At 44.6% G+C, this 60,948-nt stretch overlaps 1 long non-coding RNA gene across 1 annotated transcript; it reads right to left on the reverse strand.

Annotated features, from left to right (window-relative positions):
- Positions 1–5,389: 5,389 nt before the first annotated feature.
- On the reverse strand, positions 5,390–42,672 carry LOC141102343 (uncharacterized). Its single transcript, XR_012235082.1, has 3 exons — positions 42,519–42,672; positions 22,814–22,936; positions 5,390–5,662 (listed from the first exon to the last, which is right to left on the reverse strand). It is a non-coding gene; the product is annotated as an uncharacterized lncRNA (long non-coding RNA).
- Positions 42,673–60,948: the final 18,276 nt, after the last annotated feature.

Genomic DNA, 60,948 nt, shown 5'->3' on the forward strand with positions numbered 1-60,948 from the left:
GACGCCGTCACACAGCGGGAGCCTCCCTCCATGCCAGCATGGGTGCGGAGCGGCCCGGAGAAGAAAATGAAGAAGAGAAGAAGAGAAGAAGGAAGAAGAGAAGAGGATGAAGAAGAAGATGAAGAGAAGAGCGGGAGCCTCCCCCCATGCCATGGGTGCGGAGCGGCCCGAGGAGAAGAAGATAGAAGACGCCGCGGAGGAGATGCTGGACGAGAACGCCGGAGGAAGAACCACAAGAACCAGAAGAAGATGAAGGAAGAAAGAAGAAGCATTTAAATAAAGGAATTGTCAAAAACTGTCTCTTGTCATTTTTAACATTTTTGACAGTTTTTTAGTGAAATGGTAGGGGTAAGTACCCCCTTACCATTTCACACAGGGGGGTGGCCGGGATCTGGGGGTCCCCTTGTTAAAGGGGGCTTCCAGATTCTGATAAGCCCCCCGCCCGCAGACCCCCACAACCACCGGCCAGGGTTGTGGGGATGAGGCCCTTGTCCTCATCAACATGGGGACAAGGTGTTTTGGGGGGCTACCCCAAAGCACCCTCCCAATTTTGAGGGCATGTGGCCTGGTACGGTTCAGGAGGGGGGGGGCGCACTCTCGTCCCCCCTCTTTTCCTGCGGCCTGCCAGGTTGCGTGCTCGGAAAAGGGTCTGGTATGGATTTTTTGGGGGACCCCACGCTGTTTTTTTTTTTTTTTTTGGCGCGGGGTTCCCCTTAAAATCCATACCAGACCTGAAGGATCTGGTATGGAATTTAAGGCTCGGTTCACACTAGGACGACTTGGGATCCGACTTGTAAGCCCTCAAGTCGCCCCAAGAAGAGATTCACATTACAGGGAATCAGAGCGTCTTAATAGACACTGCTGAAGTCGCTCCGACTTCAGAGCGTACTCCCTGTACTACTTGGATCCGACTTGGTAGGCGACCTGTACCATAGAAATCAATGGAAGTCGCCTCCAAGTCGGATCTCTATCTACAGTCAAGCGACTTTACAGGGAAAAAAGTACATTTACCCAGGCAAAACCCTCCCTCCCAGAGAGCTGATTATCCTGTGATTGGCCACAGCCAAAGTCGCCTGTCCTGGAGGCGACTTGAAGTCGCGTTGTAATTTGCTTAAAGTCGCGCTGAAGTCGCGTTAAAGTCGCCGTGCAAAGTTGCGCTGAAGTCGTGTTGCCCCTGTGTGAATCGAGCCTAAGGGGAACCCCACGTCATTTTTTTTTTTTATTTTGGCCGGGGTTCCCCTTAATATCCATACCAGACCTGAAGGGCCTGGTATGGAATTTAGGGGGTCTCCCACGTCATTTTTTTTTTTTTAATTTTGGTTCGGGGTTGCCCTGTGGGGAATTCCCATGCCGTTTTTATCAATGAACTTCTATGTGTATTGTCGGCAATGCAATAGCCGCGGGTAGTTTTAAATGGCTTTTTTTCCTTCGAAATGTCATTTTGCTGTCAGACTGTTCTAAACACGGGAAACATGCGCCCCTTTACAGGCATACTATAGACACCCCCCAGGTACGAAATTTAAAGGGATATTACACTTTTATTGTTTGACTTTAAGCATTATTAAAATCACCGCTCCTGAAAAAACGGCCATTTTTAAAACTTTTTTTTGCATTGATCCATGTCCTCTGGGGCAGGACCCAGGTCCCCAAACCCTTTTTATGACAATAACCTGCATATAAGCCTTTAAAATTAGCACTTTTGATTTCTCCCATAGACTTTTAAAGGGTGTTCCGCGGCATTCGGATTTCCCGCGAACACCCCAAATTGTTCGCTGTTCGGCGAACTTGCGAACAGCCAATGTTCGAGTCGAACATGAGTTCGACTCGAACTCGAAGCTCATCCCTAATGGTGATCATATCTCCTTATATGTACAGTAGGTGACCGCGATATTGTGTCAATCTCGCCGCATTTCTCGGCGAGATTTGACACCTGCGAGCCCCGTCGTGGGAGCCAGCGCCGAGATCGCTCATTCATCTGGAAAGGAAAACTTTTTTTTCCTTTCGCGATGAGCAACAGGCAGTGCTGACAGCTGTCTGGTATGAATCCTGAGGGGGAACACAGCGCCAAATTTGAAATAAAAAAAGGCGTAGGTTCCCCCCAGGGGCATACCAGGCCCTTAGGTCTGGTAAAGATTGTAAGGGGAACCCCCTATGCCGAAAAATCGGCGTGGGGGTCCCCCCCAAAATCCATACCAGACCCTTATCCGAGCACGCAGCCCAGCTAGCCAGGAAAGGGGGTGGGGGCGAGCGATAGCCCCCTCCTGAGCCATACCAGGCCACATGCCCTCAACATGGGGGGTAAGTGCCTTGGGGAAGGGGGGCGCCCTGCGGCCCCCCCACCCCAAAGCACCTTGTCCCCATGTTGATGAGGACAAGGGCCTCTTCCCGATAACCCTGGCTGTTGGTTGTCGGGGTCTGCAGGCGGGGGGCTTATCGGAATCCGGGAGCCCCCTTTAATAAGGGGGCCCCCAGATCCCGGCCCCCCACCCTATGTGAATGAGTATGGGGTACATGGTACCCCTACCCATTCACCTAGGGAAAAAAGTGTCAATAAAAAAAAATACAGTACACAGATTTTAAGATTTTAATTTATTAGGCAGCTCCGGGGTCTTCTTCCGACTTCGGGGGTCTCCTTCCGACTTCTCCTGGGGTTCAGCCTCTTCTCCCATAGTTCCACCTCTTCTCCCGGGCCCCTCCGCTATCTTCTTCCAGCTCTTTTGCCAGCGGGGGCCCGGTCTGCTGCCGCTGTCTTGTCGCCACTGTCTAGCCGCTGTCTTGTCGCTTCTTCTCTTCTTCTCTTCTTCCGATGTTGACACGACGCTCTCTCCGGCTGGAATGCTGTGTGCGAGCTGCGAAGCCATTTATATAGGCGGTGATCCCGCCCCCTTGTGACGTCACGGTCCCAGCATGCGCAGGGACTCTGGCGTCATAAGGGGGCGTGACCCCAGAATCCCTGCGCATGCTGAAGAGGCCGAACACTGGGAGAAGTCGGAAGGAGACCCCCCGAAGTCGGAAGAAGACCCCAGAGCTGCCTAATAAATTACTCTTAAAATTTGTGTACTGTTTTTTTTTATTGACACTTTTTTCCCTAGAAGAATGGGTAGGGGTACCATGTACCCCATACTCATTCACATAGGGTGGGGGGCCGGGATCTAGGGGCCCCCTTATTAAAAGGGGGCTCCCGGATTCCAATAAGCCCCCCGCCCGCAGACCCCGACAACCAACGGCCAGGGTTGTCGGGAAGAGGCCCTTGTCCTCATCAACATGGGGACAAGGTGCTTTGGGGTGGGGGGGCACTCGCTCGTCCCCACCCCCTTTCCTGGCCGGCCGGGCTGCATGCTCGGATAAGGGTCTGGTATGGATTTTGGGGGGACCCCCATGCCGATTTTTCGGCGTAGGGGGTTCCCCTTACAATCCATACCTGACCTAAGGGCCTGGTATGCCCCTGGTGGGGAACCCATGCCAGTTTTTTATTTAAAATTTGGCGCGGCGTTCCCCCTCAGGATTCATACAAGACAGCTGTCAGCACTGCCTGTCACTCATCGCGAAAGGAAAAAAAGTTTTCCTTTCCCGATGAGCTAGCCAGCGCGACATGCACAGTACCCTGTCGCCGAAACACAATCTCGCGGTCAGGTACTGTATATATGCATGGTGATCATATCCCCCTTATGTTTTTTTACATAGTGATCATATCCCCCCTTATGTATTCATACATGGAGATCATATCCCCCCTTATGTATTTATACATGGTGATCATATCCCCCCTTACGTCTTTATACATGGATATCATATCCCCCTTATGTATTTATACATGGTGATCATACCCCCATTATCTATTTATACATGGAGATCATATCCCCCCTTATGTATTTATACATGGTGATTATTTCCTCCCTTATGTGTTTATACATGGTGATCATATCCCCCTTATGTATTTATACATGGAGATCATATCCCCCCCTTATGTATTTATACGTGGAGACCATATCCCCCCCTTATGTACTTATACATAGTGATCATATCCCCTTATGTATTTATACATGGCGATCATATCCCCCCTTATCTATTGATACATGGAAATCATATCCCCCCTTATGTATTTATACATGGAGATCATATCCCCCTTTTGTATTTGTACATGGAGATCATATCCCCCTTATGTATTTATACATGGAAATCATATCTCCCTTATGTATTTATACATGAAAATCATATCCCCCCTTATGTATTTATACATGGAGATCATATCCCCCTTGTGTACTTATACATGGAGATCATATCCCCCTTATGTATTTATACATGGTGATCATATCCATGTCATGTCTGGAATGGGTAGTTTGTTCAGCCACTATGCCCTCTGACCAATCACAGCCTGCGTCTTATCTCAGGCAGAACAGACTCTGGAATACAGGCACACAGTGTATCTGCACAGTATCCTATAACCCCGCCCCCCACTATCAGGAGGAAGAGATGATTGGTCACATGACAGATGTTTTTAACTTTGTAACAATGTAAGAAAAATAACTTCATTAAGTAAGCAATGCAGTCATGGTGCCGGTGTTTCGTCAGATTAGGAGACCCATCAGAATTTGTAATGGAAGTGACATTCCTTTGCCGCCATCTTGCTACACCCCGCACTCCTCCATAGTAAGGATACAGTGAGAAGGGAGCGGACATCTTGTTACACCCACCGGAGTCTTGAATTTCACAAGTAATTTTAATGGTAAGCTGAGCTTATATAGTGAAGTTCAGTATTTAGAAATCCATCGGACTGTTTAGATGTTGATTTTTGAGCGGTGTTCTGTCAGATTAGCAAAATTGTGCAATCGGCAAGACTCCAGTGAGTGTAACAAGATGTCAGCTTGCTGCTTGTTACTGTGGAGGAGTGCGGGGTGTAGCAAGATGGCGGCAACGGAGCGTCACTTCCGTTACAAATTCTGACGGGTCGCCTAATCTGACGGAACACCGGGGCATAGTTATCGCTGGATTGGAACGTGTCTATAACATTGGATGGTCACAACTTTAATAAAGGAGTAGAGAATGTCCAATATGGAAAGTGAATATTCACTGACTCTGACATCAATCATCCAATCATGTGCCAGCAAAACTTCCTTGCACATGATTGGCTAGTGAATTTCTCCTTCATTAAGTGATAATTCCCTCTTTGGGGTGTGTGGGGTACAATGCTGGAGATAGGATGAGTATTGATGTGAGTTCTGTATTTTATTTCGGGGGGGTGGGGCAATGATTTATTTTATAACTTTATGATGGTTTTGGACTTTATGCCAATTTTAATCAATTAATTAATAAAATGAATGAATGAAACGATCGGTTTACAGGATTACAGATATGTGATAAGAATATTGATTAGGAATAAACAGAGCGACTCTTATATATCACTGCATATGATTTTTATTATGAAGGTGATGATCAGATAATATAACATTGATGAATATCGGATGAGATTTATATATCAGGCAGGAAATTAAATGATTGATCACATCAATGGTGTGGTGAGCTCCGCCTCCATCCAATCACATTTCTTCTGGATCTCCGGATCAGTTACAGAGATCCTCTGAGCAGCACACTAAATGAGGATGAATTAAATTTATTTTCTGACATTCTTTACGTGTAGTACACCCCTTGGTGGTCCACTTTGGATCTGAAAAACAACAGAGTGTAATAAAAAGATGATTAGAAACGAATAAAAGGAAATGATTCAATAATAGCGACAAAGAGAAACAATTCTCTGTCAGGTGAGTCGGGATTTCGTGTACCATTTAACCCCTTTGCTACCAAGGTATGTTTATAGCTGTCCTGGGATTTAAGGGGTTAAAGCAGTGGTGATCAACTTGAAAATAATAGAGGGTCTCCAATGCGGCCCCCCGACGTGTCCAGAGGGCCACACGATAGCAATGTATTTTCACACATCAACGCCCAAATTTTGATCCTGCTGCACTTTTTAACTGCAGTATACACTTAGGAGGTTGGAGTACTACAACCCCCAGCATGAATAATTTATACTTTAATACTGCTGCCCAACCACACAAAATAATTATACACCCAAAAATAAAGATTTTTTTTGAAAAAGAAAATTAAAATGACCTGTGTACTGGGAATGATATGTAATAATAATACTCATATTAAAGCAGAGGGGAAGCTTGTTCGCCCCCTTCCCCCTCCTCTGCCACATTTGGCACTTTTTGGGGGGAGGGGGTATCTGGTTTTGACAGGTACCCGCTCTCACTTCCTGGTAAGATCGCTGCACAGTGATCTACATCATGTCCGGCCCCTCCTCCTTCCCCGCACCGCCTTCTGGGACCTGTGTGTGTCCCAGAAGATGGCAGGACCATTCAGAAAGAGCGGCGTGACTTGCACATGCGCAGTAGGAAACCAGCAGTGACGCCTGTAGGTTTCCCTTACTTGGAATGGCGGCACCTGCACCTGAAGCCAATGGATTAATCGCCCTGGAGTGCCGACATCACGGGATCCCTGGACAGGTAAGTGTTCTTATATTAAAAGTCAGCAGTACAGTGTTTGTAGCTGCTGACTTTTATTTTTTTTCCTATAGACTGGAACTGCGCTTTAACCACTTCAATACTGGGCATTTTCACCCCCTTCCTGCCCATACCAATTTTTACTTTTCAGCGCTGTTGCACTTTGAATGACAATTGTGCAGTTGTGCGGTGCTGTGCCCAAACAAAATTCATGTCCTTTTTCCCCACAAATAGAGCTTTCTTTAGGTGGTATTTGATCACCTCTGCGGTTTTATTTTTTTGCGCTATAAACAAAAGAAGAGCAACAATTTTTAAAAAAAACACAATATTTTTTACTTTTTGCTATAATAAATATCCCAACTTTTTTAAAAAAAAAAACAAATTTTTTCCTCAGTTTAGGCCGATATGTATTCTTCTACATATTTTTGGTAAAAAAAAATCACAATAAGAGTATATTGATTGGTTTGCGCAAAAGTTGTAGCGTCTACAAAATACAGGATAGATTTATGGCATTTTTTTTTACTAGTAATGACAGCGATCTGCGATTTTTTTTTTTGTGACTGTGACATTGCGATGGACATATCGGACACTTTTGGCACATTTTTGGGACCATTCACATTTATACAGCGATCAGTGCTATAAAATTGCACTGATTACTGTGTAAATGTGACTGGCAGGGAAGGGGTTAACATTAGGGGGTGATCGAGGGCTTAATTATGTTTCCTAGGGAGTGATTCTAACTGTAGGGTGAGAGGACTCACAAGGGGAGGAGAGCGATCGGTGTTCCTCTGTACTGGGAACACACCAGCGGTCTCCTCTCACCTGACAGGATGTGGATCTGTGTGTTTACACACACAGATCCATGGTCCTGCTCGGTTAACGGGGCAATCGCGGGTGCCCTGCAGACATTGCGGCCGCCGGGTGTGTGCACCGGGTCCCGAGCAATGCGGCAGATGGGCATGTGCACACCACCTAGATGGCCGGGAAGCCCAGGACATCACAAGACACCCGCCCAGGATGGGAGATCCCTCCTGTGGGTGTCATATTACTATGGGTGGGTAGGGAAGTGGTTAATAAATTAATATTAAACCTCTTAAAACTTATTTTTGATACACTCCATGTGTTTAACCAGAACATAAAGAAAATGAATGAACTAAATGATATAAAAGTTCAATGTGTTGGTTCCCGTGAGTAAACTTCCAGCGCAAATTCATTGGACCAATCAGAGCAATCAACCTCTTCCAGGTAGAAGACTTTCCAGCATGTGACTCAAAGAAATAAAATTGATAAAGTGCACTCTATTCATTTTATTTCTTTGTGTCACATGCTGGAAAGTGTTATACCTGAGGGGGGGAGGGGTAGAAGTGGAGATCAGTGGAGGGTGTTCTCTGATCTCCCTCCCCTCTACCTGGCAGCACCCATCATCCTGGGTCCCGGAAAACATGTCAGGGGTGGAGGAACCAGCAGTTACCGGGGTGTGTGGAGGCAATCTAGTAATTGTGCAGTCCAGTGGCAGCCCGTAATGCAGGGAGATCATCAGTGGTCTCCCAGATGGAGTGAGATTATCAGTGGTCTTTTATGTCTTCCATTTTCTAATTATTGCTCCCACAGTTGATTTCTTCACACCAAGCTGCTTGTCTATTGCAGATTCAGTCTTCCCAGCCTGGTGCAGGTCTACAGATTTGTTTCTGGTGTCCTTCGACAGCTCTTTGGTCTTCACCATAGTGGAGTTTGGAGTGTGACTGTTTGAGGTTGTGGACAGGTGTCTTTTATACTGATAACAAGTTCAAACAGGTGCCATTAATACAGGTAATGAGTGGAGGACAGAGGAGCCTCTTAAAGAAGAAGATACAGGTCTGTGAGAGACGGAAATCTCGCTTTGCAAATAAATTCTTTAAAAAAATCAGACAATGTGATTGGATTTGTTTCCACATTTTGTCTCTCATAGTTGAGGTCTACCTATGATGACAATTACAGGCCTCTCTCATCTTTCTAAGTGGGAGAACTTGTACAATTGGTGGTGACTAAATACTTTTTTGCCCCACTGTATATATATTTTATATTTTTTATATTTTAAACAAATGACGAAAGACCAAACATTTTGTGAAAAAAAATACTTTTTACTTTCTGCTATAAAACATATCCAATAAGTTCTGTGTATTCTGCTACATGTTTTTGATTTTAAAAAATCTCAATAAGTGTCTATCGATTGATTTGCGTGAAATCTACATCACCTACAAACCATGGAATACTGGAATTTTTATGTATTTTTTTACACTGCTAATGGCAGCAATGAACAACTTATAATGGGACAGCGATAGTGCAGTGGGCGATCTGACACTAACTGACCTTGGGAGAACTGACTAACTGCCACTGTAATCACCAATGACAGTAATACAGTGACCAGTGATAATGCTATACACTGTCACCATAGGTGTGCGCAGCCTCTTGCATTAGGGTGTGCACCCCAAAGCTCAAATACATATGCATGTGTATATGTACTGATGGTGTCAGTAGGGCAGTGGACAGTGTAATTTTGTTTATTTTCTTTTCCAAAAAAATTATTTTCTTTTGTAAAATTTTTTTGGGGGATGAAATATCAGTGGTCTAAACAGGCGGGAATATGTACCACACAAGGCAATTAGGGTGTGCCCAGGCACACCTGGCACACCCTGTGGGCACGCCTAAGACTGTCACTGTACTAATGACACTGGCTGGGAAGGGGTTAACATCTAGGGGTGATCAAGGAGTTAAATGTGTGCCTAACTATGTGTAATGTGTGTACAGTGTGCTGCTTTTACTAAGAGATCTCTCACTCCCTTCCTAGAGCTCTATGTTAGTAAACAACACAGAGCTCTGGGCTGTGATTGGACACAGCCAATCAGCAGGTTGTGGCCCTGAATCGTTGGCTGGGAGTTGCTGACAGGTTCCTGCTGTGTGTAATCACAGTGGGTGCAGGGCGGGCGGTGTGTGCGTCTGATACCCTGGAAGTAGGCAGTGGTGTTCGGGGATGTTGTTTTGCCTACAGCAACCGCCCATCCACAGTACATTGTGGGCAGGCGGGCGGTCTCTAATGCCCGGTACACACGGTCGGATTTTCCGGCGGAAAATGTGTGATAGGACCTCGTTGTCGGAAATTCCGACCGTGTGTAGGCTCCATCACACATTTTCCATCAGATTTTCCGACACACAAAGTTTGAGAGCAGGATATAAAATTTTCCGACAACAAAATCCGTTGTCGGAAATTCCGATCGTGTGTACACAAATCCGACGGACAAAGTGCCACGCATGCTCAGAATAAATAAAGAGATGAAAGCTATTGGCCACTGCCCCATTTATAGTCCCAACCTACGTGTTTTACGTCACCGCATTCAGAACGATCGGATTTTCTGACAACTTTGTGTGACCGTGTGTATGCAAGACAAGTTTGAGTCAACATCCGTCGGAAAAAATCCTAGGATTTTGTTGTCAGAATGTCCGAACAAAGTCCGACTGTGTGTACGCCCTATAACTGTGAGGACTTACAGTGTTGTGGCACCAGCACTACCATCACCAAAGGCCCAATTTTTATGGTGCTGTTCAACAGGGGCATGTAATTACAATTCTTGATCTAATATTTCACAGCAGGGCCCTGTGAGGGCTTACAGTGTTGAGGCCATGTAATGGAAATTTGTAAGTTCTGTATATAATTGTATTGTATTTTGTATGTATTCCGCACGGCCCTCACTGTGCAACAGCACTAATAATGTTTTCAGTAAATGTTTACATTCTTTCGAGTCCTGATTAGAACTAGCCTGCCTATGTAACGCCCCTTGTTACCATAAACCTACAATTGTAATATTAATGTGATACCTACGTAATCATGTGCATAAAAACCTTCAATTGCGTCATAATAAAGAAGAACAGTAATTTGGAAAGATGCTGAGCGTATCTTTTGTGTCTGTTCCCTACTGCAGTAGTTATTATTAATTTGGAACCACTAATCAATATGAGGATAGGAGTTGCCTATCATCAATTCAACCGAGTCAGCATGGCGAGCTTTGCCTTAGGAGGGGATTCCAGGTGACCCTGAGTATCCGAAACGAGGAGCTTGAGACGATCCGGGAATTTCTGATAATCAGCCGGCTGAGGTAAGCCTTTTGCTTACATTTGAGTTATCAGACTTCCTTGATCGGTAAGGCATTTTCGGGACAAAGGGTACCTATTTTACTCCCTTTAATCGAACTGTATTGATTGGTGTTTATATGTTATGTTGTCCCTGTCTATTGTCCATTGGAGTGTTATAGATAAGAAAGGGAAGAATAGTGCTGTTCACAGGTATATGTAGTACATCTGCTAGATAAAGTAGTTTAGAGGCAAGAGGGTATAGGCATATGTAGAGAAGACTGGCCAGTCATTATGGGCATTGAATTAAGTAAGGGAATGAAGGGTAAGAGACCCTCAAAAATGCCCAGCGCAAGAGAAGCGCTATATATGAACCGAAGGTGCGGTTCCACCTATACTGAGCCCCTAGATTAATGGTTAAAGTGTACAGGGGTCCACATTGGGTAACTGGGTTACCAAGGTCCACAGGGACTAAAAATCATGCAGAATAAACAGCTAGAGAAACAGCTATCTATGTGCGCAGGATGGATGAAGGGTGACGTTAACACTAGACAGAAAGGGACATTTTCATGTTAAGTTGTGGGATGAATTTGGGGTCAGGCACTACAACTAGTAAAAGTCAGAAACAGAGAAAGTGAGAGAATGATATGCATGTGTTGTGTACAAATGGGAAAAATTTAAGCGATTTTAGAGAGATATTGGTGTATGTGTGTGCGAATGCTGGGACCTTTAGTTCTATTGCTTGTGTGTGTCATGTATGTAGATGTGACCCCCTCCTTTGTGCTCTCATGAAAGAAATGTGGCTGGGATGAGAGGTCAGTGATAAGCTGGAAGGACACCATTGCCAATTTCTGTTTTTTAGACAAAACATTTATAACAAAATGTGCCGGGTTAACGAATCTAATGGTAAACAATGTGATCACAATTATTATGAATCTGTTTTCCAAACATGGTAAAATGAAGGTTACATTTAACCGTGTATTACACAAATTGAATATCCTTTGATAGTGGAAACAGTGCATTTAAAAAAGGGAAATTAAGTAAAATTAAGTAATAATGAGTATTAATTTCTAATATGAGTTTAACAATTATATAGATATATTGAAACTGGTTTAGACAACCTTTGGTTGGAAATGAAATCCAGGTTATTGGAGAAATTTGTGAAAATGGGATTAGTTTAGATTAAGATAACAATTTTTGTAATTTTACATTTATACAATAAGCTCTTATTGAGAGAAAAAATAAAGATTAAGATGAGGTTGTTATTTTGAATAAAGCTGCCATAATATTTAACAAAGCCAAGATGGATGGGATACATAAGAAGTTTTTCTACAAAAATGAAATTTCAAGGTTCTTGATAATAACTTGATGTGCAGTCCGTGATGTGAGAGTTGTTATAAATAACATTTAAATATAACAGACCCATCACATCAAGTCCACACACGCTGTTAGGATAGATGCCACCTGCAGCCAGTTGTTTTATAGTTTATGATGTTTTCTGGTCCATCATACAGATTGTTGGTCCTTTTGTTTTTATTTATTTTTATTTTTGAAATCCAAAGCAGAATATGTGTATTGTGAAATGATGTGCCCCTTTCCTTGTAAGTACAGTGGTATAAGCAGAAGAATAGTTTTGAATTTATGGACATCTCTCCATGACCGCAGGGTATTGTTATCATTTATTATAATATTGCAGGAAGAAGTTGTCTTTTGAAACATGAAACTGGAGTTCTTACACAAATAGCGTGATAGAAAACAAGCCATTGTAATAGATTTATGCAAGCTGGACCCAGTAATAAAAGGTTCACCCCGATATATCAGAGCTGCAGCTTTTATGCAAAGGTGCTATTAGACAAAGTTAGATATTGTTTTGGTCAATGGTCCGACATTCTGCGCAGCAAATATACAGATAACTAAATGTTTGTCTAATGAAAGGTTTAAAATATGAGTTTGTTTATGTACAAATCTAACAATGAAAAATGTGTACATTTGAATCCAGCCACCTTATTGCCTCTATTGGAGGAGGCTGGAGACAAAGGAAGACACATGTGTTAAATTGATGATGAAGGAATCAGCTGCTGTGAGCCCAGTGCAGGACACACTCCCTGAAGACCCAGATATTACATTTTTTGTAGATTTGAGTATGCAGTTTATCACCCAGAAGGATACTCTGTATTCAAAGTCATTGGATCCTTTTTCCCCAGCTCAAGAAGCAGAGCTCCATGTTTTAGCAAAGCCTGTGAGCTACAAAAAGAGTGTGTATTTATATAGATAGTCGAGATATGGAGAGCTTTTGGTTCCATTTAAAGGGCCAGAAGTTTGTTTTTACTTCGGCAGGTAAACCAATAAAGCATGCCAAGTTAATTTGATCGGCTGTTTTCAGCCTTCCAGGTTCTTGCTGAGGTAGCCATATTAACTTTCACACATGGAAGCAGACCAGGTGACTAAGGATGCTGCATTTACAGCCCCGGACACTTGATGGGTCTGTGCAACTCACAGATTCCACCCTAGTTCTGGCCCAGTATAGCTGGGATTAATAATTCAACTTTAAGGACCCCAGAACGAGAAGAACAAGTGGTCCCCAGGGGGAAACTTCTTATGAAACAGGACTTTAGAGAAGGTGATCATTTATGTCTGCCAGCCACTCTTTTCCCTCCAGCTTGACACATGGACCGTGTCATCAGTCACAAGAAGTTATGGCTGCTTTAGTAAATGAGCGTGGGATAGAGCCAGGGTTCTCCACAGTTGTTTTTATAACACACCACTTCTTGTTTTACCTGTTACCAAAGGTGTTACCAAAAGCTGAACATCCCTTCCAGAGATTACAAAAGGATATGTCCAAATACCCAAGTGAGGATCTTACAAGTATGCATTTTGTCTGTATGGACATGTTTTTTGGATGTCCAGTGGCAAATGCTACCGCAAGGGCCACAGTAAAAAGTGTTATCAGAAGTAGTTTGTAATTACAGAGTGCCAGAAAGTACAGAGAGTAACAGAGGAAATCATTTTTATGGGAGAGTCCTTAATAGAAGTTTTGAGGTTTTATTTTTACACCCCCTACTGTCTACAATGTATCGGACAAAGTAGAGTAAGAACCTAGAAAACTTTTGCCTGAATGTTTCTTATATTTTATGAAGCCCCTAAGGGGGATGTTGGACTCTCTCCCTATGGGATTTGGTTTGGGAGTGTGTTACTCACTTGCTTATATTTTGTCTCAGCAGCTGAAGTCCTCCATTCGGATCTCACAGAGAATGTTACTGATCTTTTAAGGTTTTTTGACAAACTCATTTATGTGTTTTCTCCCCAATTCCAGATCCTAAAAGTTTGGAAGGATCTAAAACTAAAGCCAGGTGACTTGTGGATTGTTAAGAGACATTTATATATAAGGAAAGTTTGGAGATTGCAAAACTTGAAGGAAAAGTCACCTGGATCCACACCAGACACTGAAAAATGACTAAATGAAAGAAATCTCTGTGTTTGATTTGTTTCCCTCTTGTCATCACAGTCTAGGGTATTTTTTGATTCAATTACTTTAATTGTAAGGGATATATATATTTGAAAAATAGTTTAGCCATGTTGAAATCATATTTGTCTTTTGTATGTCTTCCATTTTATGTAGAATTGTCTGTGTTTACATATGCTGATAAGTCAGCATGTCCACAGTTCAGCTAGAAGGCCATTCTGTCCACAGGAGTGTACAGCCAGTACTCTGTAAATATGTCTTATCAATCAATTGTTTTTCACAATGAAAAGTCATTTTGTAATGAAAAAGTTGCTCAGCTATTATTTTCTCCACAATGGAGTTTTTTGCCTCTTTGGCCAGGACTACCTCCACCTGAGCGTGTGGAGGTTCCAGGTTAAAGGTGATAGCAGGTATGGTTAGTGATCAAAATATTGATCAAAAGAGGGGAGACTGTAATGGAAATTTGTAAGTTCTGTATATAATTGTATTGTATTTTGTATGTATTGCACACGGCCCTCACTGTGCACACAGCACTAATAATGTTTTCAGTAAATGTTTACATTCTTTCGAGTCCTGATTAGAATTAGCCTGCCTATGTAACGCCCCTTGTTACCATAAACGTACAATTGTAATATTAATGTGATACCTACGTAATCATGTGCATAAAAACCTTCAATTGCGTCATAATAAAGCAGAACAGTTATTTGGAAAGATGCTGAGCATATCTTTTGTGTCTGTTCCCTACTGCAGTAGTTATTATTAATTTGGAACCACTAATCAATATGAGGATAGGAGTTGCCTATCATCAATTTAACCGAGTCAGGCCACAACAACACCTGAGGCCCAAATTTCTGCTGAGTATATAGGGCAAGCCCCTACTTTCAAACATCCAACTTACAAACGACTCCTACTTGCAAACGGAAGGAGACAACAGGAAGTGAGAAGAAATCGACCCCATAGGAAGGGAAATTCTCTCCTGTAAGAGTTAATATGGGAAAAACTTTTCTCCTTTCCACTGATGCTTTATCACCAATCCTTGTTTCACTAAAAACCCCAAATTTTCAAAAAACATTTGTCATTGGGACAAAAAGTGAGGTGAAATCTTCTAAAGAGGAGCACAGACAGCAAAACAAATGTCACAGGGGTGATAACCCTTCCCTATGTTTTCCAAAAAGCTTAAAAACTGATTTTTTTGGCTGGAGCTACACTTTAAAATGTACCCGGTCAAAATTACAAACAGATTCTACTTAACAACAAACCTACAGTCCCTGTCTTGTTTGCACCGCCTGTATACTGCTGCTCAGAGTATATAGGGCCTTGGGGCCCCACGCCTTTCCTTTTTTAAATTTGGGTGCGGGGTTCCCCTTAATATCTATACAGGACCCAAAGTCCACTGGAGGGTACCCATGCCGTTTGTCTCACTGATTTTCATCCATATTGCCAGGACCCGACATTACATTAAAGCCGCAAGCAGTTTTAAATGACTTTTTTTCCTTTAAAAATGTCATTTTGTGCAGGGACTGTTCTAAGCACGGGAAAAATGCACCACTTTACAGGCATACTATAGACACCCCCCAGGTACGATATTTAAAGGAATATTTCACTTTTTTTACTTTAAGCATCATTAAAACCACTGCTCCCGAAAAAACGTCCATTTTTAAAAGTTTTTTTTGCATTGATACATGTCCCCTGGGGCAGGACCCGGGTCCCCAAACCCTTTTTAGGACAATACCATGCAAATTAGCCTTTAAAATGAGCACTTTTGATTTCGAACGTTCGAGTCCCATAGACGTCAATGGGGTTCTAACGTTTGTGCAAATTTTCGGTCCGTTCGCAAGTTCTGGTGCGAACCGAACCGGGGGGGTGTTCGGCTCATCCCTACCCTCCACCAACTGCATCGCTTTTTCTAGTGATGGCCCCATATTGCCCAGGAAGAGTAAAACGTCATCGGCATATAACGATATTCTTTCTTCCCCAGATTTCCTTTTAAATCCCTGCAATCCGATCAAATTTCTCACTACTTCTGCAAAAGGCTCCATTGCCAGGGCGAACAGCAGGCACCCCTGTCTCATCCCCCTCTCAAGGGATAGCCTTTCTGAGTATTTGTTTTTAATTTTTAATCTGGCGCTCTGGTGTCATTTAATAAATAGGGGACCAAAACCGAATCTCTCCAGTACCCACCAGAGATAACCCCATTCCAGGCTGTCAAATGCCTTGACAATATCCAAGGACAAGACATCTCTGGAACCCTTATTCTCTACCGGGGCCTGAAGATTCAAGTATGTCCTTCTGATGTTTATACTGGTAGACCTGTCAGGGATAAACCCTGACTGGTTCGGGTGTATAAGGCTTGAAATGCAATTGTTTAACCTTGTTGCCAGAACTTTTGCCAAAATTTTGATATCAGAGCATAACAATGATATCGGTCTATATGAAGATGCAGCGAGTTGGTCTTTCCCCTCTTTCTGTATTAATACTATATTGGTTTCTGACATTGAGGAGGGCAGTCTACCTACTGTAGCTGCCCAGTTCAATGTCTTCAAAAGCTCTGGGACCAGCACCTCCCCATAGTTTCTGTAGATTTCTAAGGGCAGTCCATCTGGGCCCGGGGATTTCTGGTTGGGCATATCCGCCACGGCTTACTTCAATTCCTCCAGAGTTATGGGGGCTTCCAGCCTGCTCTTATCTATTGCTGAGAGAACAGGCAAATCAACACCCTCTAGAAATCTATCCATCTCTCCCCGCAGTGAGCACCGTCGTGACTTATATAACTCACTGTAAAATTTCAGAAATGTTTCCTTGATTACCAAAGGGTCGGATGATATTTCCCCTCTTATTGTTTTGATCATAGGAATTGTTGAAGAGGGAGAATTAGTGTTGGCCAATAATGCCAACATTCGGCCCACTCTTTCCCCTTCCTCAAAGCACTTTTGCCTCAGGAAGAGTCTCCTATTTTCAACATTTCTAGTTTTTTCCATGTTATACTCCTGTTGCTTCTTAACCCAGATCTCCTGCTTCTCCGGGCTTGGGTCCATCACATATTGTCTCTCTAACTCCAATACCTCTTTTCTAATGTGCTCTCCCCTTGCCCTTGATTGCTTCTTTACCTTTGATATCTGTTGGATTAAGAGCCCCCTAAGAAATGCTTTTAAGGAGTCCCAAACCATCCCCTCCGATGCTGATCCTGTGTTATGTTCTACAAACTCCCTTAATCTTGCAGTTATTTCTTCCCTACTCCCTATTTTCTCCAACCATATTGGGTTCATTGACCACGTTCTCTGAGTATGTCTATCACGTATATTTACCATTACTGTCAGGGGTGAGTGGTCCGATATCCCTTTTGGACGGTATTCTATTTTACTTATTAAAGGTTGTACTTCTCTGTTACCTATAGCCAGATCGATGCGGGAGAGTGTGCGGTGTGATCCCGAGAAGCAAAAGTATTGCCAATTGTTTAGATTACGAACTCTCCATAAGTCACACCATCCAATCTCCTCAAGGAACTGAGCTAGCCGGCCTTCTGGCACCCTTTCACCCCTGGTCCCAGGCATAAACCTACCCAAACTGCTATTAAGCACCGCGTTGAAGTCCCCCACCACTATAACCGGCATATTTTTTTTGTCCTCCAGAAACTCCAGTAGTCGATACAAGATCTCCATCTTAAATGGGGGAGGAATATACAAATTTGCTATAACAAATGGTCTACCCTCTATCAAACAATGCAAAAAAATGTAGCAACCCAACATGTCGATCCTGACATCCCTGCAGGAAAACACCAGCCCTTTCTTAACCAGAATGCTCACTCCTCTTGAGTAGGAGGAGTACACTGAGTGGAGTTGCATCTGGAACTTCTTATTCCTAATTTGTAATTTAGTCTCATTAGTCAAATGTGTTTCCTGCAGGCATATCAGTTCGGTACCATAAGATTCCAATTCCGAGAGTACAGTAGCTTTTTTAATAGGGTCACCCATACCCCTAATGTTCCATGAGCTTATTCCGAATGTCTTAAACGGCATTAGATAAACAAAAAAATAAAAAAATTAAAATAAATACGGAGAAAGAGAAAAAAATAAGCCCACAGCTCAATAAAAAGAAAATCAGAACTGGAAGAGAAGGTTGCCCTAGAACAGCTATATTATCTAACAATAAACTCCAACCACCCTTTTGACAACTCCAACCTATCAAGTGTTCCCATCTTTCTACCAGACGGCTTATCGTTTGCTTTAAATCATCTGTGACCTTCAAAACTACAATCAATGCTAATACTGTGAAAAAAGGGAAAGGAGAGAGCAAGAGAGGGGAACCCTCACCACCCCCTTCTCTTCCTCCAGCCCTTTCTGGAATTTCTTTTCTATTCTTTAATATATTTAGGTGACTTAAGTGTCTATACTCAGTTTTTTTCCCCCTCCTGGTCCCTAACTTCAGTGCAATATGACATTTTAATTTTGCTATTACCTCTTTGACTCCCATTCCCTTGAGTGACCCCTTCTTCCTTTCCCCTTGCCTATCTTGGCCAGCCCTAGGGGCATTCCTTGTGACCTTTCTAACCCCCTCAACCCATTCCATCCAAAACCCCGACCTCCAGCCTATTTGTGAGTCATTTACCCTGACTTTCATCACTTGCTCCCCCCCCCTTCCCTTCACCCAAGTCCCTTTTAACAATGTCACCAAGATAATCTTCACCCACAACCATGTTAATTCTCTCATTGGCAACTTTCACCAAACCGCCCCTCCCCCTCCCAGCCCCTGCTGCTGCAAAAAAAAAAACAGTTACCATCAGTAATTTAGATTCCTTATACTCAAACTCTAAAAGTTCTTTTTGTTATCTTCGAGCCACTCCGTGACCCCTCCAACAGAATCAAAAAAGTGGGTTGCCCATAGGGCCACTATGCGCAAATGTGCTGGGTATAGTAGTGTGTATGGTATTTTGTGGTTCCGTAAGGTGCGCTTAGTGTCCGTGAAACCTGCCCTTCTCTTTTGCAAGTCTGGAGAGTAGTCTGGATACAGAGATATTCTAACCCCATTATAAAAAATGTCCCCCTTTTCTTTGGATTTTTGCATCAATATCATCTTGTCTTTATAGCTAAATAGCTTCATAATCATTGGTCTGGGGCGACCCCCCGAGTGAGTAGACCTGGTAGGCACTCTATGTGCTCTCTCGATAGCGAAGAGATGCGAAAAAGTCTCAGCCCCAAGATTTATTTGCATCTAACTGGGCTTGCATTATTTTGAACTCTTGCCTCATTGGGTATAAGATATCTTCTACTTGGCTTAGCCTCTCCTCCAAGATGGTGGTTCTCTCCACTACTTTCTGAAGCTCTTGGCCCATAGTACATAGCTCTTCCTTGAGGCCCCTTAGCTATTCACACAAATCACTCAGTGATCTCCTGCAAGAGTTTACTGCACACAGTACATCTTTTAGCGTAGGCTCCAGTTCGCTGACTATACTTAAATCACAGTAACTTCGGTAGCTTTTCTAAAGATATCTTTCTCAGGGCTTTTTTTATTCGCTGTTCTTATATTAGCGGACGATGTTGCTGTCGTTTTCCCCAGACTCTTTCTATCACCAGTACCTCCCAACTGTGTTTTCTCAGGTGGTAACTGATTACCCCTGACTGGAGATTGTGAGGGGGTATATGCAAACTTTTATAACTTTGCTGCAGCTGCCATTGCGGATGCCACTTGGTTCCCCTTCTCCTTAGATGAACGGGTAGTTTGAGAGGATAAGTTCTCCTGGGGCTGTTGCTGCTGTTCCTCTCCTTTTTTTCTAGTCATGGTTGGCTATACAACAATACAGCGATACAAGGTAATGTGTAGAGAAAAAGTATCAGAAGATTCCTTCCTTAATAGGTTAGATTGCTGCAGACCTTTAGGGCTCTTGGACCCACAGACACTCTATGGCAAATAACAACAGTTTATGTATTTCGATTCTGCCTTAATTACCTCTCGCTTCTTCTTCTGCCGGGAACTATTCGGGCGGTATGCCCATGCCTGGTCGCTCCCGTCCAGCATTTCTCCTCTCGGTGTTCGCCGCACAGCAGGTTTGGCGTGGCCGGCACTAGCCTCCCTTCCGCCTCTCGCGGGTTCTACTCGACCTCTCGCATGGCTACGGGATGTCGCCAAGCAACCAGATGCGGAAGGAACGAACAGCCCGAGCTCCGACTTTACCGCACAGCAAGCCTCCGATGGGGCTGGTCTCCCTTACTCACTGCAACCACCGATCAAACACAGCTCCACACCTCGCCCACACCGAGGAGAACAGAGGGCCAACAGAGAAAGCACGGAGGTACGGAGGAACCACAGGGGTGCCCGAGGCTGGCTTAGCCTATTGGGGATAGCAGCATTGGAGCAGCATTGGGGCTGAGGCAGGGAGAGAGCTCACACTCCACCACTCACTGTGAATGGTTTCTACACCCCAATATCTTCCAGGAAATTTGCCAAAGATGGGGCACCAGTGTGGACCTATTAGCGTCCAGGTTCAACAAGAAGTTAATCAACTTTGTGTCAAGAACAAGGGACCCACTCGCTTGCGGAACAGATGCTTTAGTAGCCCCGTGGATTCAGTTTTCACTGATTTATGCATTCCCTCCAGTTCAGTTGATACCGTGACCTCTTTGCAGAATCAAGTAGAAGGGGAAGCCAGTAATTCTGTTAGCCCCAGCGTGGCTCAGAAGATCCTGATATGCAGAGATCGTAAAAATGGCAGTAGGGGACCCATGGTCCCTTCCGCTGCGCCCAGATCTGCTTTTTGCAGGGACCAGTATTCCATCCTACCTTACAAACACTAAATTTAACAGTTTGGCTATTAAAGTACATATTCTAAAGAATCACAGGCTTTCAGGTTCGGTGGTTTCTACCCTGATTAATGCTAGGAAGCCAGCCTCCAGAGTCATTTTACTATAGCGTCTGGAGGTCTTATGTCTCTTGGTGTGAGTCCAAGTGATGGCATTCCTGGAAGTATGTCATAGGTAGAATTCTTGCCTTTCTATAGCTGGGAGTAGAAATTAAGCTGGCCTTGAGTACTATCAAGTGTTGTTTCAATGCTTCACATTACCTAATCTGGGACTTTATACAAGGGGTAATGCGTATAAATCCACCAGTTAGACCGCCCTTGTGCCCATGGGATTTGAATCTAGTTTTGTCAGTATTACAAAAAACAACCTTTTCAGCCGACACGCCATATTCCTTTGGTCCTTTTGACAAGGAAATTGGTTTTATTGGTTGCTATATCTTCTGCTAGAAGAGTATCAGAGTTGGCTGCTTTTTCTTGTAAAGAGACATATTTAATTATTCACAGGGACAGGGTGGTGTTGCGTCCTCACCCGTCCTTTCTTCCTAAGGTAGTGTCAGGGTTTCATCTGAACCAGGACGTGACACGGCTTTCATTTTTTCCAGAACCAAGTTCTGTGAAGGAAATGTCATTGCACTCGCTTGATGTAGTGAGAGCAGTCAAAGTCTATCTGAAAGCGACAGCTCAAATACGGAAATCTGATGTTTTGTTTGTGCTGCCAGAAGGTTCCAGGAAGGGGCAGGCAGCATTGAAGTCTACTATTTCTAAGTGGATTTGGCAAGTTTCCACCCTTTCAAGTTAGAGCGCACTCCACCAGAGCAGTAAGTGCTTCCTGGGCAGTGCATCACCAAGCATCCATGACTCAGATCTGCAAGGCTGCAACTTGGGCTTCGGTCCATACATTCACTAGATTCTATCAGGTGGATGTAATTGGGTGCAGTGTTCTGCAGGCAGCAGTATAGGTCCTCATGTCTGATGGCGGCCTGTGTTTTCTGTGTCTCCCTCCCCTCAGATAGCATTGCTTTGGGACATCACACATAGTAATTACTATGGCTGCTCTGTGTCCTGTGATGTACGATAAAGAAAATAGGATTTTTATAACAGCTTACCTGTAAAATCCTTTTCTTGGAGTACATCACGGGACACAGAGGTCCCTCCCCTCTTGTTGGGATATATGTATATTGCTTTGCTACAAAAACTGAGGTACTCCCGGTATGGGAGGGGTTATATAGGGAGGCAACTTCCTGTCTTGGGTGTGCCAGTGTCCATCACCTGAAGGTGGCCTATAACCCACATAGTAATTACTATGGCTGCTCTGTGTCCCGTGATGTACTCCAAGAAAAGGATTTTACAGGTAAACTGGTATAAAAATCCTATTTTCTTCTTCTCACTACAGTTGCCAATTTACTAGTGTACATTTAATGCTGCACTTAGTTTGCTGCCCCCCGGTGTGTCCTCTTGGTTTTGCAGGTGTATCCATCCACCCAATGTTTCATTCCTGGTGTGAGGTTCTCTGTTGTTGTGAGACTGTCCATCGGAAACCCTTACTATGTGATGAGCCTGATTTAACTGTCACAATGTGAGTTGCCATTTGTCTTTTCCCCACAATAAGCCTGTTAATATACTACACTCAGATTGTGCTCTGCTGTTCTTCTTATCTGTTTTCATAGAGATACTTCAGTCCCTTCAGAGGTGCTGCATCTGGTGCATTGAGATCAGCAGGAAGTTCCCCTGAATGCTCCAGTTGGACTCTATGAACTTTTTGCTGTTCTGTATAGACATTTATATACACACAATACTTATTGTTCCATATACCCCATTACTACAGGAGAGGAGCCGGTACAACTGTGCCAGGCTGAAGGGGAGGCCAGAGGGAGGATTCTAAAATAATGTTGTCTGGATTGTGACTTTAAATGATAAAGTAGTAAGCACGGGTCTAATAATATAGAAGACACTTACTCAGGAACATCCCAAACTCACTTCTCCTTTGGCATCGGTCCTGCTCCTTTGTACAGTTTTGCACTGGAAGGCAACATTCTTCTCTCCCAGTACAGGTTCCCTTATAGCACCACAGAGCCTCACCTAGAAGAAGATATATAGAGATTAGCAACACACAGACAGGGAGCCTCCAACCTCTTCTACTGACAACACACTGCCTCTCATCCACTGACATCCCAAGCCCCGCCCAGGACTATAGAACACCTCCACCTAATGGTACCCGAAGGAAAGAACTTGTAGACACATTGTCCTCATCAGAGAAAAATGTGTTTTGCCTGGGGGGGGTACCCCATAGCAAGCTACCTTCCCCACACTGGGGGCATATGGCCAGGTATGATTGGGGGGAGATGTTCACCCCTCTCTTTCCTAGCTATCCAGTCTGCATGGGTCTGGTGTGGATCTTTGAAGGAGACCCCACTCTTTTTGCCATGATTTTTGTGTGGGGCTTCCCCACTAAAATCCATACCAGGCCAAGGAGGAACCCCATGCCAAATTTTTCCTTTTTTTTCTCATCTATGATACGGGTCTGGTATGGAGGAATGCAATCTTTCATTTTGCCAGCAATTTAACCACTTGACCCCTGGAAGGTTTTACCCCCTACATGAATAGGGCATGTTTTGCTATTCAGCACTGCGCTACTTGTTAGCTGGTAATTGCTTTGTCATGCAACACTGTACCCAATCTAAATTGATATCATTATTCACCCAAATAAAGCTTTCTTTTGGTGGCATTTTCAAAAATATATATTTTATTATCTCTCTTAGAAAACATATCCAATAGATTTAAATTTTTTCATAGATTTAGGCCAAAATGTATTCTGCTACATGTCTGTGGTAAAAAAAATCACAATAAGTGTATATTGAGTAGTTTGTGTGAAAGTTATATCGTCTACAAACTATGTGATACAGTGCCTTAAAAAAGTATTCATACCACTTGAAATTGTCTCTCTAGATGTGAAAAGCTGGTAGAGACGTCCCCAAAAAAGACTCGCAGCTGTAATTGCAGAGAAAGGGGGTTCTACAAAGTATTGACTCCGGGGGGCGCCATACAAATGCCCCCCCACACTTTTCACATATTTAACGTATTTATCGGCGTATAACACGCACCCCAAGTTTAGGAGGGAATTTTAAGGAAAAAAAACTTTTAGAGGGAAGTTGAAGGGAAAGAAACTTACATTTAAATGTCCATCATTGCAGCCTTCTCAGTGCAGCCTTCCTCAGTGTCCATTGCAGCCTTATCCCAGTGCAGCCTTCGATCCTGTGATCCCCTGCGATCCTGAGCTTCAAAATCGCCGACCGCGATTTGAAAATGGCGCCGCCGGCGCCGAAATACACAGAGCCGGTCCTCGGCTCTTCTCAGCGGCTCTCGTTCACTTTCGGCTCCACTCGGGATGGGATTGACTGTGAGCGGAGCTATCCGAACCTAGCCAAGTACACTCGGCTAGGTTCGGGCTTCACTCGAGTGAAGCCCAAAGTGGCCGAGAAGAGCCGAGGACCGGCTCTGTGTATTTTGGCGCCGGCGGCGCCATTTTCAAATCGCGGTCGGCGATTTTGAAGATCTGTCAGCTCAGGATCGCAGGGGATCGGCGTATAACACGCACCCGCGATTTTCCCCTGATTTTAAGGGGAAAAAAGTGCGTGTTATACGCCGATAAATACGGTATTTGTAAAACATTCTGAAAACCATTTATCATTTTCCTTCCACTTCACAATTATGTGCCACTTTGTGTTGGTCTATCACATAAAATCCCAATAAAATTAATTTATGTTTTTGGTTGTAACATGACAAAATGTGGAAAATTTAAAAGGGGTATGAATACTTTTTCAAGGCACTGTATATATTGGAATTTACACAGTTATAGAGCTGCACAATTCTGTCTAAAACGAGAATCACAGTTTTTTTGCTTAGAATAAAGATCACGATTCTCGATGTGTAACATCATCTTTCACATTATGCAAAAATATTGGGCTAAGTTTACTACTTAGTTTTTTTTAAAAATTCATTAAAGTGTATTTTTTCCAAAAATATTGCATTTGAAAGACCGCTGCACAAATACAGTGTGACAACCCATCCCCCCAGTTCGGTTCACACCACAACTTGCGAACAGACAAAAAATTTGTGCGAACACCATTAAAGTCTATGGGACACGAACATGAAAAATCAAAAGTGCTCATTTTAAAGGCTTATATGCAAGTTATTGTGATAAAAAGTGTTTGGGGACCCGGGTCCTGCCCCAGGGGACATGTATTAATGCAAAAAAAGATTTAAAAACGACCATTATTTCAGGAGCAGTGATTTTAATAATGCTTAAAGTGAAACAATAAAAATGAAATATTACTTTAAATATCGTGTCTGGGGGTCCCCTTAGTCTGCCTGTAAAGTAGCGCATCTTTCCCGTGGTTATAACAGTACCACAGCAAAATTACATTTCTAAAGGAAAAATGTCATTTAACCACTTCAGCCCCGGACCAAAGACCAGAGCACTCTTTGCGACTCGGCACTTCTTTGCTTTAACTGACAATTGCGCGGTCGTGCGAAGTAGCTCCCAAACAAAATTGATGTCCTTTTTTTCTTTTAAATAGAGCTTTCTTTTGGTTGTATTTGATCACCTCTGCGGTTTTTATTTTTTGCGCTATAAACAAAAATAGAGCGACAATTTTGAAAAAAAACACATAATTTTTTACTTTTTGCTATAATAAATATCCCCCAAAAATATAAAAAAAAACATTTTTTTCCTCAGTTTAGGCCGATGCGTATTCTTCTACATATTATAATATTTTTTTTTACTAGTAATGGCGGTGATCTGCGATTTTTATCGTGACTGTGACATTATGGCGGACACATCTGACAATTTTGACACATTTTTGGGACCATTGTCATTTTTACAGCGATCAGTGCTATAAAATTGCACTGATTACTGTAAAAATGACACTGGCAGTGAAGGGGTTAACCCCTAGCTGGCTAGGAAGGGGTTAAGTTGGTCCTAGGGAGTGATTCTAACTGTTACTGTTAGGGGGTGTGGCTATGAGTGACACGTCACTGATCAACGCTCCTGATTACAGGGAGCTGTGATCAGTGACACTGTCACTGGGTAGAACGGGGAAATGCTTGTTTACATTAGCATCTCCTCGTTCTTCTTCTCTGTGAGACGATCGCGGGTATCCCCGTGGACATCGAGACAACCAATTGATGAACCTTGTGCCGCGTACACACGAGCAGACTTTATGGCAGACTTTGCTCGGCGGACTTTTCGACGGACTTTGTCCGCTAGGTGTGCCGGACTTAAAAATGGACGGACTTGGACACACACGATCACTCCAAAAGTCCGATGGTTTTGAACGCGGTGACATACAGCATGTACAACGGGACTAGAAAAAGGAAGTTCCAGCCCCATTATGGCACCCTTTGGGCTCCTTCTGCTAATCTCGTTTTTATCTCATGTTAGTAGAAGTTTGGTTAGAGACGATTCGCGCTTTTCACACTTCAGCTTATTCAGATCATTTTCTGCGGTTCAGTTTGTGCTTGTGAGGTTTGTATCTGCTTTTCAGTGCTTGTTGGTCAGTTCGTTACCTGCCTAGCAGGCCGTTCTGGTCTGCTCATTCCCAATTTTCAGGTCTCTCTTCATAGGCCTTGCTGTTCTCCAGTGCGTTTGTTATAAGTTTGTTTGTTCGACCAGCCGACTGTTTTGAAGCCATGTCGCGTGGACGTACTCGCTCTTGAGTTCGTGCTGCGTGGGGACTTGGTGTTGGGGTTAATACTTTGACCCGAGTCCAGTCCATGAACAGGGCGAGGAGGAGTTCATGGACCAAGAATTGCTTGCGCCAGCGTGACCAATTCTCGCACATGCCTTTGCTCCATGAGATCCGTGAGAATAATCCTGAGGATTTCAGGAATTATCTCCAGATGACAGACCCCGTTTTTGAACGTCTGCTGGCTATGCTGACCCCCTATATCAGCAGGCAGGATACCTGCATGAGGCAAGCCATCACTGCAGAGCAGAGTCTAGTTGCCACTTTACGTTACTTGGCGACGGGGAGAAGTCTTCAGGACTTGAAGTTCTCATCAGGCATCTCCCCCCAGGCTCTGGGGATCATTATCCCAGAGACCTGTTCTGCCATTATTCAGGTCCTGCAGAAGGACTATATGAAGGTAAGTTTTATCCTTTAACATTACATGATATGTATTAAATGTTTGCTAATGTATTGTCTAAATGTCCTCGTTACCTAATTACCATGCTTGGAATATGTTGTGAATGTCCCCTTTATCTTCATCCTCCCTTCTCAATATGGACACCATCTCCACCATCTCTTCAAAAGCCATGTTGGTGGCCTTATATCTCCTCCTGGATGTGGATGGTTGTGGCTCCGGGCTTTCTTTCGCGCTACTTCCAGTTAATCTCTCTGCCATCTTTCTCTATATATACTCCCACTGCGCAACGAAGAGTGAAGGGGCGGGGACAAATCATACTAAAGAACGTCAGGGGCGGGCGACACAGGCGGAGCATAACACATGTGGAGTGTGTATAAAGCTATTACAATGGCCCACGTATGTCTGTGCGGAAGTAGCGAGCCTCAGAAGCAAAGGTAAGATGAAACGTGGGGGTGTGTGTGTGTGTTTGGTGAATGTGTTTTGTGTGTGTCCCCTAGATTCTGCCAAAAATAATCCTGGGAGTTCTCACTGACATTACAGTTTTTATCTTGTGTCTTGTCTTTCAGCAAAAATGAATCCCTTTAAGGAGGCTGATTTTTTGTCAAGATTCATTGATTTGTATCAGGAAAACAAAAACCTGTGGGAGGTCAAACACCCATTATATTTCAATAGAGATGTAAGGAAGGCAACACTGGGCACACTTTTGGAATTTGTGAAGACTCGAGTCCCCCAGGCAGACCTCAAGTTTGTGGACAAGAATATTGGTATCTTGCGCAATATGTACAAGTGGGAACACAATAAGATCCAGGAGTCGCTCAGATCCGGAGCAGCAGCCGACCAGGTTTATGTCCCCAAGCTGTGGTGCTACCAAAAACTGCGATTTCTAGATGACCAGACAGAAGAAAGGCAATCACTTTCGAGCCTTCCCCCCACCCTTCCCCCCACACTTCCATCCACCTCCACCCCAGCTGAGGAGTCCCAGGAAGAACTGGGCCCTTTCATCCTTGATGAAGTGGATGCGCCCAGCTTCAGCCAGGTATCCTTTTTTGTTGAATTTGTGATTGTGTAAATATTAATGATGTTAACGTCTCAAATTTTTAAGTGCTTCATAAAAACTGACTTCATCACAAATATTAATATGTAGACATATCACTAGACAGTAGTGGCCAAAAATATACTTCAGATATTGGTGAGCAGCTGGGTCAAATAGATAGCCTTTACTATTTGTTTTGAATTATATTTGCAAGTCATGAGCTGAAAATTGTGTGTGATTGCGTAACCCAAAATTACAACTCTGTCCCTTTTTTTTACCCAGGATGAGCTCAGCCAGGAGGAGGCCTTGCCCAGTGGGAGAGAGGAGGAGGCCTTGACCAGTGGGATAGAGGAGGAGGCCTTGACCAGTGGGAGAGAGGAGGAGGCCTTGCCCAGTGGGAGAGAGGAGGAGGCCTTGCCCAGTGGGAGAGAGGAGGAGGCCTTGCCCAGTGGGAGAGAGGAGGAGGCCTTGACCAGTGGAAGAGAGGAGGAGGCCTTGCCCAGTGGGAGAGAGGAGGAGGCCTTGCCCAGTGGGAGAGAGGAGGAGGCTGTGGCTGGGGCCCAGTAGAAGCCGCACGGAGTGTCAGGTGCCTCCCCTCCGCATTACCACCAAAAGGCCCAGAAAAATGACCCAAACTGAGGAGGAATCACTAGCCCTCATTTGTGAAGCCAGCAAAATCATCAGCACACCACCCAATGCAGAAGAGGCGTATGGGACATATATGGCCAGCAGATTGCTGGAACTCGAAAAGGGGCAACGCCTCCTCTGTGAGGGTCTGATTTTTTAGGCCTATCAGAAGGGCTTGAGAGGGGAGCTTACTGCTAAAACATATCTAGCAGATGAAGCCACTCCTCCTCCTCCTGCCCCAAGTACACCACCAGAGGCACAGCCTCCGAGGAAGGCTGCAGAGAAGCGTGGAGGGAAGGCTCCACGGAAGACTCAAAAGTAATTGCCTGGTTTCTGTCTGGTCTGACTGTGCTCCCTGTGCTCCCTGTGCTCCCTAGTCACAAGATAACAATTTTCTTGTCCTAAAACTTGATGTGTGTCCTGGGGGACGAAAGGCTTCACAGATTCCAAAAGTATTGCCTTCCTCTTTTTTTTTCCCCCTAAATAAATGGATTTTTTCTTTACCTTACATTATTGACTATGTGTTTTTAATCCAAAACGACATTTGGTTTGGGAATAGGCAGGTACAGGTCAAAAAGACTATGTGTGTTTTTTCCAAAAGGCTAAATCATTTTGAAAATCAAGTGAAAAGTACTAGTGAAATTGCACTGCAAGTGCACTTGTTGGAAGTGCAGTCGCTGTAAATCTGAGGGGAAGAGCTGAAATGAGGGGAAGCTCTGCTGATTTTATCATACAATCATGTGCAAGAGAAAGTTTTTTTTTTTTTTTTTTTTTTGTGGTTCCTTGCATGTGCCCCTCAGATCCACAGCGAAGGCACTTCCAAATGCTCTTTCTGTGCAATTACAAGTACAATTTGCACTTGTAGTGAAAAATGAATACCGTAGGAATTGCTTATTTAATTTAGAGATTTAGTTAAAAGCTTTGTTTATGTTAAAAGATTATTTAATTAATAAGTTAAAAACATTATGTTTGTTTACACTGATAAATGTTTTTTTTAATTAAAAATGTTTTAATACATTTTAAAATGTTTGTTAACATTTATTTATAAGAGTGTGTGTGTATATATATACAGATGCACGTGTATTTGAACTTTGGCTTGAAGTGCACACCCTAATGCAATAGGCTATGGATAGATATGGGTAGGTCAGTGTATGTATGTCAGGTAGGTCAGTGTATGTATGTCAGGTAGGTCAGTGTATGTCAGGTAGGTCCCGTGTATGTATGTCAGGTAGGTCAGTGTCTGTATGTCAGGTAGGTCAGTGTATGTCATGTAGGTCAGTGTATGTATGTCAGGTAGGTCAGTGTTTGTATGTCAGGTAGGTCAGTGTATGTATGTCAGGTAGGTCAGTGTTTGTATGTCAGGTAGGTCAGTGTATGTATGTCAGGTAGGTCAGTGTATGTATGTCAGGTAGGTCAGTGTATGTATGTCAGGTAGGTCAGTGTATGTATGTCAGGTAGGTCCCGTGTATGTATGTCAGGTAGGTCAGTGTATGTAGGTCAGGTAGGTCAGTGTATGTAGGTCAGGTAGGTCAGTGTATGTAGGTCAGATAGGTAGGTCAGTGTGTCAGGCAGGTGAGTTTAGGGGTCAGCATTGATGGGCACTGGTAAGCCAGGCAGTAACCAGCAAGTGATCTTACCCCCTCTCCCGCCACACAACCACACAACCCCACCGCCCAGCCAAAAAACTCTGCGCCACTACCGCCGCCGCGCCTAGGGTTGCCACCTGTCCGGTTTTCACCCGGACAGTCCGGTTTTTCAATCATCTGTCCAGATTTCAACCTATCAGAAACCCGGACACATTATTCTACATGGACCAGGGGCAGAGCCAGGGACGTGCTCCCTCTCTCCGGTCCCATCGGCAGGGCCGTAAAAAACAAAAGATTGCTGGAGTCCGTGGAGCTGCTCTGTATTTCCACTCACTGCCTCTAGGGGTCCCCTGAGCTCTCCTCCTTGTGTCTGGTGGATGTACTCCCTGAAGAAAGAAGGACACGCCCCCTCAGCCACGCCCCTCCCCCGTGTGTTCACGTTGCAGAGAATGACCAGAGTCTGCATGGAGGTTCAGCAGGTCGGATTCAATGTGTTGTTTTACAAATGTGTAATGTGAAGGGGGGAGGAGGGGCGGCTGGAAATGTCTGGGGATCTGTATTGCTATGGTGTATACAGAGGTGTAGAACTTTGTGACATTATTGCAGTGATACGTTCCCCCTTCTGTATACAGACTCCATAGTGATACAGCCTCTTCACCCCCATCAATGGGGTCAGCTTGGGAATGGAAGAGTGCAGGGAGAGGAGGGTCTGACACCAACAATGGCATTTACATTCATTACAACAATGAGGTTTTTTTTTTTAATTACTGATGGCAAAGGTCGGACATATTTTACTCTGACAACAGTCACTGGGATTACTGGAGGTGCAAACTGACTGCAAAGGCCAACAAATTGTAATCCAAGTGTTTCCAGCTCACAGGTCAGGACTGAAGGTGACCATACACTACACAATCTTCTTGTACAATCAGATTTTCATCTTCCAAGAATGATCTAGTGTAAGGGCCTGCATATTTTATATAAAGATTGTATAATAAGATTGTGTAGTGTATGGCCACCTTAAGCCCCTGTCGGGGGAGAAGCACATTGAAGGAGTAGGAGAGGGTCTGTTCTTACATCCTGGCTTTGTGAGTTTGCACTACTTGCAATAAAGCTTGTTGAATATTAAAGCAGACTTTCGGCTTAAGGGGCGGTTCACACTGGTGCAATGTCAGAGATCGCATGTGATTGGCACTGCATTGATAATGACATGCGATCTCTGTGCCATGCGATTTCAGCCATAAAGATCGTATGGCTGAATTTCCATCAAACTCGCACAGGACCCTTTTTTTTGTCCGCAGCAGAATCGGATCACATGGGTGTTCATCCGATTCCTGTCCGAGTTTGCAGATGGCACTGCGATATGTGAAGTGATTTGGGGGTGTCTTTTACCTGACACTCCCAGCAGTTCTCATAGGGCAGTGTGAACTGCGGCCGGGAAACATGCGATGCGGGAACCGCAGTGGATTTGCAGGGTTTCCGCATTGCAGCAGTGTGAACCGGCCCTAAATGTCATGTTATGCTTCCTCCCCTCCCCCCCCTACAAAAGGAAATGATCTTTTGGGGTGCAGAAAAGTATATGTTGTATTGTGTTTTTATAAATGATAGTTTGTCCCAAAGTTTGTGTGTCTTAACTAGGGATGAGCCGAACACCCCCCTGTTCGGTTCGCACCAGAACATGCGAACAGGAAAAAAATTCGTTCGAACACGCGAACGCCGTTAAAGTCTATGGGACACGAACATGAATAATCAAAAGTGCTAATTTTAAAGGCTAATATGCAAGTTATTGTCAATAAAAGTGTTTGGGGACCTGGGTCCTGCCCCAGGGGACATGGATCAATGCAAAAAAAAGTTTTAAAAACGGCCGTTTTTTCAGGAGCAGTGATTTTAATAATGCTTAAAGTCAAACAATAAAAGTGTAATATCCCTTTAAATTTCATACCTGGGGGGTGTCTATAGTATGCCTGTAAAGGGGCGCATGTTTCCCGTGTTTAGAACAGTCTGACAGCAAAGTGACATTTTGAAGGAAAAAACACATTTAAAACTACCGCGGCTATTGCATTGCCGACAATACACATAGAAGTTCATTGATAAAAACGGCATGGGAATTCCCCACAGGGCAACCCCGAACCAAAATTAAAAAAAAAAAATGATGTGGGAGTCCCCCTAAATTCCATACAAGGCCCTTCAGGTCTGGTATGGATATTAAGGGGAACCCCAGCCAAAATTTAAAAAAAAAAAATTGACGTGGGGTTCCCCCTAAATTCCATACCAGACCCTTCAGGTCTGGTATGGATTTTAAGGGGAACCCCGCGCCAAAAAAAAAAAAAAAAAACGGCGTGGGGTCCCCCTAAAAATCCATACCAGACCCTTATCCGAGCACGCAACCTGGCAGGCCGCAGGAAAAGAGGGGGGGACGAGAGTGCGGCCCCCCCCCTCCTGAACCGTACCAGGCCACATGCCCTCAACATTGGGAGGGTGCTTTGGGGTAGCCCCCCAAAACACCTTGTCCCCATGTTGATGAAGACAAGGGCCTCATCCCCACAACCCTGGCCGGTGGTTGTGGGGGTCTGCGGGCGGGGGGCTTATCGGAATCTGGAAGCCCCCTTTAACAAGGGGACCCCCAGATCCCGGCCCCCCCCCTGTGTGAAATGGTAAGGGGGTACTTACCCCTACCATTTCACTAAAAAACTGTCAAAAATGTTAAAAATGACAAGAGACAGTTTTTGACAATTCCTTTATTTAAATGCTTCTTCTTTCTTCCTTCATCTTCTTCTTCTTCTGGTTCTTCTGGCTCTTCTGGTTCTTCCTCCGGCGTTCTCGTCCAGCATCTTCTCCGCGGCGTCTTCTATCTTCTTCTCCTCGGGCCGCTCCGCACCCATGGCATGAGGGGGGAGGCTCCCGCTCTTCTCTTCATCTTCTTCTCTTCTTCATCTTCTTCTTCATCTTCTTCTTCTTCTTCTCTTCTTCCTTCTTCTCTTCTTCATGTCTTCTCCGGGCCGCTCCGCAGCCATGCTGTGGCATGGAGGGAGGCTCCCGCTGTGTGACGGCGTCTCTTCGTCTGACGGTTCTTAAATAACGGGGGGCGGGGCCACCCGGTGACCCCGCCCCCCTCTGACGCACAGTGACATGACGGGACTTCCCTGTGGCATTCCCCGTGACGTCACAGGGAAGTCCCTCAAGTCACCGTGCGTCAGAGGGGGGCGGGGTCACCGGATGGCCCCGCCCCCGTTATTTAAGAACCGTCAGACGAAGAGACGCCGTCACACAGCGGGAGCCTCCCTCCATGCCACAGCATGGCTGCGGAGCGGCCCGGAGAAGATATGAAGAAGAGAAGAAGGAAGAAGAGAAGAAGAAGAAGAAGATGAAGAAGAGAAGAAGATGAAGAGAAGAGCGGGAGCCTCCCCCCTCATGCCATGGGTGCGGAGCGGCCCGAGGAGAAGAAGATAGAAGACGCCGCGGAGAAGATGCTGGACGAGAACGCCGGAGGAAGAACCAGAAGAGCCAGAAGAACCAGAAGAAGATGAAGGAAGAAAGAAGAAGCATTTAAATAAAGGAATTGTCAAAAACTGTCTCTTGTCATTTTTAACATTTTTGACAGTTTTTTAGTGAAATGGTAGGGGTAAGTACCCCCTTACCATTTCACACAGGGGGGGGGCCGGGATCTGGGGGTCCCCTTGTTAAAGGGGGCTTCCAGATTCCGATAAGCCCCCCGCCCGCAGACCCCCACAACCACCGGCCAGGGTTGTGGGGATGAGGCCCTTGTCTTCATCAACATGGGGACAAGGTGTTTTGGGGGGCTACCCCAAAGCACCCTCCCAATGTTGAGGGCATGTGGCCTGGTACGGTTCAGGAGGGGGGGGGGCCGCACTCTCGTCCCCCCCTCTTTTCCTGCGGCCTGCCAGGTTGCGTGCTCGGATAAGGGTCTGGTATGGATTTTTGGGGGGACCCCACGCCATTTTTTTTTTTTTTTTTGGCGCGGGGTTCCCCTTAAAATCCATACCAGACCTGAAGGGTCTGGTATGAAATTTAGGGGGAACCCCACGTCAATTTTTTTTTTTAAATTTTGGCTGGGGTTCCCCTTAATATCCATACCAGACCTGAAGGGCCTTGTATGGAATTTAGGGGGACCCCCACATCATTTTTTTTTTTTTTTTTGGTTCGGGGTTGCCCTGTGGGGAATTCCCATGCCGTTTTTATCAATGAACTTCTATGTGTATTGTCGGCAATGCAATAGCCGCGGGTAGTTTTAAATGAGTTTTTTCCTTCCAAATGTTTTGCTGTCAGACTGTTCTAAACACAGGAAACATGCGCCCCTTTACAGGCATACTATAGACACCCCCCAGGTACGAAATTTAAAGGGATATTACACTTTTATTGTTTGACTTTAAGCATTAATAAAATCACTGTTCCTGAAAAAACGTCCGTTTTTAAAACTTTTTTTTGCATTGATCCATGTCCCCTGGGGCAGGACCCGGGTCCCCAAACACTTTTTATGACAATAACTTGCATATAAGCCTTTAAAATTAGCACTTTTGATTTCTCCCATAGACTTTTAAAGGGTGTTCCGCGGCATTCGAATTTGCCGCGAACACCCCAAATTGTTCGCTGTTCGGCGAACTTGCGAACAGCCAATGTTCGAGTAGAACATGAGTTTGACTCGAACTCGAAGCTCATCCCTAGTCTTAACCACTTGAGCCCCGGACCATTATGCTGCCTAAGGACCAGAGGTCTTTTTCCAATTTGGCACTGCGTCACTTTAACTGCTAATTGCACGGTCATGCAATGCTGTACCCAAACGAAATTTGCGTCCTTTTCTTCCCACAAATAGAGCTTTCTTTTGATGGTATTTGATCACCTCTGCAGTTTTTATTTTTTGCGCTATAAACGGAAAAAGACCTAAAATTTTGAAAAAAAATGATATTTTCTACTTTTTGTTATAAAAAAAATCCAATAAACTAAATTTTAGTCATACATTTAGGCCAAAATGTATTTGGCCACATGTCTTTGGTAAAAAAAATGTCAATAAGCATATATTTATTGGTTTGCGCAAAAGTTATAGCGTCTACAAACTAGGGTACATTTTCTGTAATTTACACAGCTTTTAGTTTATGACTGCCTATGTCATTTCTTGAGGTGCTAAAATGGCAGGGCAGTACAAAACCCCCCCAAATGACCCCATTTTGGAAAGTAGACACCCCAAGGAAATTGCTGAGAGGCATGTTGAACCCATTGAATATTTATTTTTTTTGTCCCAAGTTATTGAATAATGACAAAAAAAAAAAAATATTTACAAAAAGTTGTCACTAAATGATATATTGCTCACACAGGCCATGGGCCTATGTGGAATTGCACCCCAAAATACATTTAGCTGCTTCTCCTGAGTATGGGGATACCACATGTGTGGGACTTTTTGGGAGCTTAGCCGCGTACGGGGCCCCGAAAACCAAGCACCGCCTTCAGGATTTCTAAGGGTGTAAATTTTTGATTTCACTCCTCACTGACTATCACAGTTTCGGAGGCCATGGAATGCCCAGGTGGCACAAAACCCCCCCAAATGACCCCATTTTGGAAAGTAGACACCCCAAGCTATTTGCTGAGAGGCATGGTGAGTATTTTGCAGCTCTCATTTGTTTTTGAAAATGAAGAAAGGCAAGAAAAAACGTTTTTTTTTTTCTTTTTTCAATTTTCAAAACTTTGTGACAAAAAGTGAGGTCTGCAAAATACTCACTATACCTCTCAGCAAATAGCTTGGGGTGTCTACTTTCCAAAATGGGGTCATTTGGGGGGGTTTTGTGCCACCTGGGCTTTCCATGGCCTCCGAAACTGTGATAGGCAGTGAAGAATGAAATCAAAAATTCACGCCCTTAGAAAGCCTGAAGGCAGTGCTTGGTTTTCGGGGTCCCGTATGCGGCTAGGCTCCCAAAAAGTCTCACACATGTGGTATCCCCGTACTCAGGAGAAGCAGCAGAATGTATTTTGGGGTGTAATTTCACATATTCCCATGGCATGTTTGAGCAATATATCATTTAGTGACAACTTTGTGCAAAAAAAAAATGTGTCTCTTTCCCGCAACTTGTGTCGCAATATAAAATATTCCATGGACTCGACATGCCTCTCAGCAAATAGCTTGGGGTGTCTACTTTCCAAAATGGGGTAATTTGGGGGGGTTTTGAACTGTCCTGGAATTTTATGCACAACATTTAGAAGCTTATGTCACACATCACCCACTCTTCTAACCACTTGAAGACAAAGCCCTTTCTGACACTTTTTGTTTACATGAAAAAGATATTTTTTTTTCCAAAAAAATTACTTTGAACCCCCAAACATTATATATTTTTTTAAAGCAAATGCCCTACAGATTTAAATGGTGGGTGTTTCATTTTTTTTTTTCACACAGTATTTGCGCAGCGATTTTTCAAACGCATTTTTTGGGGAAAAAACACACTTTTTTAAATTTTAATGCACTAAAACACACTATATTGCCCAAATGTTTGATGAAATAAAAAAGATGATCTTAGGCCGAGTACATGGATACCAAACATGACATGCTTTAAAATTGCGCACAAACGTGCAGTGGCAACAAAATAAATACATTTTTAAAAGCCTTTAAAAGCCTTTACAGGTTACCACTTTAGATTTACAGAGGAGGTCTACTGCAAAAATTACTGCCCTCGATCTGACCTTCGCGGCGATACCTCACATGCATGGTGCAATTGCTGTTTACGTTTGACGACAGACCGCCGCTTGCGTTCGCCTTAGCGCGAGAGCAGGGGGCGACAGGGGTGCTTTTTTTTTTTTTCTTTATTATTTTTTTGCTTTTTTATCTTATTTTTAAACTGTTCCTTTCATTTTTTTTTTTTTAAATCATTTTTATTGTTATCTCGGGGAATGTAAATATCCCCTATGATAGCAATAGGTAGTGACAGGTACTCTTTTTTGAAAAAATTGGGGTCTATTAGACCCTAGATCTCTCCTCTGCCCTCAAAGCATCTGACCACACCAAGATCGGTGTGATAAAATGCTTCCCCAATTTCCCAATGGCGCTATTTACATCTGGCGAAATCTAAGTCATAAAATGCTCGTAGCTTCCGGTTTCTTAGGCCATAGAGATGTTTGGAGCCACTCTGGTCTCTGATCAGCTCTATGGTCAGCTGGCTGAATCACCGGCTGCATTCTCAGGTTCCCTGTTGAGACAGGAGAGCCAGAGCAAAACACGGAAGACGGTGGGGGGGGGGGGCATTCCCTCCCACGGCTTGTAAAAGCAGTCTAGAGGCTAATTAGCCGCTAGGATTGCTTTTACATGAAAGCCGACCGCTGGCTGAAAAGAATGATACCAAGATGATACCTAAATCTGCAGGCATCATTCTGGTATAACCACTCAAAGTCGTGAATGGCGTACCTGAAGACAAAAAAATGGTTAACAATAAAGCACAGTAAACGGTAAAGTATAAAAAATTGCATACCTGAAAAGCAAACGTGATAAAACATAATAACAATAAAACATTGCAGAATAGAATACAGTAAAAAAGAGCAGAACAAGAGAGAAAGAATAGAGAGAGAGAGAACAATAAAACGACAACTATTTTTTTTTATTTTATATATTTTTTTTTTTTTTTACACTTTTTTGTAACTAACTTTTATAACGGTAACCGGTTCCAGGTTCGGGTCTCTCAAAATGCGATGGCATCTTGGGAGACCCTGTGAAAGTGTGCCTAGTCTGTACAATGCTGTACCCTACGCTAATACTCAACTAGTGAATGGTAGCGTTCAAAACATTCACCAATGCAAAGACCAGGATTGTCAGGACAGGAGGGACAATAATAGCGGGTGTCACGCCTATATCCGCGTTTGCTGCAGACACAACATCTTTTTTGGGGGGGTTCGTTGGGTAGGGGTACTCGGGAGGACATAAAGAAAATGCCTCTCATGCAGCCGACTGCATTTGGTTGGGGATGTGAATGGGGGAAGTACGGGCGCTGCAGAAGTGGTGGGTTCCCTATTAGGATTGGTGAATGCAGCAGGAAGGGCACTATGGGCACGACGGGCCTGTGTTTGTCTTTTTGGTGGCAGCGGGACACTACTTGTGCTTGCCACCTCACCAGCTTGAACTGCACTTATGGGACTCGCCACGTCACCAAGTGTTACTGCAGTGCTGGTTTGACTACGACCGGGGTGTACTAGGCCGCTGGCGCTTGCCAGTTCAATAAAAAGCTACCAAAAAAACTGTTAGCGATCGCAGGGATCAGGCCTGACTCTGCGAACGCTGCAGTTATGTGTTTAGTGTTTTGTAAGTGACAGTGATCGATCGATACTGCACTTGGGTGGGCTGAGCTGGGCCGGGCGGAGGGGCAAAATGCAGGTGCTAGCAGGTATCTGGGCTGATCCCGCTAACACTGCGTTTTTGGGAACCCTAAACTGCTGGGGACGCTAGTATAGATCTGATCGGATCAGATATTGATCCCATCAGATACTATACCACTAAGGGAGGCGTATGCTGCGTGCGTGGGTGTTAGCGGTACTGGCGCTAATCTGACGCTGCCTGGGGCGACGCATATCACCGCCGGGCGATCAGGGGGCTAAACATAGGCGTGCGCACAGGGTGTGCCAGGTGTGCCTGGGCACACCCTAATCACTGTGTGTGGTGCAGATTCTCCCTGTTTAAACCCCTGATATGAATAAAAATAAAATAATAATACTAATAAAACCTACTGACACCATCCACTGCCTTACTGGCACCCGCCACTGCTCTACTGACACCGTCAGTATATATACACATGCACACCTATATGTATTTGAGCTTTGAGGTGCACACCCTAATGCAATAGGCTGTGCACACCTATGGGGCTAAACCTTTATTCGGTAATAAACGGCGGGTGCCCTGACACTAAAAAAAATAAACAAACTAACCAGCGTCACCCGTAACAGTTATACGGTGATCAGTGGTGAAAGGGTTAACTAGGGGGCAATCAGGGGGTTAAGACCTTTATTAGGTAGTATATGGGGGTCCCTGACGCTATAAAACGCTGACGGCGAACCTAAATACTTATCTCCCTAACTAGCGTCACCTGTGACACTAATACAGCGATCAGAAAAATGATCGCTTAGCGACACTGGTGACGGGGGGTGATCAAGGGGTTAAAACTTTATTAGGGGGGGTTAGGGGGGTACCCTAGACCTAAAGGGGGCTAATATTCACTGTCCCAACACTGTAACTGTCACAAACTGACACCAATACAGTCAGAAAAAAAAAAAAAAACTGCTGGTGTCAGTTTGTGACGGGGGGGGGGGTGATTGGGGGGGATCGGGGGGCGATCGGGGGGGGGATCGGGGTGTTTTGTGTGCCTGGCATGTTCTACTGTGTTGTGTAGTGTTAGTGCACTCACAGTGATGTCTTCTCTCCTCGGCGCTGCAACAGAATACCGAGCCGAGGAGAGATGACATCATTTCCTTTGCTGCTGTTTAGCATACAGCAGCAAAGGAAGTTATCTGATTGGCCGGCGGCGATCGCGAGGGGGGGGCCACGAACGGATGGCCTCCCCCTCATCTCCGATCGCCGTGGGACCAAAGACGACCGCCTCGGGCACCGGGGGGGGTCCGATCGGACCCCCCACCCGCGGAAGGCAAATCACGTATATATACGTGATTTTGCCTGTCCGTGCCACCTTGCCGACGTAAATCGGCGTGAGGCGGTCGTCAAGTGGTTAAAGTGGAACAAAAGTTCTGTCATTACATGCTGCCAGCAGGCGGGTTTTTTTATTGCAGAGGAGACATGCAATTTCTCTTCTACAATAAAATACACCTACCTGCTTGTTCACAGCAATCCATGGAATGTAAGCTGAGCTGCGCATGCACAGTTCAGCTTACAGCAGCCGGCCTGATGGTGTGTGCCAGGATGACCAGCTTTTGTGCATGAAGTAATGCAAAAATGATTGTGCTGAGTCTGTAAGACTCTTACTTGTGGCACAGCAATCAAAGCATATTTTATGGTGAAAAGAATGTTTTTGTTTTACTTAAAGCCGAGTTCTCACTAAAAAAAAAAATTAAAAGTCATCAGCTACAAATACTGCTTAATAATCGGACACTTACCTGTCCCAGGGTCCAGCAATGCAGGGGATCGAAGTCCCGCTCGTCTCCCCCTCCGCTCAGCGGCGTTGACATTTTAACTGTGGGCCCCCAGCTGTGGCTTCACAACCGGGCACCCACTGCGCATGCACGAGCCACACCGCACGCCGTGACAGGTTGCACAATCATTATGGGACCTGTCACGTGTCCCAGATGATTGCCTAGAGGGAGGGGGAGGGCTGATCTCCCTTCCTGCGCCGAGGGAAGTGACATCAGGAGCCGAAGGAGGCAGATTATGAGGGACCCCCTAGCAACAGGCATTAGAGAGGTGAATTAAAAAAAAAATTCTCCAAATTTTTTTAATCTTTATTTTCTTTTGGGTGGAAAGCCACTTTAACCATGTCCCGTTAAGCCTCCTACTGTTAATTTGGCCGCGCCCAATGTCCGCCGCTACACGCGCCACATTACTACTGGCCTTGCGGCACCCAAAGGTGTCCAAGGTCTTTTACAATAGTTTAATGTATACTAAAAAAAATTGCCATGCTCTGGCAAAATGTTCGGGTTTGACTTTGGAAGCTCTCTGAGGTCCGTGGCTTTTGCTGTAGGATGCGACTAAGAAAATGTCAGGAAAGACCTACTAGAAAAGCTGAACTTTATTTGGGGTTAATCAGAGGCACTTTAAATGATGGCCGGTGTGTACTGACTCCTATTTAACATGAGATTGAATGTGATTGCTTAATTCTGAACACATCTACATCCCCAGTTATAAGAGGGTGTGCACACTTATGCCCCGTACACACGGTCGGACTTTGTTCGGACATTCCGACAACAAAATCCTAGGATTTTTTCCGACGGATGTTGGCTCAAACTTGTCTTGCATACACACGGTCACACAAAGTTGTCGGAAAATCCGATCGTTCTGAACGCGGTGATGTAAAACACGTACGTCGGGACTATAAACGGGGTAGTGGCCAATAGCTTTCATCTCTTTATTTATTCTGAGCATGCGTGGCACTTTGTCCGTCAGATTTGTGTACACACGATCGGAATTTCCGTCAACGGATTTTGTTGTCGGAAAATTTTATCTTCTGCTCTCCAACTTTGTGTGTCGGAAAATCCAATGGAAAATGTCCGATGGAGCCCACACACGGTCGGAATTTCCGACAACACGCTCCGATCGGACATTTTCCATTGGAAAATCCGACCGTGTGTACGGAGCATTATGCAACCACATTATTTATTTTTATTTTTACTTCCCCCCTTAAAAGATTTCAGTTTGTTTTTCAATTGAGTTGTACAGTTTATAGGTCACATTAAAGGTGGAAAAAGTTCTGAGATGATTTATCTTTGTCTAATTTGTTTTTACTTCACAGAAACCTGACATTTTAACAGGGGTGTGTAGACTTTTTATAACCACTGTATAATGTTTGGGGGTTCTAAGTAATTTTCTAACAAAAAATACTGATTTTAACTTGTAAGCAGCAAGTGTCAGAAAAGGGTTTAGTCTTTAGGTGGTTAAACTGCCCTCATCTACAGACAGAAGTTCATTCCTTTGATATTTAAAAGCACAAAATGTTACAATATTTCTCTTTATCTCTCCTGAGTGATGTTGTAATAAACTTGGCAGGATATCTGTTTTTTTCTTTTTGACAGCTGTCGGCTTGAGCAGAGAACTCTCTGCACTGAATCAGGAATATGCTGTGTTAAGATTGTGAGGGGGGGGGGGTAGAATCTCGATTCTTTAACGATTAATCGTGCAGCTCTACACAGTTATAGACGCTATACTGTAATGATGGTGATCAGCGAATTAGAGTGTGACTATGATAGTGTGGTGGGCGATCTGCCACTAACAGACACTATCTGGGAGGGTCACTAACTGACACTGACATCGATGGTGACACTAATACAGTGATCAGTGCTAATACTGTATACTGTCACTGTACTAATGACACTGGGTTGGAAGGGGGTAACATCTAGCGGCAATCAATGGGTTAACTATGTGCCTAACATTGTGTAATGTGGGCTGCTTTTCATTTCTTCCCAGCAGGAGCTTCAATATAAAGTAACAAATATTCAGCAGAAGAAATTGGAATGAAAACAAAGTCAGTGTGCTGCTAGTATAGATGTTGGACTATGGACAATGCATTGTTATACACTGGACTCTAGGATAGTAAGACAAAATGTATAATATGGAAATGTTCTTACTTACCATGGATGAAGAGGAGCCCCAGGATTAGGAGAGTGATCACAGCTTTCATCATGATGTTCTGCAAGCTCTGCTATGAACTGTGTAGTGGCCCCGGGTCCCTATATTTATAGGACTGGGGGGCGGAGCTATGACACTGCTGGTCACATTTCAGAACTTGTTTTATTTTTTTTTTGCGCAGGTCCTGTTGGCAATTTTTGATTAATATTGCTAATCAGAATCTGTTCACTTCCTGAGACAGTACAATGATTCCTCTGTAGTAAGGGAAGCATGGAGAAGGTACTGGTCATTATTCCAGAAGGAATGTTCTGTATTCTGGAACATGGTTGTGTTTAAGTGTTTCCATTCCGGAACAAGTGAGGTTAGGAAAATTACACCGTGCATTAGAGGAGTGCACAGTGTATTGCAAGAGAAAATATGTGTAGGAGAGGAGTGTGGAGGGTATGACAGTGGGCATACTGCTCACTAGGGATGAGCCGAACACCCCCCTGTTCGGTTCGCACCAGAACATGTGAACAGGAAAAATGTTCGCTCGAACACGCGAACACCGTTAAAGTCTATGGGACACGAACATGAATAATCAAAAGTGCTAATTTTAAAGGCTTATATGCAAGTTATTGTCATAAAAAGTGTTTGGGGACCTGGGTCCTGCCCCAGGGGACATGGATCAATGCAAAAAAAAGTTTTAAAAACGGCCGTTTTTTCAGGAGCAGTGATTTTAATAATGCTTAAAGTCAAACAATAAAAGTGTAATATCTCTTTAAATTTCGTACCTGGGGGGTGTCTATAGTATGCCTGTAAATGGGCACATGTTTCCCGTGTGTTTAAAACTACCCGCGGCTATTGCATTGCCGACAATACACATAGAAGTTCATTGATAAAAACGGCATGGGAATTCAACACAGGGAAACCCCGAACCAAAATTTAAAAAAAAAATGACGTGGGAGTCCCCCTAAATTCCATACCAGGACCTTCAGGTCTAGTATGGATATTAAGGGGAACCCCGGCCAAAATTTAAAAAAAAAATGACGTGGGGTTCCCCCTAAATTCCATACCAGACCCTTCAGGTCTGGTATGGATTTTAAGGGGAACCCCGCGCCGAAAAAAAAAAAAAGGCGTGGGGTCCCCCCAAAAATCCATGCCAGACCCTTATCCGAGCACGCAACCTGGCAGGCCGCAGGAAAAGAGGGGGGGCGAGAGTGCGCCCCCCCTCCTGAACCGTACCAGGCCACATGCCCTCAACATTAGGAGGGTGCTTTGGGGTAGCCCCCAAACACCTTGTCCCCATGTTGATGAGGACAAGGGCCTCATCCCCACAACCCTGGCCGGTGGTTGTGGGGGTCTGTGGGCGGGGGGCTTATCAGAATCTGGAAGCCCCCTTTAACAAGGGGACCCCCAGATCCCGGCCCCCCCCTGTGTGAAATGGTAAGGAGGTACTTACCCCTACCATTTCACAAAAAAACTGTCAAAAATGTTAAAAATGACAAGAGACAGTTTTTGACAATTCCTTTATTTAAATGCTTCTTCTTTCTTCTATCTTCCTTCATCTTCTTCTGGTTCTTCTGGCTCTTCTGGTTCTTCCTCCGGCGTTCTCGTCCAGCATCTCCTCCGCGGCGTCTTCTATCTTCTTCTCCTCGGGCCGCTCCGCACCCATGGCATGGGGGGAGGCTCCCGCTCTTCTCTTCATCTTATTCTTCATCCTCTTCTCTTCTTCCTTCTTCTCTTCTTCATTTTTTTCTCCGGGCCGCTCCGCACCCATGCTGGCATGGAGGGAGGCTCCCGCTGTGTGACGGAGTCTCCTCGTCTGACGGTTCTTAAATAACGGGGGGCGGGGCCACCCGGTGACCCTGCCCCCCTCTGACGCACAGTGACTTGACGGGACTTCCCTGTGAAGTCACGGGGAATGCCACAGGGAAGTCCCGTCATGTCCCGTGCATCAGAGGGGGTGGGGTCACCGGGTGGCCCCGCCCCCCGTTATTTAAGAACCGTCAGACGAGGAGACGCCGTCACACAGTGGGAGCCTCCCTCCATGTCAGCATGGATGCGGAGAGGCCCGGAGAAGAAAATAAAGAAGAGAAGAAGAGAAGAGGATGAAGAAGAAGATGAAGAGAAGAGAGGGAGCCTCCCCCCATGCCATGGATGCGGAGCAGCCCGAGGAGAAGAAGATAGAAGACGCCCGAGGAGAAGAAGATAGAAGATGCCGCGGAGGAGATGCTGGACGAGAACGCCGGAGGAAGAACCAGAAGAGCCAGAAGAACCAGAAGAAGATGAAGGAAGATAGAAGAAAGAAGAAGCATTTAAATAAAGGAATTGTCAAAAACTGTCTCTTGTTATTTTTAACATTTTGACAGTTTTTTAGTGAAATGGTAGGGCTAAGTACCCCCTTACCATTTCACACAGGGGGGGGGGCCGGGATCTGGGGGTTCCCTTGTTAAAGGGGGCTTCCAGATTCCGATAAGCACCCCGCCCGCAGACCCCCACAACCACCGGCCAGGGTTGTGGGGATGAGGCCCTTGTCCTCATCAACATGGGGACAAGGTGTTTTGGGGGGCTACCCCAAAGCACCCTCCCAATGTTGAGGGCATGTGGCCTGGTACGGTTCAGGAGGGGGGGCGCACTCTCGCCCCCCCTCTTTTCCTGCGGCCTGCCAGGTTGCGTGCTCGGATAAGGGTCTGGTATGGATTTTTGGGGGGACCCCATGCCTTTTTTGTTTTTTTTTGGCGTGGGGTTCCTCTTAAAATCCATACCAGACCTGAAGGGTCTAGTATGGAATTTAGGGGGAACCCCACATCATTTTTTTTTTTAAATTTTGGCCGCGGTTCCTCTTAATATCCATACCAGACCTGAAGGGCCTGGTATGGAATTTAGGGGGACTCTCACGTCATTTTTTTAAAAAAATTTTAGTTTGGGGTTTCCCTGTGTTGAATTCCCATGCCGTTTTTATCAATGAACTTCTATGTGTATTGTCGGCAATGCAATAGCCGCGGGTAGTTTTAAATGGAATTTTTTCTTCGAAATGTAATTTTGCTGTCAGACTGTTCTAAACATGTTAAACATGCGCCCCTTTACAGACATACTATAGACACCCCCCAGGTACGAAATTTAAAGGGATATTACACTTTTATTGTTTGACTTTAAGCATTATGAAAATCACCGCTCTTGAAAAAAACAACCGTTTTTAAAACTTTTTTTGCATTGATCCATGTCCCCTGGGGCAGGACCCAGGTCCCCAAACACTTTTTATGACAATAACTTGCATATAAGCCTTTAAAATTAGCACTTTTGATTTCTCCCATAGACTTTTAAAGGGTGTTCTGCGGCATTCGAATTTGCCGCGAACACCCCAAATTGTTCGCTGTTCGGCGAACTTGCGAAACAGCCAATGTTCGAGTCAAACATGAGTTCGACTCGAACTCGAAGCTCATCCCTACTGCTCACTGTCATACCCTTTTCTCCTTTCTCTCCTGTACATACTGCCTGCTCTCATACCCTCCAAACTCCTCTCCTGTACATACTGTCCACTTTAATACCCTCCACACTCCTCTGTTGTACATATTGTCTACTGCAATACCCTCCACACTCCTCTCCTGTACATACTGTCACTGTTACATAGTTACATAGTTACATAGTAGGCGAGGTTGAAAAAAGACACAAGTCCATCAAGTCCAACCTATAACCTGTCATACCCTCCATACTCCTCTCCTGTACATACTGCCCACTGCCATACCCTCCACACTCTCCTCCTGTACATACTGCCCACTGTCATACCCTCCACACTTCTCTCTTGTACATACTGCCCACTGTCATTCTTTCCACACTCCTCTCCTGTACATACTGCCCACTTTCATACCCTCCACATACCTCTCCTTAACATACTGTCCACTGTCCTACCTATCAAATTCCACTACAGTCTATACCACCCACTGTCATACCCTCCACACTATCCTCCTGTACATACTGCCCACTGTCATACCCTCCACACTACTTTCTTGTACAAACTGCCCACTACCATACCCTCCACACTCCTTTCCTTTAAATATTGCCCACTCTCATACCCTCCACACTCCTCTCCTGTACATATGGTCCACTATCATGCCTTCCACACTCCTCTCCTGTACTTATTGCTCATCGTCATACCCTCCACACTCCTGTACTGTATATAATTTCTACTGTCATACTCTCCAAACTCCTCTCCTGTACTTATTGCCCACTGTCATACCCTCCACACTCCTCTCCTATACATACTTCCCAGATCCCCAAGAGCAGGACGGAGTGAGCCCAGCAATCCTGTCTTCTCTCCAGCAGCTGAAAGGACTCCAGGGAGAAGAGCCAGTCCGCACCTCTCCCCAGCGGCGGGTATGTTCTACAAGAGAGTCAGAAGTTAGTTGGGTAAGTAATGCTCTGTTTCGGACAATTTGTTTAGGGTACTGTGTGCTTATGGGCATTGGGGGAGAGGCTCTTTCACTTGGGACAGTAATATTTATGAACAATATCCCTCATAAAATATATGAGATAAATAATTTCACTTTTCACACAGCTGGAATATTGTAGAAGTATCTCATAGACCATTGCTAGATAGTTTGCAGTGGGGATGGGGTTATTATGTGTCCCATTGTTCTATTGTTTGTCTGCCTCGGGCGCAAACTGTTATGGGATGTTCTGTACATGTTTATGTGGATTCGCTTACGAGTTCATGAAACCCATTGTTGATTTTGGCAAAATCATCTTAGTCTACTAAAATCTAATGTGTTTAGTTAAATAATGCATTATTAAGCATTCTTCTAGAATTTCAAAACTCATTATACACTTCTGGAGTAAAAAAACACCTAATATCATGTTATTATTTATGGCTTGAAAAACTACACAGACATATATTTAGCCCTTAGATAAAGTCTTTTCTCTGTAAAACCAAGTTTTGTTAAGTCACATCTTTTTTAAGTCACATCTTCATTCCTTGCTATAAGTGTATGCTTCATTTCTGTTGTTGAGAACAAGTAGCCCAAAACCCATCCACACACTGCACAGTCAATTAACCCCTTACCCACTGGGCACTTAAACCCCTTCCTAACCAGACCAATTTTCAGCTTTCAGCGCTCTCACATTTTGAACAACAATTACTCAGTCATGCAACACTGAACACTGTACCCATGACATTTTTGTCCTTTTTTCACACAAATAGAGCTTTCTTTTGGTGGTATTTAATCGCCGCTGGTTTATTTATTTTTTTGCACTATAAAAGAAAAAAAAATTGCAAATTTAGTCATTTTCTTCATAAAGTTTGGCAAACATTTATACTGCTACATATATATACTGCACATATATGTGAGAAAGTTTTAGAGTTCACATCTCTGAAAATTTATCACACCGGAAATACTGATGGCCTTTCTCATTCCTTGAGACCCTAACATGCCAGGAAAGTAAAAATAACCCCCAAATTACCCCTTTTTGGAAAGTAGACATTCCAACGTATTTAGTAAGAGGCATGGTGAGTTTTTTTAAGTTGTAATATTTTCCCAAAATTCTTTGCAAAATAAAAAATTATTTTTTTTTTTATTTTTTTTTTTTCACAAAATTGTCATATTAGCAGGTTATTTCTCACACACAGCATATGCATACCACAAATTACACCCCAAAAGACATTCTACCACTCCTCCTGAGTATGGCGATACCACATGTGTGAGACCTTTACACAGCCTGACCACATACAGAGGCCCAACATGCAGGGAGCACCATCAGGCATTCTAGGAGCATAAATTTTCTTTTGAAGGCCCTGGAGCACCAGGACAATGGAAACACTCCAAAAATGATTTATTTTGGAAAGAAAACACCCCATCGTATAATCTATGAGGCATAATAAGTCTTTTGAAAATGTCATTTTTTTCTACAAGCTTTTGGAAAATGTGGAAAGAAAATGAAAATGCTTTTTTTTTTACACAAAAGTGTCCATTTATACAATATTTCTAACACATAGCATGTACATACCAAAAATTACACCCAATTATAGATTATCCTACTCCTCCTGAGTATGGCGATACCACATATGGGAGACTTTTCTACAGCCTGGCCACATACAGAGGCCCAACATGCAGGGAGCACCGTCAGGTGTTCTAGGGGCATACATTTCAAATCTAATTTGACTACCTATTACACTTTTGTGAGGCACTGTAGTGGCATGGATGAGCATGAATGGGGATGGATGAGCTGTGGATGGGGATGGCTGAGCATGGTTGAGCCATGAATGTGGATGGCTGAGTATGGATGGGATGACTGAACATGAATGAGTATGGCTGGGTATGGCTGAGTATAGCTGAGTATGATGGGATGGCTGAGTATGGCTGGGTAGGGCTGGATATGGCTGAGTATGGATGGGTATGGCTGAGTATGGTACGGTATGGCTGGGTATGGCTGATTATGACTGGGTATGGCTGGGTATGGCTGGATATTGCTGAGCATAGCTGGGTATTTGTAGGTATTGCTGGATATTGCTGAGTATTGCTGAGTATGGCTGGGTCCAGTTGAGTATGGCTGGGTCCGGCTGAGTATGGCTGGGTCCGGCTGAGTATGGCTGGGTCTGGCTGATTATGGCTGGGTCTGGCTGATTATGGCTGGGTACGGCTGGGTATGGCTGGGTACGACTGGGTATGGCTGGGTATGGCTGAGTATGGATGGGTATGGCTGGGTATGGCTGGATATTGCTGAGTATAGATGGATATGTGTAGGTATTGCTGGGTATGGCTGAGTATGGCTGGGTATTGCTGAGTAAGAATGGGCTGTCTGTTCGGCTCGAACATGAATTTGACTCGAACATTGGCTGTTTGCCCGTTTGCCGAATAGCGAAGAATTTGGGGTGTTCGCTAAAATTCGAAAGCCGCGGAGCACCCTTTAAAAGTCTATGGGAGAAATCAAAAGTGCTAATTTTAAAGGTTAATATGTAAGCTATTGTAAAAAAAAGGGTTTGGGGACCTGGGTCCTGCCCCAGGGGACATGTATCAATGCAAAAAAAAGTTTAAAAAATGTCTGTTTCTTCGGGAGCAGTGATTTTAATAATGCTTAAAGTGAAACAATAAAAGTGAAATATTCCTTTAAATTTCGTACCTGGGGGGTGTCTATAGTATTCCTGTAAAGTAGCGCATGTTTCCTGTGTTTACAACAGTCCGAGAGCAAAATGACATTTCTAAAGGAAAAGAAAGTAATTTAAAAGTACTAGTGGTAGCGCCGACAGCTATAATGAATTGTTGGGTCTCTGCAATACTCATAAAAGTCATTGAAAGAAACGGCCTCGGATTCCCCCACAGTACATTACCAGGCCCTTCAGGTCTGGTATGGATATTAAGGGGAACCCCGCACCAAATTTAAGAAAAAATGGCGTGGGGTTCCCCCTCAAAATCCATATGGATTTTAAGGGGAACCCCATGCCAATTTTTTAAAAAAAATGGCGTGTACACCTACCATTTCACAAAAAAAATGTCAGAAATGTTAAAAAGACAAGAGACGGTTTTTGAAAATTCCTTTATTAATGTCTTCTTCTTTCCCCACTTCTTCTTTCCATCTTCTTCTAGTCTCCATTCGGTTTTCTTCCTCCATCTTGTTCTTCCCCTGCTTCTTCCTCTTCTTCCTCCGATCCTCTGCTTCTTCCTTCAGTCTTCTCGTCCGCATCTTCCTCCGGCATCTTCTTCCCCACTACATTCTCCGGACGATCCGCATCCATGGTAGGTTCCCTCTGTGTGACACTTTTGTTCTTCTGACAGTTCTTATATAACTGAGGGCGGGGCCATCCGGTGAACCTGCCCCCCTCTGATTCACGGGGACTTCACGGGGAATTCCCTATAGATTTCCCCGTGATGTCAGAGGGGGACGGGGTCACCCGGTTACGTAACGGGTGACCCCGCCCCCTCTGACACCATAGGGAAAACCACAGGGAAGTCCCTGTGAAGTCCCCGTGCATCAGAGGGGGGCAGGGTCACTGGATGGCCCCGCTCAGTTATATAAGAACTGTCAGAAGAACAGAAGCGTCACACAGCGGGAACCTCCCATGGATGCGGATTGTCCAGAGAACGGAAGCGGGGAAGAAGAAGTTGGAGGAAAATAAGGACGAGAAGACCGAAGGAAGAAGCAGAGGATTAGAGGAAGAAGAGGAAGAAGCGGGGGAAAAACAAGATGGAGGTAGAAAACCAAATGAAGATAAGAAAAGGATGGAAGAAGAAGTGGGGAAAGAAGAAGACATTAATAAAGGAATTGTCAAAAACTGTCTCTTGAAACAAGAGGTATAGGTTAGGACTTTATATGAGACCATGACCATCCGGTACACAGGTCTCCATCCAATTATATCTGAGAAAAATAAGGGGACTAGGGGAAAAAAAGGGGACAATGGGGACTTTATATGAAACACATCACTAGGGCAGGCTGAGTCATCAGATGTAAAAAAATGTAAATTTATTGATACCACATGAGAAACAAGGTGCAATAGATGATACTCGCATATAGTCAATAGATAAGGTACAAAGTATGTAAAACATGGCAGTAGAACATATAATAGTAGCATAGTAACATGTTATACATTGTAACATAGGTAGATTGCAGCATCATCAAAATTACACCCCACATGTGTATACGTAATTCATATTGTATTAAAATCCAACTGATGGCTAAAACACTAAAATACCCATGGTAGTTACATATTCGTTGTGACATGTCAAAAAGTTATGAATGTTCAGTTGTATTGCTCGACGCGTTTCGTGGAAATTTGTCCACTCATCAGGAGCAGCTATCTGGAAATATCTAGAGTAACGTATAAAGTAGTAATTAATAATATTTAATTACAACAGGAAGAGGGGAAGCAAGACCGCTAGTCCTAACACTCTTACCTGTAGATATATGGTATAATAGTAGTAGGGCATATATAGGAAAGTTCATGATGGTAGGAGATAACCAGGGGTGGACACAACAACCCCACGGGAGCTGAGGAGGCAACCAAGAGGCGGCAGGGCGAGGCAGCTCAGGACGCCGTAGAGCAATGGGTAGTGAAAAGGTTCACCTAGGTTTCCAACATAGTGGTGTAAGATAGAGCATTGACCCAAGGTAACTGTAGATAAATAAAATAAGATACGTATAGGTAAAAAACAAGTAATGTTGGATGACCACTAGGTGGAAGATCAAGTGTGGGACAAGGTGAAGTGACAGTGGAGTGAACATAGGAAAAACAGACAGATAGTGTCCGGGAGACCGGTGGAGTGAAAAAACAAAGGGAACCCACCACAACACCAAGCGAACAAGGTGGAGGGATAGTGCAAGGCAGGTAGAGTGAGGACGGGTGTATAAAGGGGGATAAAGAAAGCATGGTGCAAGGAGATCTACGGTTACCTAAGATGAGTCTCAGCCCGCCAGCCAACGAGGTGAACCCCCAACGTCACGCTAAGACGTGCTAGGAGGGAGGAGAGGAGGCAGCCCACTAAGGCGACTAGCGCCTATATAGGCAACCTCCGGCCTCCATCAGTATGCACGCCAGATGGGAACAGCGTCACGACGGCACGTGACGTCAATTGACGCCAAATGTGCCGACGTGCGGGGAGTGGCGTCGACGCACAGCGGACACACGCCCCCGATCCCATGACTGGTGGATCAAGGGGATAGGGGGATAGCAACGGTATAGCAACATATAAAGTCCCCATTGTCCCCTTTTTTTCCCCTAGTCCCCTTATTTTTCTCAAAAACTGTCTCTTGTCTTTTTTGACATTTTTGCCACTTTTTTTTGTGAGATGGTAGGGGTACCATTTCACACAGGGGGGGCAGGATCTGGGGGTCCCCTTGTTAAAGGGGGCTTCCAGATTCCGATAAGCCCCCCATCCGCAGACCCCCACAACCACCGGGCAAGGGTTGTGGGGATGAGGCCCTTGTCCCCATCAACATGGGGACTGTCAGAGAGCTTACCTGATTGGGCGTCGTCGCGCGCCGTGGCACGTTGGTGCGCGCTTTCCTGCGGGTGCTCGGGCGCCTGCTTCTATGGGCACTGGTGTTGGCATGCCGGCTGGCTGTGGTGGATGCGGTGGTGCACGGGTGCGTATGCCTATGGGCGCTGCTATGCGTTCGCCTGGTGGTGCTGGTCTGCATGCCGCTGTCCGGGGGCGCGCTCGGGCGTGTGCGGGTGCCTGTGCATAACGGTGCGTGCACGAACGTGGCGTTTGGCGCCAATCAGCCTATTTAGGCTTGCTTCTCCCTCTGATCAGTGCTGCCTGATCCACAGCTCCGTGCCTAGTTCCTGTTTCCTGTTTCCTGTTCCTAGTTCCTGTGATTCCTGTGTTCCTGATCTGTTCACGACCCGGCTTGCCTTCTGGACTCTCCTGACCTCCGCCTGCATTTGTCCCCGGCCTGTTTTGACTTCGCTTCTGCCTGCTCCTTCTGTACCTCTGCTGCCCGCCTGTTGCCAAACCCAGCTTGTGCACTAACCTGTCTCCAGCTCCTGCTCAGCATCTGTTGTCTGTGCCGCTGACTATCATCTGCTGTTTGAAGACTGCTAACCTCCGGAACACGGACTCCTGCACAGGCTCTCATACCACTCCGCACTCGTGGGCCTCCTGTCTGCTCTACCAGGGGCTGCGAGTCAGATACGTAAGGGAGCCTACCCTTTGCCCAAGTGGACTCTCCGGTCTGGTAAGTGAGAGACTTGACAGTATCAGGCAGCCATGACCGAGTCCGAGCAGGGGGCCTCCCCCATGGATGAACTTTGTAGGCACCTTGCGGGCCTTACCCAAGCAGTCAAGAGCCTACAAGAAGGCTACACCAGATTAGAGGGTCAGGTCCAAGCCCTCTCAGCTGCTCCTCCCCCCAAGGGGCACCATCTGCCGGACTCTCCTCAGCACCCTCCGTAGTAATGCTCCCTCCGGAACCCAGGGTACCCACACCTGAGAAATTTACTGGAGATCGTCGCAAATACCGGGCCTTCCGTAACGCCTGTGAGCTTTACTTTGAGCTACAGCCTCGCACGCTCTCCCTGGACGCCACTAAGGTGGGATTTGTCATTGCACTGCTGTCCGGCGAGCCCCAGACTAGGGCTCATCATTTACTGGAGCAGAAGTCTAGATCCTTAGATACCCTGGACGCTTTCTTCCTGGCAATGTCCCAATTGTACGAGGACCCTCAACTTACTACTACTGCTGAGGCAGCCCTGCATTCCCTGTAGCAAGGCCGCAGAGCGGCCGAAGACTACGCAGTTGAGTTTCGTCGTTGGAGCTCTGATACAGAGTGGAACGACGCTGCCTTGCGTCATCAATTTCGGATGGGGTTATCTGATCCCCTTAAGGATGAACTGGCACGTGTTGGGATACCCCAGACTCTGGATGAACTTATTAACCTATCTATTCAAATTGACCGACGTCTGAGAGAAAGACGCTCTGAGAGGTCCTCTGGTCACCCTCGTTCTATTTGGATGCTCCCTAGAGTTCCCAGTTCCCCCAACCAATTGCCTCTCTCCTCTACTTCAGCCACGGAAGCACCCGAACCCATGCAGCTTGGTCTGCTCCAGCCATCCCTTACCCCGGAAGAGAAGATGCGCAGACGTACGCACAACCTATGCCTGTATTGCGGGGAACAAGGACATTTTGTGAGGACCTGCCCTAACAAGATACGTAAGTGTCTGATGTCTTCTTCCGCTTGTGCATCTGTTTTGCCCAAACCTGGTAACCATTTGACTATCTCTGTTGTATTACAGCTTCCCGGAAAGAACATCCCGGTGTCGGTCATTATTGACTCTGGAGCATGCAGTGGCTTCATGGATCAAACCTTTGTCAATAATCATGGCATTCCTCTTCAACCTAAGACCCAGGGTCTTGCAGTATTCCTAGCTGATGGCTCTACCCTTAGTTCAGGTCCAGTCACCTGTGAGACTGTTCCACTACTGGCCACCATAGGCCCGGAACATCAGGAACTCTTACGTTTAGATGTCATCTCCTCCCCTCTCTTCCCAATCATTCTCGGAATGCCCTGGCTACAGGCACATAACCCCAGCATTGACTGGTCCACAAGAAGAATCCAATTCTCATCTGACTACTGCAGGCAAAATTGCTTACGTGGGACCCCCGTCTCACCGACTCAATGTCTTTGTTTGGATTCGGATACCAAACTTTGCCCATCTCTTCCCGAGGCCTATCGGGACTTCCAGGATGTCTTCAGTAAGAAGGGGGCAGAGACTCTTCCAGTTCACAGGCCTTATGACTGCCCAATAGAACTTTTTACCTGGAACCGAAGTTCCCTTTGGAAGGATTTTTTCACTAACTGAGCAGGAGCTGGGCACCTTAAAAAACTACATTGACGAGAACTTAAAGAAAGGGTTTATCCGCCCTTCCACATCTCCAGCCGGTGCAGGAGTTTTCTTAGTGGAGAAGAAGGACCACACCCTACGTCCCTGTATCGACTACCGGAATTAAACAAAATTACTGTAAAGAACAGATACCCGTTACCCTTAGTACCTGAGTTATTCCAGAGACTGGGAACCGCAAGAGTTTTCACCAAGCTGGATCTCCGCGGGGCATACAACTTAATTCGCATAAGAGAAGGGGATGAGTGGAAAACAGCTTTTCGTACTCGATTCGGGCACTATGAGTACCTTGTCATGCCCTTTGGCCTGTGCAACGCACCATCGACCTTTCATCACTTTGTCAACAACGTATTCCGTGACTTCCTAGACCTCTATGTCATAGTCTATCTGGACGATATTTTGATTTTCTCCGCCTCTCTGACTGACCACCGCAGACATGTGCGAAATGTTCTCACCCGACTTAGGCAACATGGGCTCTATGCAAAACTTGAGAAATGTGAGTTTGAGCTTCAATGCATTCAGTTTCTGGGCCTGATCATCTCCCCTGAGGGCATCAAGATGGATCCCCAAAAGGTATCTGCTATCCTGGACTGGCCTGCACCTATTGATAAGAAAGGGGTACAACGTTTTATTGGCTTTGTCAACTTCTATAGAAAATTCATAAATGGGTTCTCTTTGATAATCGCTCCTATTACTGAACTTACCAAACAAGGAAGTCGGTTTTGCTGGACTCCTAAGGCGCAGTCGGCCTTCGAGGAACTCAAGGCTCTATTTACCTCAGCCACTATTTTTAAACACCCCAACCCAGCTCTACCATTTGTGTTGGAAGTTGACGCTTCCGAAATTGCAGTAGGGGCCGTACTCTCACAACGACAAGGCACCAAAGCTCTTCTATACCTTGTGGGGTTTTTCTCACGAAAACTCTCACCTTCCGAGAGAAACTACGATGTGGGTGACCATGAACTCCTAGCTATTAAGGCGGCCTTGGAGGAATGGCGTTACCTTCTGGAGGGTGCTGCTTATCCCATACTGCAAAAAACAGACAGTGCAGCGCTAGTAAATGAAAATAAAAAATATGTGTGTAAAATCAAAAACAGGATAGAGCACAATACAATCCACCACAGTGTGCAGACAATCAGTCCATAAAGTCAGGTCCAATTCAGGCGTTTTCTGACCCTCTATAACTAAAGGGTCCACAACATCAGGTGAGAGGCCATTTGTTACCGTGGTGGTGGGCTCCTGGAATCACCTTTTTGCAAGCATGCAGTTTTTTCAACCTTGAAGATTTATTTGGACCTGACTTTATGGACTGATTGTCTGCACACTGTGGTGGATTGTATTGTGCTCTATCCTGTTTTTGATTTTACACACATATTTTTTATTTTCATTTACTAGCGCTGCACTGTCTGTTTTTTGATGTTTGTTGAGGGATTTGAATTTTGACCCTAGTGTTCAGCTGCTGCTCTTGTTGTACACCACTTCACGCTGATTCATTTTTTATCTTGTTATTTGTGCAATTTTCAGTAATCAAGCTGCGATATGGAAGTGTTCAATTATTTTGAAAAGCGAGATATAAGGATTAATGAGGTATTCTCTAGGAATCCCACCTTAGAACCCATTAATGATTTACCTCAATCTTTCAGAAAATTGGGCTATATCTATGAAAAAAAAGATTAAGACCTGGTGGGATATCACATCTTTTGAGCAGTATCTTGCTGCCAGACTTATACCAAGATGCCTGCGGTGGGAGTTACCCCCCAATGATGGCCTAACTGATGTTCAGTCTATGTCTGAATGGAGTGATTTTTTCATTAAAAGAGGTTTTGAATTGTTGGAGTTTCTCTTGATCCGTAAAAGAAAGAGGATGGTCACTCTCGATTCTCAGATTGGAGAAATTACCAAGAATGTTGAAACTTTTAAAGATAGTGAGGAGTTTATTAGACTATCTGGAGAACTCAAAAACAAACTCAGTAAATGGGATTTGGAAATGCAAAATAAGAAACGTAAGAAATTCATTAGGGGTTTTGAAGATTTTAATGGGGGATAATCTTTAAATGGCAGAATTCTCCAGGTATGGAAGACCCTGCTCCAACTCCGGCTAACACTCAGGTAGCCACAGTAGGGACTGGAAGTTATGCCCCCAGAAACAATCCTGTTTATGAATATGATCACTCACATCATACTAAACAGGCCCCTCCCCCTAGCACCTATGGCCATAAGAGAAAAAATAACAAAAGAGGTAATGCTAGAGGAAGGGGCAGAGGCAATAATAGGCCCTATAACCATCATGAGACACCCTATCGTCAGAATGGTTACCCAGCGTATGAAGAAAGTAGGGAACACTTTGAGACAGGAGGTCGTGACCCCCCCTATAACAAACCTATTCCCACGTCCAACCGTTTTGCCCCATTAGCTGTCCATACCCCTTATAAAGAAAATGTTTTTTTAGGCTAACAGGGGGAACAGAGATACCCCCTCAGTCCTTTCAACCTCAACAAGGAGAGCCGTGGAGACAGCCGATACCTTACACTCCATCAAACGCCGGCCCTCGCAAACGAAAAGAAAGAGAGGAAGGAGAGGGGGCAGGAGAGTACAAAAGTCCCAAACCACGGTAGGGAAGGGTATATATAATCTGAGTCAAATTACTCTTAGTGACGATGAGATTAAGGTTTTGGATCGAGGTTTAAAATTTGCCCCTATTAAAAACCTTAACAAATTTGACACATATGTTAATATTCAGAAATATGTTAGGTCCCTTAATATGAAAAAATATTTTTTGGCCCAACTACATCAGGGGACTAAACTGTTTAGTTCCCAACACTCATCCTTACGGAACAAATCCACATTTAACCCACAGAATACTGATAATAAGCATTTAGAAGTGTTTAAAAACATGGTTTCTCATGATTTGAACCAGTTAAAGGTTAAGAAAATTGTTGATCTTTTATATATTAAACGTGGGATACAATCGCTCGCTGAGCGGAAAGATATTGTTATCCGCCCCGTCGACAAAGGGGGGGGGGGTCTGGTCATTTTAAGCAGGGACTATTATCAGTCTGAGATGAGTCGTCTGCTTTCTGACCAAGATACCTATAGGATTCTTAGTAAAGATCCTATGTTAATATATAAGGATGAATTGCATGCAATTATAGAGGATGGCAGGGATAAAAAAATCCTCACTAAGAAAGAAGCAATGTATCTGGACCCTTTATTTTGTAGAACCCCTGTGATTTACTTTCTGCCCAAAATTCATAAAGACATCACCAACCCCCCTGGTCGACCCATTGTTAATGGGATCGACTCAGTGTCAGCACGCCTTGGGCAATACATTGACGTCTTTTTGCAACCGCTTGTGACCAAAACCCTTGCATACCTCAAAGACACCAAGCATGTTATTCAGATCTTGGAAAGTCTTGAGTGTTCATCACCCTCCTTTCTGGTTACAGCAGACGTCAGCTCTCTGTATACCATCATTGGTCACAGAGATGCTATGATGTCTGTTGAATGGGCTCTATCCTCTTCTTCATTGTCTGGGAGGCATCAAGAATTCCTGTTGAGTTGCTTAAATTTTTGTTTAACCAAAAATTATTTTTGGTACAATAGGGATTTTTATTTGCAGACGAGGGGAGTTGCCATGGGGGCCCGTTTTGCTCCCAGTGTGGCCAATATTTTTATGGCCCACTGGGAGGAAGAAGCAGTTTTTGCTAATAGACCCCCAGAGCTCATCTGTTACCGTCGATTTATTAACGATCTTATCCTGATATGGAGAGGGGATAGGGATAAACTCGACTTGTTTATTGACACTCTCAATAATAATCACAAAAACATTGTCTTGACTTGGACGATCGACCAAGAAAAGGTTGTGTTTTTGGATTTGACCATCAACATTACACACAACCGTTTCACTATGACCAATTATTTCAAACCCACTGACCGCAACTCGTACATTCCCCTGGGGAGTTGCCACCACCATTCGTGGTTGTGCAACATTCCCAGGGGTCAGTACATTAGGTTGCATAGGAATTGTACCTCTGATGAGGACTATATGGTACAATCACATATTTTGACATCAAGGTTTGAACAAAAAGGATACGATCGTTCCAAGCTAGAGGAGGAGATCACTAGAGTCAAAAGTCTTGACAGAGGGACTTTGGTCTCTGATACTGTTAGGGAGATTGGCGGAGATAATCATAATTATAGGATGGTGCTTGATTATAACGTGCAATATCGGACATTTGAGAAAATAGTACTCAAGAACTGGCCCATCTTAAAACAAGACAAAGTCTTAGGCCCTGTGCTTCCTGACCGCCCCCAGTTTATTTATAAGAAGGCTCCATCATTAAGGGACCGTTTGGCCCCTAGTGTTCTGAACCCCCCTGTCCCCTCTTCCGATTATTTTCTTTTCTGGGTGGTTTTTACGCATGCGGTAAATGCATTCTGTGTAAACATGCTAAGGGGAACATAAAGAAAAGGAAAAAATTCCTAGCCTCTGCTACTGGTAAGGAATATGAAATCAAACAGTTAATTACCTGCGACACGGTAGGGGTCGTGTATATGCTGGAGTGCGGTTGCGGGCTCCAGTATATTGGGAGAACATCCAGACCCCTACACGTGAGGCTCGCTGAGCATGTTAACAATATTAAAAAAGGCCTGAAAACCCACAATGTTCCAGACACTTCAAACTCCACCATCATCAGAATCCAAAAAGTTTGAGATTTTGGGGTATAGAGAGGGTCACGAGACACTGGAGGGGGGGTAATTTCATAAGGCAACTGAGTAAAAGAGAATCATATTGGATCTTTGAAACCAGGGTTTTTGCCCTGAAGGGTTAAACGTGGATTTCGACACAAATTGTTTTATATCAGACCGTTAATTGTTCTTTATTTGATTGATTTTCTATGATATTTTATTGGATGACAGTGGCCGCGGATGACTCACATTTTAAATATTTTAAAGTGTTTTGTAAATGTATTCATAATATAATTTATATATGTTTTTTATATATTTTTTGATTCTTTATAATTATTAAACTTTTCCCTGGGTTTGTTATAAACTCTCTTTGGGATTAGTGCACATGTCCTTTTTAGGATTGATGCATTTTTATCATTTAATTTTTGCCCCTTTTATTGTTTCTGGGAGTGGAACTTCCGTTTACTGTTTATTCCTCTATAAGGGGTTACATCCGGATTGACTTCCGGGTGAGCTTGAGGTCGATTACGCTTTGTGTATCGTTGCCATGGTTACGTACCTGGTATATAGCGTGGGTGCCCACGACGTTCCTCATCTGATGATGAAGTCCCCGCCCACTGGGACGCAACGCGTCCAGAACGAGGAAACGCCGTGACGTCACCCGCGGCCACTTCACATCTGCTCTGTTGTTCGGAAGATCGGAAGATCGGCACTATTGCTTGTCTGCCTGTACCAAGTACTACTCATGTGAGTGTTATGATGATTTTATTCATTGATTAAAGAGTATTGCATACGAAGAGCACTATCTTTTTGCCACTTTTATTTCTTATATGGCCATATTGGAGTGTCCTGTACCGGGTCCTTGACGGAGATTTATTTAAGCTGCATACCATTTGGTTAAATGAAAAAGGAGTTTTCTGACCCTCTATAACTAAAGGGTCCACAACATCAGGTGAGAGGCCATTTGTTACCGTGGTGGTGGGCTCATGGAATCACCTTTTTGCAAGCATGCAGTTTTTTCAACCTTGAAGATTTATTTGGACCTGACTTTATGGACTGATTGTCTGCACACTGTGGTGGATTGTATTGTGCTCTATCCTGTTTTTGATTTTACACACATATTTTTTATTTTCATTTACTAGCGCTGCACTGTCTGTTTTTTGATGTTTGTTGAGGGATTTGAATTTTGACCCTAGTGTTCAGCTGCTGCTCTTGTTGTACACCACTTTGCGCTGATTCATTTTTTATCTTGTTATCCCATACTGGTCTACATGGACCATAAAAACCTGGAATACCTGAGAACGTTTAAGAGGTTAAGACCCCGGCAGGCCAGATGGGCACTTTTTTTTTCTCGATTCCAGTTCCATGTCACCTTCAGACCTGGATCCAAAAATATTAAATCTGACGCACTCTCACGAATGTTCCATGATTCGG

This window comes from Aquarana catesbeiana, linkage group LG07 (genome assembly GCF_042186555.1).
Source record: "Aquarana catesbeiana isolate 2022-GZ linkage group LG07, ASM4218655v1, whole genome shotgun sequence".
Classification (NCBI taxonomy): domain Eukaryota; kingdom Metazoa; phylum Chordata; class Amphibia; order Anura; family Ranidae; genus Aquarana; species Aquarana catesbeiana.